The sequence below is a fragment of the Ictidomys tridecemlineatus genome, chromosome 5, assembly GCF_052094955.1.
Source record: "Ictidomys tridecemlineatus isolate mIctTri1 chromosome 5, mIctTri1.hap1, whole genome shotgun sequence".
Taxonomy (NCBI): domain Eukaryota; kingdom Metazoa; phylum Chordata; class Mammalia; order Rodentia; family Sciuridae; genus Ictidomys; species Ictidomys tridecemlineatus.
In genome coordinates, this window is record NC_135481.1 from 858,987 (window position 1) to 931,075 (window position 72,089).

Below are 72,089 nucleotides of genomic sequence, written 5' to 3' on the forward strand. Positions count from 1 at the left end.
AGCATTTATTAATTCTTAAATTTATTTCTTGCACTTTAGGAGTCTACATAAGGAAGTCAGGACTTAATTCAAAATAATGATGATTTGGGCCTACATTTTCTTCTATTAAGTTCAGGGTCTCTTGTCTAATTTCTAGGTCCTTGATCTCTTTTGAGTTGATCATTGTACAGGGTAAGAGATAGTGGCTTAATTCCAGTTCTATCTGCACCATTTGTTGAAGAGGCTATCTTTTTGCCAATGTATCTTTTCAGTGTCTTTGTCTTATTAAATAATACAAAGATAAATGAATTTATGTGGCTTTGTCTCTGTTTCTTCTATTCTGTACCATTGGTATACATGTCTATTTTGGTGCCAGTACCATGACATTTTGTTATTATAGCTCTGTAGCATAATTTAAGGTCTGGTATCGTGATGCCTCCTTTTCACTCTCTTGCTGAGGATTGCTTGGGTTATTCTGGGTCTCTTATTTTTCCAAATGAATTTCTTGTTTGCTTTTATCATTTCTATGAGGACTGGTGAGGGGATTTTAATTGGAATTACATTAAATATGAATAGTGCTTTTGGTATAATGATCATTTTGATAATATTAATTCTGCCTATCCAAGAACGTGGGTGATCTTCCACCTTCTAAGGTCTTTGTAAATGTATTTCTTTAGTATTCTGTAGTTTGTATTGTAGAGGTTCTTCACCTCTTTTGTTAGATTGACTCACAAGTATTTTGCTTTTTGAGGCTATTGTTAATGGGGTAGTTTTTCTAATTTATCTTTCAGTGATATATAGAAACATACTTGATTGGTGGGTATTGATTTTATATTCTGCTATTTTCTGAATTTATTTATTAATTCTAGAAGATTTTTGGTGGAGTTTTTTGAATCCTCTAAGTATAGAACTATGTTGTTGGCAAATAGTGATGGTTTGAGTTTTTCTTTTTCTATCCCTATGCTTTTAATTTCTTTCATCTAATTGCTCTGACTAAAGTCTCCAGGACAATGTTGAATAAGAGTGGTGGGAGAGAGCATCCATGTCTTGTTCCAGTACTTAGAGGGAATGCCTCCAATTTTTCTCCATCCAAAATAATGTTGGTCATGTACATAGCTTTACAATGTTGAAGTATGTTTCTACTATACCCAGTTTTTCTACTGTCTTGAACATGAAAGCATGTTGTATTCTATAAAATGCTTTTTCTGCATCTATTGGAATGATCATATGTTTTTTATCTTTAAGTCTATTAATGTGATGAATTACATTTTTTGATTTTCATATACTTAACCAAACTTTCATCCTGGAATGAACCCCAATTGATGAAGCACTATCTTTAAATATGTTTTTGTATGCAATTTGCCAGAATTTTATTGATAATTTTTGCATTTATGTTCATCAAGGATATTGGTCTGAATTTTTCTTTCCTTGATGTATCTTTGTCTGGTTTAGGTATCAGTGTGATACAAACTTCATAGAATTAGTTTGGCAGTATTTCTTCCATTTTTTTATTTCATGGAGTAATTTAAGGAGTATCAGTATTAATTTTCTCAGTAGGTCTTGTAGAACTCAGCTGAAAATCCATCTGGTCCTGGGCTTTTCTTGGTTGTTAGGCTTATGATAACATCTATTTCATTGTTCAATAATACTCTATTTAAATTATGTATGTCCCGATATCTCATCGAAGATGGCATCAAATGGAGTGTGACACCCCCATGACCCACGTCACTGTGCAGGTAATTAGTGACTTTAGAATGGCTGGAAGATATCTTGTTAGGAATGTCCAACAAAATTGGGGTGCACTGAAACCTAGAGGAAGAATTTCAACACCCAAGGATCAGTGATCTCGGCTCAATTGTGAGTGAACCATGCACCCAGATTCAGGCTGATTGATCAGCGGCCCTCCCCACAGCCAGAGCCTGTGCGCCAATGTGCCAGCAATGCAGAGAAATGGTGCTACAGATTCTGTGGGGTCCTGCCAACTGTGCCCTCATAGTGCTCCAGGCTGAGTTCCGGGATTGAGATGGGGGAGAGATCTGCTCTCCACACTGGACACCCCACTGAGGAAGCCAGCGGACACCATGCTGGGGAGCTGACATCACCATCACCAGCTACGGAGAGATCAGAACCCATCTCAGCAAGTTCAGTGATAGAACAGGTGTGTGACACTCAGCTCCTCTCCCATACAGTGGGGAAATCTCATAAAATCTCTTCCCTGCTTTCCGTGGGCATGAATATCAGAGTGCGCATGAATATCAGAGGCGTGGGGAAATGTAAAGGCATCTGACCTCCAACTCCCCCCTCTCACCAGAGGCAAAAAAGAAACCTGTCTCGCCAGCTCTCTGGGGAGTGGCTATCAGAGTGAATCAAAAGAACGGGGGGGGGCTGGTTCCCAATTCCTATGCTCCACATCCAGGAAACTGCAGGCCCACAGTGTAGCTTGAACTGTGGAGAGGTACCACACTGGGAAAGGCCTGGCTGGCAGGAGAAGCAAGGAGGCTAGAGGCCAGAAACAACCCTAAGTGAACATGATTGGGGAGACACCAGGTGGGGGAGGGGAAGCCGCCTCATAAGGATTGATTCCTACAGCCCATGGGCAAAATCTTGTTCCAGAAACACAGCTCCACCTACTGGAAGCAAAAAAAAATAGAAGCCTAACAGTGAATTTTTTAATTTTAATTTTATTTTACTTTATTTTATTATTATTTTTATCATTTCTTCTTTTTCTTTTCTATTTTTTCTCTTTCTTTCTTCTCTCCCTTTCTCTTATTTGGTTTTATTTCTTACGTTTTCCCTATCTTTCCTCCCAAGCATGACCACTCTGATTACATGTAATTTACTAAATGCAAATAGGTGAATGTTATGAGATGGTCTATAGTCCACTTTAGCCCTTAACTATCCCCAAGTACTCCTATCTATTCTATTGTTAATATCAGCCTGCATTTGAGCAACCCCCCAAAGAAGCTAAATATACCAACCTCCATACCATCACATCTCCCGACCTTAACATAAAATCCTAAGTTCAAACCTCAATTCTCTATGCCATCAAAATCTGTAGGCCTTTGATGAAACTAATAAATTTACTTTAAATCACAATTAAATCCAACATCTCTAAACATTGTCTTCCAACACAAAGGAGAGATCTTGGAGCTACACAAAACCAAAACAAATTTATAGGAGAAAATAATAACTCAGCAGTCAAACAGAGCTGGAAAGAAACATGAGCACAATGAAAAAAGGAAGAAAAGGAATACCAACAATGCAGGACAGCTTAAATTTACAGGAGATGCTAGATGCATCAGAAAAATGGTCAAATAAAGAACTCAAGGCATACCTGACTCAGATGGAATGGAATCTTAAAGAGATCATTAGACAGCAAATGCAAGCAATGAAAGAACACCTCAACAATGAATTACACAAACAAATTCAAAAAGCAAATGAACAACTGTACAGGGATATAGAGGTTATAAAAAAAAACAGAAATCCTAGAAATGAAGGAAAGTATAAACCAAATTTAAAAATCAAATGAAAGTATCACCAGTATAGTAGACCATGTAGAAGTCAGAACATCAGACAACAAAGACAAAATATATCATCTCGAAAAGAGTCTAGTCAACTCAGAATGGTTGGTAAGAAATCATGAGCTAAACATCCAAGAGATATGGGATATCATAAAAATACCAAATTTAAGAGTCATTGAGATAGAGGAAGGTATAGAGGTCCAAACCAAAGGAATGAGAAATCTCTTAAATGAAATAATTTTAGAAAACTTTCCAGACATGAAAAATCAAATGGATTTACAAATCCTAGAAGCCTACAGGACACCAAACATACAGAATCACAATAGACCAACTCCAAGACACATTGTTATGAAGATATCCAACAGCACAAGTAGAGAATATTAAAAGCTACAAGAGAAAGGAGGCAGATTACATTTAGGGGTAAACCAATTCGGTTAATGGTGGATTTCTCATCACAGACACTGAAAGTGAGAAGATCCTGGAACAACGTTTTTTAAACAATGAAAGATAATGTGTGCCAACCAAGAATTTTGTATCCAGCAAAATTAAACTTCAGGTTTGACAATGAAATAAAAATTTTCCATGAAAAACAAAAGTTAAAGAATTCACAGCCAGAAACCAGCACTGCAAAGCATTTTGGGCAAAACACTACATGAAGAGGAAATGAAAAACAACAACAAAAAACAACAGTGGAAAGTACCTCAGTAAAGGGATGGGGGATGAAAAACTAATCAAAGAGGAAAAACAAACCAAATTTTAAAAATAATTAAATAAATAAACAAACATGACTGGAAGTACAAACCATATCTCAATAGTAACCCTAAATGTTAATGGCTTGAACTCACCAATTAAACGACATAGGCTAGCAACCTGGATTTAAAAATCAGATCCAACAATATGCTGCCTTTACGAGACTCATCTGATAGAAAAAGACACACAGGCTGAAGGTGAAAGGCAGGGGAAAATCATACCACACACATAGACCTTGGAAGCAAACAGGGGTGGCTATACTCATATCAAATAAAATTGACTTCAAGCCTAAATTAATCAAAAGGGATAAACAAGGACACTATATACTGTTAAAGGGAATCATTTACCAACAAGACATAACAATTATCCATTTATATGCCCCAAATAATGGTGCTGCTACATTCATAAAACAAACTCTCCACAAGTTCAAGGGAAAAATTCACCATACACAATAATTATGGGTGACTTCAGTACACATCTCTCACTACTGGACAGATCTTCCAAACAAAAGTTGAATAAAGAAACCATAGAACTCAATAACACAATTAATAACCTAGACTTAACTAACATATATAGGATATATCAACCATCAACAAATGGATATACTTTTTTCTCAGCAGCACATGGATCCTTTTCAAAAATAGACCATATATTAAGGCACAGGGCAACTCTTAGCAATTATAAAGGAGTAGAGATAGTACCATGCATCTTATCTGATCATAATGGAATAAAACTAGAAATCAATGACAACAGAAGAAGGCAAAATCCCTACATCACTTGGAGAATGAACAATATGTTACTGAATGATCAATGGCTCACAAAAGACATCAAGGAGGAAATTTAAAAATTCATTGAGATAGATGAAAATACAGACACAACATATCAGAATCTATGGGACACAATGAAACCTGTTCTAAGAGGAAAATTTATTGCTTGGAGCTCATTCCTCAAAAAAAGGAAAAACCAACAAATAAATGATCTCACACTTCATTTCAAAGCCCTTGAAAAAGAAGAGCAAAACAACAGCAAATGCAGTACAAGGCAAGAAATAATTAAAATCAGAGCTGAAATCAATGAAATTGAAAAAAAAACAATTGAAAAAATTGACAAAACTAACAGTTGGTTCTTTGAAAAAATAAATAAGATTGACAGACCCTTAGCTATGCTAATGAAGAGAAGGAGAGAGAACCCAAATTACTAGCATACAGGATGAAAAAGGCAATATCACAACAGACATTACAGAAATACAGAAGATAATTAGAAATTATTTCAAAACCTTATACACCAATAAAATAGAAGATAGTTCAAGCATCGATAAAATTCTTAAGTCATATGATCTGCCAAGATTTAGTCAAGAGAATATAAACAACTTAAACAGACCAATTTCAATTGAGGAAATACAAGAAGCCATCAAAAGACTACCAACCAAGAAAAGCCCAGGACCAGATGGGTATACAGCAGGGTTTTACAAAATCTTTAAAGAAAAACTAATACCAGTATTTCTCAAGCTATTTCATGAATAGAAAACGAGGGAGTACTCCCAAATTCATTCTAAGAGGCCAACATCACCCTGATTCCTAAACCAGATAAGGACACTTCAAAGAAAGAAAACTACAGACCAATATCTCTAATGAACATAGATGCAAAAATCCTCAATAAAATTCTGGCAAATCAGATACAAAGATATATCAAAAAGATAGTGAACCATGATCAAATAGGATTTATCCCTGGGATGCAAGGCTGGTTCAATATATGGAAATCAATAAATGTAATCCACCACATCAATAGACTTAAAGATAAAAACTGTATGATCATCTTGATAGATGCAGAAAAAGCTTTTGACAAAAATAGAACATCCTTTTATGTTGAAAACATTAGAAAAACTTGAGATAACAGGAACTTACCTCAACTTATAAAAGCTATCTATGCTAAGCCTCAGGCTAGCATCATTCTAAATGGAGAAAAATGAAGGCATTCCCTCTAAAATCTGGAACAAGACAGGGATGCCCTCTCTCACCACTCCTATTCAACATAGTTCTTGAAACCTGGCCATAGCAATAAGACAGATGATAGAAATTAAAGGCATAAAAATAGGAAATGATGAAATGAAATTAGCACATTTGCGGATGACATGATCCTATACTGAACGGACCCAAAAGGTTCTACCAAGAAACTTCTAGAACTAGTAAACGAATTCAGCAAAATGGTGGGATATAAAATTAAACTCATAAGTCTAAGGCATTCCTGTATATCAGTGACAAACCCTCTGAAAGGGAAATCAGGACAAACACCCCATTCACAATATCTTCAAAAAAGATAAAATATTTGGGAATCAACCTAACAAAAGAGGTGAAAGACCTTTACAACGAAAACTACAGAACACTAAAGAGGGAAATAGAAGAAGACCTTATAATATGGAAAGATATATCTTGTTCAAGGATAGGCAGAATTACTATCATTAAAATGGCCATACTACCAAAAGTACTCTATAGGTTTAATGCAATGTCAATCAAAATCCCAATGACATTCCTCACAGAAATATAAAAAGCAATCATTAAATTCATCTGGAGAAATTAAAGGCCCAGAATAGCTAAAGCAATTCTAAGCAGGAAGAGTGAAACAGGTGGTATAGCGATACCAGATTTCAAACTATACTATAGAGCACTAGTAACAAAAACAGTGTGGTACTGGTACCAACACAGGCAGGTAGACCAATGGTACAGAAAAGAGGACACAGGGACCAAATTACAACTACCTTATATTAGACAAAGGTGCTAAAAGCATGCAATGGAGAAAGGATAGCATCTTCAACAAATTGTGCTTGGAAAATTGGAAATCCATGTGCAACAAAATGAAATTTAATCCCTTTCTCTGACCATGCACAAAAGTTAACTCAAAATGGATCAAGGAGCTAGGAATCAAACCAGAGACTCTGCATCTAATAGAAGAAAAAGTTGGCCCTAATCTCCATCTCGTGGGCTCCAAATTACTTAATAGGACATCAATAGCACAAGAGTTAAAATCAAGAATCAACAAATGGGACCTATTTAAACTAAAAAGTTTTTTCTCAGCAAGAGAAATAATAATTGAGGTAAATAGGGAGCCTACATCTTGGGAACAAATTTTTACCCCTCCCACATCAGATAGAGCACTAATTTCCAGAGTATACAAAGAACTCAAATAGTTAAACAGGAAAAAAACAAACAACCCAATCAACAAATGGGCCAAAGATCTAAACAGACACTTCACAGAGGAGAATATACAATCAATCAACAAGTACACAAAAAAATGCTCACCATCTCTAGCTATCAGAAAAATGCAAATTAAAACCACTCTAAGATACCATCACACTCCAGTAAGAAAGGCAGCCATTATTTAGTCAAACAATAACAAGTGCTAGAGAGGATGTGGGGAAAAAGGTACACTTGTACATTGCTGGTGGGACTGCAAATTGGTGCAGCCAATTTGGAGGGCAGTATGGAGATTCCTTGGAACGCTGAATGAATGGAACCACCATTTGATTCAGCTATTCCCCTTCTCACACTATAAACAAAAGGCCTAAAAAGAGCATACTACAGGGACACAGCTATATCAATGTTCATAGCAGCACAATTCACAATAGCTAGACTGTGGAACCAACCTAGATGCCCTTCAACAGATGAATGGATTTAAAAATGTGGCATTTATACACAATGGAATATTACTCAGCATTAAAAATAATAAAATCATGGCATTTTCAGAGAAATGAATGGCACTAGAGCAAATTATGCTAAGCAAAGTTAGCCAAACCCTAAAAAACAAATGCCAAATGTCTTCTCTGATATAAGGGAGGTGACTCAAAACAGAGTAGGAAGGAAGAGCATGAGAAGAAGATTACCATGAAACAAGGAAAACAGGAGGGAGGGAAAGGGAGGGAGAAGGGGAATTGCATGGAAGATGGGAGGAGACACTCATGGGTTCACAAAATACATATACAATGGTGTGAGGGGGAAGGGAAAAGAGAGAGAGAGATAAGTGTCACAGTAGAATGGGTAGAGAATAGTGATGGGAGGGGAGGGGAAGAGGGGATAGGGAGGGCAGCAGTATACAACTGACACTAGGACTGCTGTAGGTATACACATGGATGTATAACTAATGTGATCCTGCAGTCTGTACATGTGGAAAAATGAGAATTCGTACCCTATTTGAATCAAATGTATGATATGTCAAGGTCATTGTATTGTCTTGAACAACTAATAAAAATAAATAAATAAATTGAGTATGTCCTTTCAATTCAGTTTGGGCGGTTTATATTTCTTTAGAAATTTCTTGGTGTCTTTGATATTTTCTATTCTATTAGAATACAAATTTTCAAAATAGTTTCTAATTATCTTCTATATTTCAGTGGTGTCTGTCATGATGTTTTCTTTTTCATCACAAAATTTTAGTAATTTGATTTTCTCTGTTCTTCTTTTCATTAGGGTGGTTAAGAGTTTATCAGTTTTATTTATTTATTTCAAAGAACTAGCTTTTTGCTTTGTCAATTTTTAAATTTTTTTCTTTTATTTCCCATCAAATGTGAAGGAGAGTTTTCCATGCATAGAAAGTAATTGGAAATGGTTTTCTTTTAATTTTGTGATATCTCATTACAAGCCTTCCTTGATTTCAGTGTCTGAGTTGAGAATTGAGAATTGATTTGCCTATAAATGAGACCTGATGTTTCTCTCATAAAACTCTTTTTTGTTAGGTGTAAGATTTAGATGTTTGGGTCTATAATGTTTCATCAAACTCTGTTGTATCTGAAACTGTCCACATAACAGTAACTTTAAACAATGGACTTTTTGAGTGCTACACAAAGTTCCTAACATTACATATTGCAACTATAGTATAAAACTGAGGGATGCATTGTATACTGTTGATAACTCTGTAAATGCCTAGTGACATAATGAACAATAATGTAGTAATGATTCCAGTGACCATATCAATGCCAGTGATATATTAATATCAACATATTGATATAAAAAAGATTGGCAGCTTTAACAAGAAGCCATTCTGCCACTCTGCCATTCTGTATCTGCAACTTTCTACTGTCTCCTTTTGTTTGCTTTACAGCTGGCACCCAACTTGGGGCATGAGAGAGTTTTTCCCCTAAACCATTTCAGAGCCTTTCTGTCCACAGGGAGTCTAGGGCAACATATCTGCCTAAGAAAGGGGCCCTTCTGGGTGTATTTATGGAGGAAGGGAATATCTTACTTCCTGGATCAGGCTGTGACCTGTGTCTTTATTCAGCTGGTACTAATCTCAACAAGTAAGCCATGGTAAATTCCCTATCTGATGCACAATGATGTAATTGGACTGAGCTCTCTTACTTCACAAGGCTGGACATACCATAAGTAATGCTAATTTTGCTTCCTTGCTGACAGAGATAGATTCTTGTTGCCCCTGGTACTCAGAAAGTGGTTACTTACATTTAAAGGAGTGGGAAAAATAGGTAAGACACTTCATGAGGAACCACAAGCTCCTGTACTTGTGCAGCAAAATTAGTTTCTTTGTTACAGTGCTATCTCTAAGTCCTCTCAAACATCCCCTTACTTAGCAGCAGCTACTGTAGCATCTATTACTGAGGAATTCACTCCACCTTCACTGCCCTCTACTCCTCCACTGATGCTGTTACAGTTAGATCTCCCTTGGCTAAATATTTATGGCAAATGGAGGAGGAATGAGATATGCATACTTTAGCTATCTATCCTATTAGGCTAAATACCACTAGTCAGCCAGAATATGAGCAATTATCTTTTGCTTTATTTAAAATATTGAGACCTACAAACCCAAGACAAAAGGAAGGGGAATCCCTTTCTCCAGCCCACTCAAGATGCCCTGACACAAATATTTTCAGTTTAAAGAAAATTTCCCTTCAGTAATCCTTCATACCACTAAATGGAGCTCTAACATAAATGTACTGAAAGCACACCTAAATTAACTTTTTGTTTAAATAAGCAGCTAACTACAGGGTTATTTGACACCAACACTAACATCATAGTAATACCACTTATGGTATGACTTTAAGCATGGCCCCTTCAAAGAGATTCCCTAGTTTGGGGAAGAAAAGGCAATAATAAACAAATGTCCAAAAGCTTCCTGTGGCTACCATGTTCTGCCCCTTCCAATTCACAACAAATAATCACTCATGTTCAACCATATATGGAGATTTTTACAATATTTACAAGTTTTAAAACAAAAACTAAAAAGAACAAATAACTCTCCATAAAGAATATAAACCACTACACCATGCTTTAAGAGAATAATATTATAAAAGAAAAAATTGTTGCAGCAGTTTTTCTTACATCTTAGCTTCTGCTAAATCTATAGCTCTCCTAACTTATATTTAAAATGTAAATTACAGGGCCTATGATTTACTAGGCTTATGAGAAACCAGTTAAGACAAAAAAAGAAAAAGTATCCCTTTTAAATCCAAACTGCATTACTGGCTACCTTATCTGTTTTCAGCCAGCTTTCTTAACCAGTTCCTCCCTAATGTTACAGCATGGAAAGAGAAAAGTAAAAAAAAAAATTTCAAATATACTAGCTTTCTTTTTTAACATAAACTTTAAGAATTTAACAGTTGTTTAAATATCACAACTGGCTCTCATCTGATCTAAAAGTTCACTCTGATTAAGAAGTTAGTATTGCAGCCATGTAAGTTTTTTAATGTTCTGTGTAAGTTAATGTATTTTTCTAATTAGTCTTGTTTTATCTAATTATAAAGGTTTTTACATTCTATCTTTTTCCAAAGACCAGTTTCTCTAGAGGTAACTCAAGTACATTAAAATTTCTTTTAATAAATCCTTAGGAGCATTTAAACATTGTGATTCTGAGATTGGATCTAATAACCATTGGGGACAAATAATTGGCTGTCTGAAATCTTTCATTTGAATGTCCATCAGGGCTGTTGGAATTTATATCTGGCATTTCCAATTATATAAGTCTGTCCTATGTCTATATATTATGTACTTGATATCAAATTGGCATTTAAATAAGTGAGTGCTCATTATTAAAATTTAAATAAGTAAATGGATCCAAATAGATCAATTATAATCAATAAGTAAATAAAATATAGATGTCTTTAAAATTTTAACTCACAAATTTTTCTAGGTGACAAAACAATAAAATGTCTAAAATGTAATATAATATCCATTGCTTCTAAGGTTTTCCTTCAACCAAAAGAGATGGTTAATACTGTTAGTTAAATTTTTCTTTTTATTTTATAATTAAAATAAATAATCTAAATTTAACACAAACGGGATTAATGTTCATAAATACAACTTCTTAAATCAATTAAAAATTGTAGCTAACACCCAACTGCTTTCTTCTCTTTTTTCCAGTTGTTAAAAATAACAACTGCACTCTACCTCAAAACTCTTCAAAGTGAACTAAATTAGCCATGATTACTCTGGTGCTGAGATTATTTTCTACTACTTTAAATGTTATTAAAGATTATAAAAATATATCTAAACTCATTTCTCATATTTCTACAGCTGTGAATCCGATTATTCTTTATTTGCAGATGCTACAGAATCTCATGGGTTTTTCTTTTATCAAAATGCTTTCTCACCAATGAAGATGTTTTGCATTTCTTCCCAATAAGCTCATTCCATTGTTAATAACTGTTCTCACTGTACACCCTTCCAGGCCCCTATATGGGAATCTATAAATCTATGAGGTCTAAATTCTAATTCACTTTGGCAATAGATGTTACCCATTTCCTCTTTTTATTCTTACTTTTTTATTCATATATATATATTTACACTCATTCTGGATTTATTTGGCCTAGTGTACAGAGTTCTAAAAAGGTATATGCTTTCATTTCTTGTTTATTACTTTTTTTGCTACTGTGGATAAGCATATTTGGTTAAGAATTGATAATACCTCTGCATATATGTCCTGTGCTTTTGCACAATTTTGTACTCATTTAAATCTAATTTTAACCCATGGAATTTCTCAATCCTGCCAGAAAAGTCTTGGTTGAAAGAACACATCATACCCTGAAGACATGCTTCTTAAAAACAAAAAAGGGGATCTAGCCTCTATCATATTAATAATGCTTTAGATATTGCTTTAATTACAGTTAATGCACTCAACATACAATACAATGATAATACTCACAATTTTTCATCCACCTTGAATAGACATTCCCAGACAATGACTGCCAAAAATTTTTGTAAAATACAGGGATCCACTAGACCCAGAATGGCAAGACCCTGTACCTTTGATCACATGGGGTAAAGGATGTGTTGCTATACTTACACCAACAGGTCCTGTTTGGATTATAGCTCAATGCATGAGACTTATCAATTATGAGCTGATATCAGGGACTTCATACACCAATCACCAAGTTTCAATTGACTCTGGATAATAAGGATTCTGCCAAACAAAAAGATGATTAGTCTCCTTGAAAGATAAAAAACACTACAAGATGGCTCCAAGATACTCAAGCTCTGGTGAGTTGGGGGGGGATATCAAATGATTAACAGTTTCAGCTCAACAACTATTGACTCAAATGGGGTTAAAATGTACTCCATAAAATTTAGTCATAGCTTTGATTGCTAAACTTACACAAAACTTTATAAATTCTTTGATCCTAATGATAATGTTATTCTGTTGTTATACCCCTGCTGTGGGAAATCCAGTAAAACCAGAACCCATGATAATATCTGGGGGTCACCTGGCTAAAGTTGTCAATTCATCTCTAAGATAAAAAAAATTATTCATAGGTGGATATTTACTAATAGAAGAATTATTACTTTGTGCTTGTTGTTGTCAGAGCCTATGCTATTTTTTGACTCTGCCAATATTAGAGATGAAACAAATGTTGTCCACCCTTTAAAAAAACATACAAAACAAAAAAAGGGAGATATAAGGTTTCAGTGTTTGGGATTGGGTCTCTAGTGATTTTATGATGCTGGCATGATTGGTGGCTGGGAAAGATTCTACACACAAGTACAGGATTCCTAGATGCAGGGAAAGTTTCTAGGCTAAGGCACAGAATACCTAGATGCTAAGAAGGTTTCTATGCAAAGACACAGGATGCCTAGCTGTTGTAGTAATGTCCAGCATGAGGAAGCTCTATGCTAGAGCCTTATCAGCCTTATCGTTGATCTCAGGCACACAGCTATGAGAAGCTAACTATGCACCTTGCTTCTGTCTCCCTTTATTTTCTTTACAATTGGGTCTTTTTAGTTATACATAACAATAGGATTCATTCTAGCATAATTATAAAAGCACAAACCATAATTTATTCTACTCTGGTCCCCAGTACTTCCCTTTTTACTCCATTCCCCATCCATTTCAATCCAATTCTCTTCCCTCTACTCTGCTGGTCTTTCTAATATTTACTTAGAGACATATTTTTTTAATTAACACCTTATGGATGCTCATGACATTGAGATTTATTATCATATATTCACATATGTACACAGGAAATTGAGGTTATATTCATGGCAATGTCTTTTCCTATCCCATATTTCCTCCCTTCCCTTCATTCCCCTTTGTTGACTCCACTGATCTTTCTTCTATTTTTTAATCCCCCTTTAGTTATTTTGGATTAGCTTCTACACAGAAAATAAAACATTTGACCTTTGACTTTTGAGGACTGGTTAATTTCAGTTAGCATGATAGTCTCCAGTTCCATCTACTTACCAGGAAATCACATAAAATCATTCTTCTTTATGGCTTAATAAAGCTTCATTGTGAGCATATACTAATTTCCATTCATCTATTGAAGGATATCTAGGTTGCCCCCAAAGCTTGGATATTACAAATTGTGCTACTATAAGATGTTTTGGAAATATATCCAAAAAATGAAATAGCTGAGTCATGTGATTTTTCCATTCCTAGCATTTTGAATAATCTCCATACTGCTTTCCAGAGTGCATGCACTAATTTGCAATCCCATCATCAATGTATAGTGTCCTTTTTCCCCTACATCCTCTCCAAAATTTATCTTTACATGTATTCTTGATAATTGCCATTCTGAATAAATAAAATAAAAACCCAATATAGTTTTAATTTTCATGTCTGTAATTTCTAGAAATGATGAACATTTTTCCATATATTCATGACCATTTGTATTCTTTTTAGAATTTTCTGTTTAGTTCCCTTGACCATTTATGAGTTAAGGTGTGTGTGTGTGTGTGTGTGTGTGTGTGTGTGTGTGTGTGTTGAGTTCTGTGTATATTCTGGATATAAATACCTGATTTGAGAAGCTGGTGACAATGAGTTCTTTACATAATGTTGGTGCTTTCTTTACACTTCCTTTGCTGTGAAGAAGCTTTTTAATTTGATGCCATCCCATTTATTTACTTTTGATTTTACTTCTTGTGCTTTAGGATTCTTTTTTACAAAAGTCAGTCATTGAGTCAACATGTTGGAATGTTTGGGATGTAGTTTCTTTTAGTGTTTGTAGGGTTTCTTGTCTAATTAATAAATTTGATGGATATTGAGTTCAATTTTCTGCAGGGTGAGAAAGAGGGGTTAAATTTTATTCTATTATATATGGATTTTTTGTTTTCCCAGCACCATTTATTTAAAAGGCTATGTCTCCTTCAATGTATGTTTTTGGCACTTTTGTCGACTATCAGATAACTGCATTAATGTGAGTTTGTCTCTGTGTCTTCTAGTCTAATCTAAGTTTTTATGACTATTTTTGTCCTTGTACGAAGCTGTTTTTGTTATTATAGCTCTTTCAATAGTTGAAGGTCTGCTAATGTGATAATTATGCATTGCTTTTCTTAATAAGTTTTGGTTTGGCTATTCTGCAATATATTTTTCAAATTGATTTCATAACTGCTTTTTCTAGTTCTGTGAAGAATATCATTGGAATTTTGATAGAATTAAAATGAATCTATATAATGCTTTTGGTAATGTGGCCATTTTGATGTTATTATTTCTCCTATCCATAAACATGAAAGGCCTTTTAATCCTCTAAACCTTCTTCAATTTTTTCTGTTAGTACTTTATGGTTTTCATTGTAGTTGCCTTTACCACGTTTTAAGATTGATTGCCAAGTTTTTAACTTTTTAGGCTATTGTTAATGGTACAGTTTTCATAATTTCTTCCTCAGCAGATTCATCATTGGAGTGTTAAAATGAAATAGATTGATTGTGGATTTTTGTTGATCTTGCTACTTTGCTGAATTCATTTATGAACTCTAAGACTATTCTGGTGTAGGATTTGGGTCGACAAGTATAGGATTAAGTCATCAGCAAACATATAACTTGAACACTTTTTTTCTATTCATAATCATTTATTTTCCTTATTTTTCTCTAATTGCTCTGGCTAGAGCTTCATGAACTGTGTTGAATAGAGGTGAAGAAAGTGGGCATCTTTGTCTTGTTACTGGTTTTAGAGGAAATTCTTTCAGTTTTTCAAAATTCAGAATAATGTTGGCATTGGATTTTCCATATATAGCCTTTAAAATGTTAAGGTAATTTTCTTCATTACCTAGATTTTTTTTTCCCTAATGCTTTAAAGTGCCTTACTCTGTCAAATGCTTTTATTTCATCTATTGAGACAGTCATGTGATTCTTATCCTTATCATTTTTGTGATGAATGACAGTTATTGATTTATGTATGTTGAACCAGACTTGCTTTGCTGTGATGAAATCCACTCAATCATGTTGTACTGTCTTTTTAATTTTTATACAGTTTTCCAATATTTAATTAAGAATTTTTGCACCTTTGTTCATGAAAAATATTGGCCTAAATTTTTATTTTTATGGTATGTCTTTGTCTAGTTTTGGTATTGTGGAAGTACTGGTTTCACAGAACAATATTTGTAGTATTTCCACATTTTCCTGTGGAAATAGATTAAAAATTTAGGTGGTTTTATATTAATTCTTCTTCAAATATCTGGTAGAATTTGGATGAGAACATATCTGTTCCTGATCTTTCCTTTTTGGAAAGGCTTTTTGAGATGTTTCTAATTGATAACATGAAATTGATCTGTTTATGTTTTCTCTATCCTTTTGACAATATGGGCTTATCATATTTGTCTCAGAATTCCTCCATATTTTCAAGATTTTCTAGTGTTCTGAGTATAAACATTCTAAGTTGTTTCTGATGATCCTCTGGGTTTCGGTATTTTGTATGTAATGATATTTCCTTTTACATTATATATTTCAATAATTTGAGATTTTCTTCTTTATTTTAGTTAATTTAGCTAATTGATTATCAATTATGCTTATCCCTTCAAAAAACTACTCTTTATTTCATTGATCTTTTGTATTTTATTAATTTTAATTTTATTAATTTTGGCCACAATTTTAACTATTCTCTGTCTTCTACTGATTTAGGTGTTAGATATTTTTTCTCTCTCTAAGGTCTTGAGATGTAATGTTAGATTATTATTTGACATCTTTCTATTCTTTTAATGTATGAGCTCATTGTAATAAACTTTCTTCTTAGAACTGCCTTGGGATTGGCCCAGAGATTTTGATATATTTCTAGTCTCATTTACTTCTAAGAACTTTTTTCTCCTCTGATTTCTTCTACTACCCATTCATCTTTCAAATGTGTATTATTTATTTACCAGATGTTATTGTGTTTTCTCTTTTATATCTTATCAGTGATTTCTAATTTTAATTCATTGTAATCTTATAAAATGCAAGATATTATATTTGCTATGATTTGTTTTATGATTTTAAAATATGGTCTGCTACAGAAAGTATTCCATATGCTTCTGAGAAGATAGTAAATTCACTTGTTGATGGATTAAATTTTCAATATATCTCTGGTAGATCCATATTATTAATGGTACTTTGAGTTCTGTAGAATATTTACATAGTTTTTGTTTAGATGACCTATCCAGTGATGAGAGAGTAATTTTAAAGTCACCCACTATTATTGTGTTGTGGTCTATTTTATTCTTAAAGCTGAGAAGATCTTATTTGATGTAAGATGCTCCAATGTTTGGGGCATGAATATTGATAATCAGTATATCTTGTTTATGTATAATTCCCTTTTGCATATTACGTAATTTTCTTTAAATTTTTGATTAATCTTGGGTTGAAATCCACTTTATCTGATATGAAAGAAGTATCCAAGCTTGTACAGAAGTCCTATATGAACAAAATGGTTTTCTACATTATTTCACATTCAGTTTGTGGATTTCTTTGTCTGTGAGTCACTTGCAGACCTAATATTGTTGAGTTTTGTTTTATAATCCAGTCTCCTATCCTATGACTTTTAGTTGAAGAGTTAGACTATTTACATTCAATGTTATTTTTGAGAGAATATTTTTTCTGCTATTTATTTTTATTTATTTATTATGACTGAATCAGACTTGATTCTTCTTTAATTAACTATTTTTAGTGTAATTCCTCTGTTTGCTGGTTTTATTTTTTCACTTTCTCTTCATAAATTATTTCACTGAGTATGCTTTATAATGAAGATTCTCTAGTTATAAATTCAGCATATGATAATCATGAAAGATTTTAATCTAACCTTCATTTATGAAGCTTAATTTTTCTAGATATAGTATTCATTGTTGACATTATTTTTTTCAGAGCTTGATATAAATTATTCTTAGCTCTCCTGGTTTTTAGATTCTGGCTTAAAAACTCAATTAAAATTAAGATAGGCTCACATCTAAATGTTATCATTAATTTTTGTCATGCAGCTTTTAAAATTGTACCCTTATTCTTTATTTTAGACATTTTTATTATAATGTGTCTTAAATTTGATTTACTGTGATTTTATTTATTTGGAGTCCTATATGCTACTTGTATTTTAATTTCCATCACATTATTAATGTTTGGAAATTTCTGTACATTATTTTAATAAAAGATTGTGCATCAAGCCAGGCATGGTGGTGAATGCCTATAATCCCAGTAGCACAGAAGGCTGAGGCAGGAGGATTATGGGTTCAAAGCCAGCATCAGCAATGGCAAGGCACTAAGCAACTAAGTGAGACCTATCTATAAAATACAAGATAGGAATGAGAATGTGGCTCAGCACTCAGAGAGGTTGAGTGCCTCTCAGTTCAGTCCCTGGTACCTCCCCGCAAAAATATTATGCACCCATTTAGCTTGTATTTCAGTCTCTTAATCTATCCCAATAAATTTTAAATGTGGCCTTTTAATGTTTTCTCAAATTTATTGAATATTCTCTTCATAATATTTTAACATCTTTCCTTTATGGTCAACTTTACTTTCAAGACTGTATAATTTTTCTTCAAGGCCCTCAAATCCATCTTTAAAGAATTTATGTTATCATCAATTGATAATGTTTTCCAATGGATTTTTAATTTGGTTTATTGATTATTTTAGTTCCAGGATTTCCAATTGGTTAATTTTCTTATGCACTATTATTTTATTTAAGTTATCTTTCAGTTCCTGTATTTTCTATCTGATTTCCCACTTCTTACATCATGTTTTAGAACATAGAACATTTGACTATGAACTTTCTAAACTCTTTCTCTCTCATTCCTTTCACTGTAGTTTCAATGAAGTCAGTTGTTAAGACATTATGGGCAGTTTGAAATGGTTTGTTCCTCTGCCTTCTTATAATTTTTTTCTCTGTCTACCCATGTATCTGTAGAGTTCTCATTTCTTATTTTAAGTGAAGAACTACATTGTGAACATTTTTTCTCTTTAGAGACTGAATCTCCAAAGGAAACACACCTTAGGAGACTGATGGGGTTTTGTCTCTCAAGTTTAGGGCAGCAGCTTTTCTTACTTCTTAGTTTCTGCCAATTCTCTATCTCTTCTGGGCTTGCTTTTAAAATGTACATTTAAGAGGTTTACAAAGCTTAAAGAGCTTGCAAGTCTTACAAGACTTGCAGACATCCAAAACCAGTTTAAGACTGAAGAAAAGAGAAAAAAGTGTCACTTTTAAATTAAAGCTACTGTGGAACCTATGTGCCCATTTTATCTGCTTTAAAACTCTACCACCCTACTTTAACAACACTCTCAATTAAACACTATAGCACACACAGAAAAAATGAAATGATTTCATGTACAAGTCTTCTTTACCTTAAAAATCTTCACCAGAGAACTTCAGGGCTCTCATATTCTTTAAATATCTGGACTGACTTTATTATGAACACCATATTATTCTCCCTCATTACTTTAATTATTCTATTTTGGGTGTAGTGCTGAGGCCCCTATTTTTGTCTATTAATCAAAAAACTGGGTGTTTACAAGTGTCCCAGAAATATAAGATACCCTATAGCGGTACTCATATTGCTACAGTTTCCATATAGAATATATGGCTTGGGTTGTGGCTCAGAAGTAAAGTGCAATTCTAGCATGCATGAGGCCCTGGGTTTGATCTTCAGCACCACTTAAAAATAAAATAAAGACACTGGGCGATCAGGTGGAATCCCTCCAGCCAAGCTCACACTGACCCCCGGGCTGAGTACGGGATTTTAGACGGGGAAGGAAGTGGTACAATCCCATCCCCCACAGCGGATAGTCCACCAAGGCAATCAGCAGCCAGCATCTTGAAAAGCTGAAATATCCACTGCCACTCTCCGACAGATCTCAACAACAAAACAGGTGTGTGGCACTCCACCCATCCCCCATACATCAGGAACTGGCATAAAATCTCTCCTAGGCTTGCCGGGGGAGGGAGTATCAGAGTGAGCCTGCATAAAGACTAGGGGGGAACTAGAGGCACCTAACCTGCAACCCCATCCTCCCCATCTGCAACCAAAACGAAACCTGTCTAGCTAGCGCTGGGGGAGGGGCAAGCAGGAAAAATCAAAAGGACAGGGTGCCTGGGATCCCGATTGCCAACTGTGGGACCCCGGAGATCCAAGCAGACTGATTCGCGGGGCCTGCCCTGCGGCTACAGAAGGCGTGGGAGGGAGTATCAGAGTGAGCCTGCATAAAGGAAGGAAGCAGTACAGTTCTATCACCCACAACGGAAACAAAACAATAGAGTGCCGGGGTTCCCAATAGTCACCCTCCACACCCAAAAAACGGCAGGCCCAGAGTACAGTTTGAACTGCCGAGAACCATCACTCAGGGGAAATCTGGTCTAGAAGGAGAAACCAAGACTAGCAGGAGAAACCAGGAGGCTAGAGGCAAGGCCCTCGAGACTGGGCAGCTGGAAGCCGCAGGCCCGCCGGCGACAGCTCACCCACTGCCCGCATAGCTGGGCGGTAGGAGAACACCCGCCCACAGGCTACCGATCACCCGCCCATGGCCTGTGATACTGGGCGGCTGGAGACCGCCTGACTGCTGCGACTGGGAGCTGAAACCAAACAGAGACAGTCCAGTCACACCCCCTCGTCAGGACACCACGGCAAGGAACTGGGGCCGGTCATAGCAAAGTAGTGTTGTCACTGGAGCTCGGACGTCGGATCTTCCTTCACAGTGGAATCCACGTTAGCAGGCATAGTTTAACAACACAAAGGAGAGACATCAGAGTAATACGGAACCAAAACAAATCTAGAGAAGAGAGCAGAAACACGACAATCAAATAGAGCTGGAAAGCAACGGGGACAACATTAGAAAACAAGGGAAAAAAGGAATACAAACAATGCAAGACAACTTAATTCTGCAAGAGGACATAGAAACATCAGAAGCAGGGATAGGGAAAGAACTCAAGGCATACCTAACTCGAATGGAAAGGAATATTAGAGAAGACATGAGACAGCAAGTCCAAGCAATAAAAATATATTTTGAAACTGAATTAAACAAACAAATTCAAATGGCAAAGAACGAGCTCTACCAGGAGATAGAGATCTTTAAAAAGAATCAAACAATAATCCTAGAATTGCAGGAAACTATAAACCAAATTAAAAACTCAAACGAGAATATTACAAATAGACTTGATCAAGTAGAAGTCAGAACATCAGATAATGAAGACAAGGTTTATCAACTTGAAAAGAGTATAGTCAACACAGAAAAGATGCTTAAATCCCATGAGCAATCTATTCAAGAGATATAGGATGTCATTAAAAAAACAAATTTGAGAGTCATTGGGATAGAAGAAGGCACAGAGATTCAAACCAAAGGAATGGACAGCATATTAAATGAAATAATTGTAGAAAACTTCCCAGAGATGAAAGATGGAATGGATTGCCAAATCCTGGAAGCCTACAGGACCCCAAACATTCAAAACTATAATAGACCAACTCCAAGACACATAATTATAAAGATAGCCAACATACAAGACAAGGAGAGAATATTAAAAGCTACGAGAGAAAAGAGGCAGATTACATTCAGGGGTAAACCAATTAGGTTAACGACCGATTTCTTAGCACAGACTTTGAAAGTGAGAAGATCCTGGAACAATGTATTTCAAAAGCTGAAAAATAATGGATTTCAACCAAGAATACTGTATCCAGCAAAATTGAGCTTCAGATTTGACAACGAAATTAAAATCTTTCACGATAAACAAAAGCTAAAAGAATTTGCACCAAGAAAACCAGAACTGCAAAGCATTCTGAGCAATATACTACAAGAAGAGGAACTGAAAAATAGTGCCCAAAACTAACAACAAGAGGTATCTCAGTAAAGGAGGAGGAAAATAATCAAAAAGTAAAACTAGCCAAACTAAAATAAATAAATAAAAAAACATGACTGGAAGTACAAATCATATCTCAATTGTAACCTTAGATGTTAATGGCCTAAACTCACCAATCAAGAGACATAGGCTAGTAACCTGGATCAAAAAAACAAATCCAACAATATGCTGCCTTCAGGAGACTCATATGATAGGAAAAGACATACACAGGCTGAAGGTAAAAGGTTGGGAAAAATCATACCACTCACATGGCCCTCGGAAGCAAGCAGGAGTGGCCATACTCATATCAAATAAAATCAACTTCAAACCTAAGTTAATTAAGAAGGATAAAGAAGGACACTATATACTGTTAAAAGGGACCATCCACCAACAAGACATAACAATTATCAATTTGTATGCACCAAACAATGGAGCTGCAATCTACATAAAACAAACGCTCCTCAAGTTCAAGAGTCAAATAGACCATAACACAATAATTACGGGTGACTACAACACACCGCTCTTGCCATTAGACAGATCCTCTAGACAAAAACTGAATAAAGAAAGTATGGAACTCAACAGCACAATCAATAACCTAGACCTAACCGACATATATAAAATATACCAACCATCATCAAGTGGATACACGTTCTTCTCAGCAGCACATGGATCCTACTCAAAGATAGACCATATGTTATGCCACAAGGCAACTCTTAGTAAATATAAAGGCGTGGAGATAATACCATGCACCATATCTGACCACAATGGAATGAAATTGGAAATCAATGATAAAAAAAGGAAGGAAAAATCCTACACCACATGGAAAATGAACAATATGTTATTGAATGATCAATGGGTTACAAAAGACATAAAGGAAGAGACAAAAAAATTCTTAGAGTCAAATGATAATACAGACACAACATACTGGAATCCATGGGACACAATGAAAGCAGTTTTAAGAGGGAAATTCATTTCCTGGAGTTCTTTCATAAAAAAAAGAAAAAACCAACAAATAAATGAATTCACACTACACCTCAAAAACCTAGAAAAGGAAGAACAAAACAACAGCAAATGTAGTAGAAGAGAAGAACTAATTAAAATTAGAGCAGAAATAAACGAAATTGAAACAAAAAAAACCATTGAAAAAATTGATAAAACTAAAAGTTGGTTCTTTGAAAAAATAAATAAGATAGACAAGCCTTTAGCTATGCTAACAAAAAGAAGAAGAGAGAGAACTCAAATTACTAATATATGAGATGAAAAAGGCAATATCACAACAGACACTACAGAAATACAGAAGATAATTAGAAAGTATTTTGAAAACCTATATTCTAATAAAATAGAAGATAGCGAAGATATCAATAAATTTCTTAAGGCATATGATTTTCCCAGATTGAGACATGAAGACACACACAATTTAAACAGACCAATAACAGAGAAAGAAATAGAAGAAGCCATCAAAAGACTACCAACCAAGAAAAGCCCTGGACCGGATGGGTATACAGCGGAGTTCTACAAAACCTTCAAAGAAGAATTAATACCAATACTTTTCAAGCTATTTCAAGAAATAGAAAAAGAAGGAGCTCTTTCAAATTCATTCTATGAGGCCAACATCACTCTGATCCCAAAACAAGACAAAGACACTTCAAAAAAAGAAAACTACAGACCAATATCTCTAATGAACTTGGATGCAAAAATTCTCAATAAAATTCTGGGGAATCAAATACAAAAACATATCAGAAAACTTGTGCACCATGATCAAGTAGGATTCATCCCTGGGATGCAAGGCTGGTTCAATATACGGAAATCAATAAATGCTATTCACCACATCAATAGGCTTAAAGACAAGAACCATATGATCATCTCGATAGATGCAGAAAAAGCATTTGACAAAATACAGCATCCCTTTATGTTCAAAACACTAGAAAAACTAGGGATAACAGGAACTTACCTCAACATTGTAAAAGCTATATATGCTAAACCTCAGGCTAGCATCATCCTAAACGGAGAAAAACTGAAGGCATTCCCTCTAAAATCTGCAACAAGACAGGGATGTCCTCTATCACCACTTCTATTCAATTTAGTTCTCGAAGTACTATCCAGAGCAATTAGACAGACAAAAGAAATTAAAGGCATAAAAATAGGAAAAAAAGAAATTAAATTATCGCTATTTGCAGATGACATGATAATTTACTTAACAGACCCAAAAGGATCTACAAAGAAGCTGCTAGAGTTAATAAATGAATTCAGCAAAGTGGCAGGATATAAAATCAACACGCACAAATCAAAGGCATTCCTGTATATCAGCAACAAAACCTCTGAAATGGAAATAAGGAAAACCACTCCATTCACAATATCCTCAAAGAAAATAAGATACTTGGGAATCAACCTAACAAAAGAGGTGAAAGATTTATACAATGAAAACTACAGAACCCTAAAGAGAGAGATAGAAGAAGATCTCAGAAGATGGAAAAATGTACCCTGTTCATGGATAGGCAGAACTAACATCATCAAAATGGCGATATTACCCAAAGTTCTCTACAGGTTTAATGCGATGCCAATCAGAATCCCAAAGACATTTCTTGTAGAAATAGATAAAGCAATCATGAAATTCATATGGAAAAACAAAAGACCCAGAATAGCAAAAGCAATTCTAAGCAGGAAGTGTGAATCTGGAGGTATAGCAATACCAAGCAATAGTAACAAAAACAGCATGGTACTGGTACCAAAACAGGCAGGTGGACCAATGGTACAGAAGAGAGAACACAGAGACTAATCCACAGTTACAACTATCTTATTTTTGATAAAGGGGCTAAAAACATGCAATGGAGGAAGGATAGAATTTTCAACAAATGGTGCGGGGAAATTGGAAATCTATATGCAACAAAATGAAATTGAATCCCTTTCTCTCGCCAGCCACAAAAGTTAACTCAAAATGTATCAAGGAGCTAGATATGAAATCAGAGACACTGTGTCTGAGAGAAGAAAAAGTTGGCTATGATCTACATATTGTGGGGTCGGGCTCCAAATTCCTTATTAGGACGCCCATAGCCCAAGAGTTAATAACAAGAATAAACAAATGGGACTTACTTAAACTAAAAAGTTTTTTCACAGCAAGAGAAACAATAAAAGAGGTAAATAGAGAGCCTACATTCTGGGAACAAATTTTTACCCCTCACATCTCAGATAGGGCCCTAATATCCAGAATGTACAAAGAACTCAAAAATTAAACAATAAGATAACAAATAATCCAATCAACAAATATGCCAAGGACCTGAACAGACACTTCTCAGAGGAGGACATACAATCAATCCACAAGCACATGAGAAAATGCTCACCATCTCTAGCAATCAGAGAAATGCAAATCAAAACCACCCTAAGTTACCATTTCACTCCAGTAAGATTGGCAGCCATTATGAAGTCAAACAACAATAAGTGTTGGCGAGGATGTGCGGAAAAGGGCACACTTGTACACTGCTGGTGGGACTGCAAAATGGTGAGGCCAATTTGGAAAGCAGTATGGAGATTCCTGGGAAAGCTGGGAATGGATCCACCATTTGACCCAGCTATTGCCCTTCTTGGACTATTCCCTGAGGACCTTAAAAGAGCACACTATACGGATACGGCCACATCAATGATTATAGCAGCACAATTCACAATAGCTAGACTGTGGAACCAACCTAGATGCCCTTCAATAGATGAGTGGATAAAAAAAATGTGGCAGCTATACACAATGGAGTATTATGCAGCACTAAGAAATGACAAAATCATAGAATTTGCAGGAAAATGGATGGCATTAGAGCAGATTATGCTAAGTGAAGTTAGCCAAGCCCTAAAAAACAAATGTCAAATGTCTTCTTTGATATAAAGAGAGCCACTAAGAATATAACAGGAAGGAAGTAGCATGAGGAAAAGACTAACAGTAAACTAAGATGAATGGGGGGAGAGAAAGGGAGAGAGAAGGGAAAACATATGGAAATGGTAGGAGACCTTCAGTGATACACAAAATTATAAGAGGTTATGAGGGGCAAGGGGGAGGGGGAAAAAGGGGAGAGAATTGAACAACAGCAGAGGAGGTAGAGAGGGAAGATGGGAGGGGAGGGGAGGGGAGGGGGGATAGTAGGGGATAGAAAAGATAGCAGAATACAACAGTCACTAATATGCCATTATGTAAAAATGTGAGTATGTAACAGAAGTGAGTCTGCATTATGTATTTGGGGAGTTCAAAACCAAATTGAGTCAAATGTATGAAAGATGATATATCATGAGCTCTGTAATGTTTTGAACAATCAATTAAAAAAATGGAAAAAAAATAAAATAAAATAAAGACACTGTGCCCAAAATAACTAAAAAGTAATATATATATATATATTTTAAAATAAGGCAAATGTAAAAAAATAATAATTATATGTGCAATAATGTAAAAAAATAATAAAATAAAATAAAATAAGGCTTCTCAATTCCAGTTGTAAGAACTGTGTCAAACACCCTTTACTTCACTATTGCTTTAATTCCACCATTTCCCCCATGCTTGATTGTGCTAATTAGTTCCTGTAAGACATTCTATTTCCCAATCTGAATCATATGTCCCAGACTGGTCTCATAGATTTGATTCAATGTATTCTCATAATAAATTCACGATTCTTGGAGGGGTTTTAGTAATATTTTGACTACAAAACCAAGAGGCATTCAGAGTGATTTATGGTGTCTAACTGCTGCTTTGGATCTTAATAAATTTATTTGTCAATTGCTTGTAGATCTAATCAATGATTGTACTGCTAATTCATATTATGGTTTGTGGGCATGAGTCCAGTCTCCTTATGCATTATTAGTAGGAAATACTAATATCACCAAAATGTGCAGTAATTGATATTTGTTTAAAAAAGAGATTGAGAGAGGAGAGAGAGAGAGAAAGAGAGAGAGAGAATTTTTAATATTTATTTCTTAGTTCTTGGCGGACACATCTTTGTTGGTATGTGGTGCTGAGGATCGAACCCGAGCTGCATGCATGCCAGGCGAGTGCGCTACCACTTGAGCCACATCTCCAGCCCCAGTAATTGATATTTTTATAGTGTACTAATTGAAATCTCACTGATTGTGTGACTAGATATAACAAAGAGCAAGATATTTTGATTCTAAACCAGACTTTCTTTCTTATGTTTCCCAATAATATTAGAAGCAATTGATATAATTTATTGTATTAGACAAAGGAAAATAAAAGGAAGGGAGAGAGAATGAAAATAGAAAAGAGCGAAATAAATTGGACAGAACTTTTCTATGTTTATACATGAATACATGACAAGGGTATTTCCACATCATGTACAACTACAGAAATGGAAATTTATATTTCATGTTTGTGTAATATGTCAAAATACATTCTACTGTCATGTAAAACTAAAATAATAAAAAGTAGAAAATAGTTACACTCTAATATAATAAAAAGAAAAAAATTTCTACATGCACCTTTACTAGAATAATTATTGCTGCATTATTTTAAAACTCCTGTTTTTCTTGGAATGCAACCACCATTTGACCCATCTATCTCACTCCTTGGTTTATATCCAAAGGACTTAAAAACAGCATACTGCAGTGTCACAGCCACAGAAATGTTTATAGAAGCACAATTCACAATAGCTAAATTGTGGAACCAACCTAGATGCCCTTCAACAGATAAGTGGATTAAAAAAAAACTGTGGTATATATACACAATGGAATATTATTCAGCATTAAAAGAGAATAAAATCATGATATTTTTCTGGTGACTGGAGTTGAAGATTATCATGCTCATTGAAGTAATCCAATCTCCCGAAAAAAAAAAAATCCAAATGTTTTCTCTGATCAGTGCATACTGATCCTTAATGGAGAAAATTCAATATTGCAAAGGGGAGGTAGAGGAAGGGAAGGAGGATCGAGGTAGAAAAGGTGATGGAATAACATGGACATCATATCACCAGGTACATATCCCTAGACATAAATGGTGTGACTCTACTTTGTGTACAATCAGGGAAATAAAAATTGTGTTTCATTTATTTACTATAGATTGAAATGCATTCTGATTTCATGTATAAAAATTACAAAAAATTAATTAATTAATTTTTTAAATACTGTTTTTAAAAATTCTATATTTCCAACTGTGAAGTTCTACCCTTTATATAAGTTATAATGTAAAAGATGATAGATTGTATTTTGATTTTAATAGTTTAATTCTAATAGAGACTTTAATAAACATCTTTAATATTGTCTACTACCTATGGAGATCTACCTACATAAAGCTATAAGATCTTTGTTTTTTGTTTCTTTTATATATGTGTGCACACTTTTATTCTGTATTTTTATGTTTACATACATGTTTGTGTCCATGTATCATGTATATGGTATCAAAATTGACATATAGAAAAATAAGCACTGATTTATCAAAATTTTAATGAAAGTGTATGCAAATATATTTTAGTTCACATTACTTCCAAAATTTTCAATGTAAATTAAGTAAACAAATGAGAGATGTCTTTGAAAATTACAAGTCACAAGTTTTTTGAGGTGGTCAGAAAATAAAGTGTTGGTTTTTTTATATAAAGTGTCTAAAATATAATACCCATTGTTCTAAGAGTTTTCTTCAACAGGGAAGAGATGGTGAATGCTGTTAACTATACTTGTCCAATATCCTGATTTTTACAGTTAAAAATGAGTAAGTTAGATCTACCATAAATAAGTTCAATCTTCATAAATATTTGTTAAAATAAAATAAATATAATTAATTTACAGAATTAAAGTACAAAAACATCAACAGCTAAATATAAAATAAAGTGCTCTTGACTTCTTAAGTTTCATAAGGTGATATTTTTAAACATGAATGTGTTTTCACAAATTGTAAATGGAAAAAGTTTGAGATTTCCTTGTGTCTATGTCTTCACTAAAAACTCGGTTACTAAAAATAAATATTCTATCAAGTAATTATACAAAGAGTGCAAAAGATTTTATTTGGGATTCTTTTAAATTGCTATAAAAACATGAATTAGTTCATCTTAATAAAGTGGAGTAATTCATCTACATTTAAAAGTTTTATATATAATTATATAATTTTAAGTAGAAGACAACAACTAGGAAAGAGAAATAAGAAAGTTGTAGGTATAAAAATATTTTTAATATGAAAAGTAAAAGAATAAAGAAATGTTTCTGGATGTGAAAGCCTTTTGTGTTTTAAAATAAAAAGTTACAAAATGTCTAAGTAAGTTAGAGAAGTTTTGTGGAAGGTAAATCTCAAAAAGTTTGTGTGTGACTAAATTGGTTATATGTAATAAACACAATCAACTAAAACTTTTTAAAAAAACTTTTTCCTAGGTCAAATATTAATGTACTGATATAAGCCAAAGTTTAATTCTTTATGTGTTGAAATATCAATGATTTCTTAAAATAATAATGTGCTCATATCCAAATACGAAAATTTCTTCTGCTTGTTAAGCTTTATTATTTAGAAAAATTAGCCTTAAATAAATTAGGGTTTCTACAATACTAGTTAATCAAGAACTGATATTTAGAGTTCTACACTACATTCCAGACTTCAAATTTTTCTTTAAAAACTGACTTGATTAATGTAAAATCATCAATGTAATTCTGGTAATGACAATAACAAGGTTACTGGCTTCTTTGTGTACTAGAACTATTCATATCTTCTAAGTATTCAAATCTTTATAATATAAGATATGAAAGAACATTTTACCAAATTGATATTCTTTAACCTAATATTTGAAGTAAAGAATTTAAATCATATGAATTATGTTTCTTAGTTCATAGCTACTATATGAACAAAATATGTTTTTACTCTTGTTAAATTTGTTTTCTATTTTATTTTAATTTATAACTATTACCTGTTAGGACTTTACAGAACTACAACTTCTAATATAAAAGTGTGAGTTAATTTAATAGGTCATATTCTATAGAACAAACAAGATGTAAAGCTAACTTTTTGTACTTATATTGACCTCAATTAAATTTAGAGGTAAATCACTATAAAGTTATAGACATTAAATTTAAAACCCCAGTACACCTATTTTAAGACTGGTGAAACTGCTGAAATTTTAAAACAAAAACGTGGAGACTAAGGATAAAAAGGGCCAAGAAATAAAGCCAATATTTGGCTCTTTCCCTCTGAGTCAACTTAAACCCAGAGAACAAGGTGACTTCTCTGAGGGCTTTGCAACTCTAGATCACATGACTTTATGGTCATGGGGATCAATGAGACCCTGGTGAAGAAAATGTCAACCAATGTACATGTTCAAAGAGGAGGGTCATTGGGGGGGAAATATTACTAATGCTTCCTAAAGAAGCTATGTGACCAACAAGACCCTAACCTATCCTGGCATATGGCACTAGAGGAGATAACATACTGTTCACAAGTTCCCTCAAAATAGCCCCCTAAGGAACTTAACTGACTCTTAACAATAGATAGGAGCAAGGTAAATTTGACCAACTTGGACTTAAATACCTAAAAACAAACTAGTAATAATAAAAGTACAGCCATATGCGGACATTTAAAAGGAAAAACAATAGTTACTTTAACATAACTTAAGATGTACACTTGCACCAGCTACACCAAGTGTAAATAAAGCTAGAAGCTATGAAAATAAGATTCTTAGACAGGAGTGCATAATAACTATGAATAAAGATTATTTATTTTTAGCCAATTTAGGGCCTAAACTATTTTTAGCCAATTTAAGGCCTACAAATCTTCCTAATCTCCTACATAGGCAGAATTAATCTGTGTTTGCTAGCATGACTATCCATTCCTAAGTGACAGAAACAAAGGGATCTCTACTCAACACAAGGTAATACCAATCATAAGGTATTTTACAATAAAGAGATTACATTAAATAACTACACCTTATGGGCCATCTGTGACATCATAAAATGTAAGTGTTGTGTTTATATTTCTGATAACTCTGACAGTGTAACCAATATCCTTAAAAATTTATAAATCCAAATAAAGGCCATTTCATCACTGGCATTTTCATGGGAACAACTTCTTGGCTCTTGTGCTTTCTGGTTAAAAAAAAACTGGTTTTTATCATTATCACAGTATTAATTGACATGTTCCTGATGCTGCAATGCTGATTTTACATTAATCTCATTCCAGAACTTGTACTTTGTGATTTCTCTCAAAGAAGCAACCACCTCTCAGGTGACTTTACAACCTGTCTTCACTGAAGCAGAATTTTGCCACAAATCTCTTTAGTGACCCAAAACATTCATAAAGGACAACACAACTACTTGACCCTCATCACCCCCTCACAGCCTGAAGCAGCCAGAATGGTCATTGCCCATTTCCCCTTACAGGAGGGGAAAATGAGACCAGGACAAATAGCAAGTAGCTGGTTATAAAAATAAAAGAAAACTAAAAGGAAGTAAATGGGTAGATAGTACTCTCCATCATTAACATTTTGGCACCAGATACTTCAAGAGTCCTAGGTTATTGATAATAAACTTGAAGCCAAGTTGAATGCTTTGAGGCTAATGAAATGAGCTTAGGTAATCAAATACAGAGTTTTAGGGTCAAATAGCAATTATTATGTCATGTTGTTTATCAATTTATTTGTGTTATGCCTATTCCATACAATAGCTTTCAATGGAATTGGAAAAGATAAAGATGCATCTATTAGGAATTTTTGGATCATAACAATGTTAGTTTAATCTCTTACAACTGCACTATTATATCCAAGTTATACAAAATATTAGATTCATCTGTTATCTCCTGCCAAAGTTACAGAAAAGATGTTATATTACCTAAATGGTTTCCATCCTTGGAATATGCTAAAACATATTGCATAGTGTCTTATAGCTTGTTTCCTTACTTTCAATTTTTTATTGTTTTCTCACAGTCAGCTTTTTAAAGCTCATCTGAGCCCAGTTCCAACAACTTAAAGTATTCATGCATCATTTGAAGTTACAATTTTTTAAAAAGAGTGAGGGAGCTGTGGAGAGCAGGTGAGCCCCCAGTAATTGACTGATACTATGATGTTGACAAAAACCAAGCCTGGTAAAATTACTTGCCCAAAGAGGAGGATGTTAACAACCTTAACACTCATCTCTGATGCTAAGAGTTATCAGACATTCCAGCTTGATGGCCTTACTGAACGCAACAGAATGCCTGCAAAAATGTTGCTAACTTTGTAATTATTTAGTGCACAAAGAAGGCTCTTGATAACCCATGAGACTTGAACAATTTACAAGGCCACTATAGTTTCACTTGCTGATTATGAGACCTTACATAATAAACTTCAGAGCTAGCTCTAGGTCACTGTTTCTCCATCAGAGTGCAGTGTCCCACCTGACCTCAGATTTACTTGAAAATATCTCTGTATTTTTTTCTTTTTAAAAATTTATTTATTTATTCTAATTTATTATACCTGACAAAAGAATGCATTTCAATTCATAGTATGCATATAGAACACAATTTTTCATGATCTGGTTTTACACAAAGTAGAGTCATACAATTTCAGTCTTCATATATGTACTTTGGGTAATGATGTTCATCTTATTTCATCTTTTTTCTTATGCCCATGCCTGTTCTTCCTCTGTTCCCTATCTAAAGTTCCTCCATTTCTCCCATGCTCCCCCCATCCTCATTATGGATCAGCATCCACATAGTAGAGGAAATATTCAGCATTTGGTTTTTTGGGAATTTGATTACTTTATTTAGCATAAAATTCTCAACTCCATCCACTTACCGGCAAATGCCATGATTTTTTTATCTTTTAATGCTAGTAGCATTACATTGTGTATGTATAACACATTTTCTTTATCCTTTCATCTACTGAAGGAAATCTAGGTTGGTTTCACAGTTTAGCTATTGTGAGTTGTACTGCTTTAAACATTGCTGTGTCTGTGTCGCTGTAGTATGCTGTGTCTATGTTCTTTAGGTATAAACCAAGGAGTGGTATATCTGGGCCAAATGGTGGTTCCATCCTGAGTTTTCCAAGGGATCTTCATACTGCTTTCCATTTTGGTTGCACCAATTTATAGTCCTACCAGCAGTGTATGAATGTTTTTTCCTCACATCCTCACCAACACTTGTTCTTTGTATTCTTAATAACTGCCATTCTGACTAGAGTGAGACAAAATCTTAGGGTAGTTTTGATTTGCATCTGTTTTTCTCCATCTCCAGTTGCCCCTGCTCAAGATTCTTTGTTGATGCTCGATCATGGCAGGCAATATTTCAGGATGCAAACTCTGGAGAGTCCCTGGATTTTCTGCTGGTTACCATATACCTGTCCCTTCTACAGGATTATTTGTATAGCAGTGAATATGCCTATGGCTCTCTGTTAATGCAAAAACTATGTGAGTTTTCTACAGGTTTTCTGTGGATGCAGAAGTATTACCCTGGCCAATGCCTCTCTCTGGGGGTAAATATGTAGTAAACGGACTCATGTGATACACCTGAACTCTAATTTTCAACATCCAAGTTGTGAATAGTAGGCCTTGAATCCCTCTGTTTGCTGTGTCTGATAAACAGTTCTACAAGTCTCCGAACAATGTTCTTTCTCTCACCAGTTGTTATCACAAGTTAGGTTAAAGCTAGGAGCAGCCCCTTCTTACTGCATAGGCTCTGGTAATTTTTATATTTAACTGAACCTTCTGATGGCTATGATTTTGTATGTCTTCAGTTTAACTTTCCTGGGGTATACTCAGGAAAATCATCCTAGCAATATTTTGTCCACAAATGCCATCAATCAGGAACTGGGTCTTTATATCACTGGATGTTTGTTGGGGACCACAGATCAAGTCAAGATGGCGCCTGGCAGTTTGCCAGGAGGAGTGGTTTGTGAAGCAACACCACCGAGCCATTAAGTTGGTGAAGATTCCTTATTGACTGATTGCCGTAACTGGATGATGCTAATTGAGTCAAGTTGTGTGTAACCAGTTAGGAATATATACCTCTGCTGTTTTGCAATAAGGCGGCTCCTGCTACCTTGAGTTCCCACTCAGTTCCTGCTGAGTTCCCCCACAATAAAGCAGTTCCCGCTTCAACCTTCAAGTTGCTTGTCACCTCCTGGTTATTTTGCCCAGGCAGACTACGGCAGATGTTCAGGCAGCTTCCATTTTGTGTGGCCCTGAAATCCAAGTAATTATCCATAGTTTTCCCATTCTTTCTCCCCTTTGTGTCAGTGACCTGGCTTAGTGAATCCACATTCCTCTGTTTGGGGTCAAAGATGCTTCCTGCTTTTTGTCTGAGTAGAGCCAATGGACACTGTGCAGAGTTTTCTACCTTTGCCTAAGGAAGGGAGAGGGGAGTTGCAGAAAATTTTGGCTAGTACTGGTGTTTCTTGAAGCACTTTCTGGCCAGATTCTTAAGAGGTCCACCTTCAGAGTACTAACCTCTGGTTTAATTTGCAGCTGTGTGGGCATGGAAAGATACCATGTTGATTTAAATAGGTGACTTTGGCTAATGGCTCCACAGATGGTTGAAATTTCTCAGCTGTTTTCTTTTCTTATTTTTCTTCTTTTTATTGATTAAAAAAAAACAAATGAAAGCAAAATGCATTACAATTCATATTAATGTATACAGCACAATTTTTCATATCTCTGTATATAAAGTATGCTGACACCAATTTATATCTTCATACATGTACTTTGTCTGATGTCTATCACATTCCACTATCCTTGCTAATCCTCTGCCCCCTCTCTTTTTCTTCCACCCCTCTGCTCTATCTAGAATTCGTCTATTCCTCCCATACTCCCTCTCCCTACCCCACTATGAGTCAGCCTCCTTATGTCAGAGAAAACATTCTGCATTTGCTTTTTGGGATTGACTAACTTAATTTAGCATTAGTTTCTCCAATGCCATTCATTTACCTGCAAATGCCATGGTTTTATTCTCTTTTATTAATGAGTAAAATTCCATTGTGTATATATGCAACTTTTTTTATCCATTCATTCTCTGAAGGGCAATTAGGTTGGATCCACAATTTAGCTATTATGAATTGTGCTGCTATAAACATTGATGTTGCTGTGTCCCTGTAGTATGTTGTTTTTAAGTCTTTGGGGTGTAAACTGAGGCTAGGGATAGCTGAGTCAAATGGTGGTTCCATCCCCAGTTTTCCGAGGAATCTGCATACTGTTTTCCATATGGCTGTACCAATTTGCAGTCCCACCAGCAATATATGAGTATACCTTTTCCCCACATTCTCACCAACACTTATTGTTGTTTGTCATTCTAACTGGAGTGAGATGATATGTTAGAGTAGCTTTGATGTGCATTTCTCTAATTGCTAGAGACGATGAACATTTTTTCATATATTTGTTGATTGAATGTATATCCTCTTCTGAGAAGTGTCATTCAGGTCCTTGGCCCATTTGTTGATTGGGTTATTTGTTTTATTGGTGCTTAGCTTTTTGAGTTCTTTATATACACTAGATATTAGTGCTCTATCTGATGTTTTGGGTGTAAAGATTTGTTCCCAACATGTAGATTGTCTGTTCACCTCATAGATTGTTTCTTTTGCAGAGAAGAAACTTTTTAGTTTGATTCCATCCCATTTATTGTTTTCTTTTCAGGATTTGTTTTTAAGCTCTTTACTGTTTTAAGGACTTTGTTGTTACCATCATGCTTCAAATTTGGTCTTTCCAAACGTTTTTAAGTGGGTAAGCTTAAGAGATTTTCCACTCTCCCCTTTATTTCTTTCTCCATTGTCCCTCCCCCTTTTTCCCCCTAGATTGGGTTAAGGTCAGGGTACTCTGGGATTGTTGTTTATTCTTGAATGCTATCCTATCTTCTAGTCTTTCCAGGTTTAGACCTTTTTAATATTGAGTCTTAGAACATATATTTTGCCACTTTCTTCTCAGTTCTGCTTTTCCCTCACCACCTCACTTTTTTTTTTTTTTTGAGGAGACTAATACTAATTGTCTAGCTCATTTCTGATATTTTCTCAGTACCCACTTCTTGAAACTTTTAATAATCATTCCTTATTTTATGTGTTAGGCATTTTGATTATGATATGTCTTGGAGAACTTGTCTTCTGGTTAGGCTTATTGGGAGTCCTGTATGCTTCCTGTATTTGGATGTTTATCTCCTTTATGGCATGGGGAAACTTTCCTTATGCTATTTAATTTAAAGTGTTCCTGAAGGATGGAAGATGAGGGAGTAAAGAAAATCTCCACCCCAATTTGTGCCTTGGCATGGAACCATGGCAGTTGATATATAGCTTTTCAGCAAAGTGGGTGAAAAGTGATTTTACTAAAATTTAATATTGGATACTTAAAGTGGCTTAGGGAGTCAGAAACTTGGATACAATGAACAAAGAAGAAAGAATACAGTGGAGCTAGCCCAGCAGCCCCACTTCTGGTGTGAAATTAAAACAGAGGTAGGGGGAATATAATCTTGGTATTGAGAAACATGAGATAAAAAATGCTGCTTAATCTTAACTGATCCAGAGGCTGTGTTAGATGCTGGTGCTGGAAAAGTATGTTCTGGTGCTTGAAAACTATGTTCTATATCTCAACTGACAACAGAGAGCTGAGGCAGAAGCTATCTTGGGGTGAGCAGGGTCTGGAAGATCAGAAAACACACATATACACAAATACAAGGCCACAATATACCAGCAGGTGCCTATTGTGGAAGATAGGTTGGGTTTGACAAAATGTGCATGAAACAGGCATAAAATAAATTAAACCCAAGGGAATTAAAGTCAGTAGTGTGAAAGAGAGACCAAATCCCTTCTCCTTTGTGTCTGGTAGCTCATGTGACCAGCTGAAGTAGGCTGGAAGTCTGAGCATGCAAGGGAGAATATACCCAGGGACTAAGCCCAGGATTGCTTTGTTTCTGGGCAGCAATGAGTGAATAATTAACCCCACATGCTCCGTGTTTGGACTTCATGGGAGGCTTCTGAGATCAGACCTGCAGAAAACATTGACTACTCTATAGCCCAAGGTGTGAGACAATCTAGTCTCTCCAAATCAAGCACCACCCAACAAAGTCCCAGAGAACTAATTAGACATAATCCCCACCTGCTGGAACTGCCCTTCAAGAATGCTGCAGAAGCAGTACCTGAGAGTGCACTAAACTTGTCCAAATGGACAAAATGCCAACTGACAGTATGTTCTAAATCATCCCCCCCTCAAACTGGTGAAAAGAGAAGCTTAGTGTTATATCAAACAGCTCCAATATTACAGAACTCTAACTAAGATATCATAGAGCAACTGTTTAGGAAGGAATTTAAAACCTCCACCTTTTGCTGTCTATATCAGTACATAATTCAAGAAATGGGAAGAAAGACTGTTGGACATAGTGGCCATCCAATCAGGTCAGCTATTTTGATTATCTGTATGAAGAAGTTTTCTTTCATTTATCACTAAGATTTTGGATTTTCAAAAGTTTTTTTTTTTAATTTCTTCTCTATGTGTATATATGTGGGGAGTGTGTATGTGTATAAATTCTAGACGTGCTGATTGGTCCAGGGACACATATACATTCATTTATTTGTTTCTTTTTCTCTTGCTTTTCAGAATTTTAATATAATTGTTTTCCTAGAATTGTCTTTTGATGGATTAGGAATTTTGAATTTTATGTTGTGGTTTGGTGTGGCACTATTTTCATTTGTTTATTACTCCTTTTACTTTCTTTCTTACCTTCTGTTAATGGCCAAATTCTATTTTATCTTGCCCTCATTCCTAATACATTCCTTCTTCTATTTTTCCCTTCCTTCCAATTAGCAGTGCTTGCTGCATCCCTTCTGCATTCTCTCTGTTCACAATGTAGAAATTGTAAGTTCTTTTCCAACATCCTAACATTTTCTTTTCCCATAAGTAACTATTTTTACAACACATTTTAGAACAAATTAATCTATATAAATCCTGCCCTCACCATTTATGCTAATAAAATTATTACTCCTGAAAATTATATATTTGACACCTTATATTTGCTGTAATGTCATATATAGTTCATAGGTATTGTTCTTTTTTGTATGTGTGTGGTGCTGAGGATTGAACCCAGGGCCTGTTATTGTTCTTGCTGCTAACAATTGCTGAACCCACATTCCTTTTTATCATAGGCAGTTAATGGTGAATACATCATAATTTCATACTGTGTATTGTTGGTTGATTGCAATGGTTGTTACAACTGTAGTTTATTTTGCTTCATACTGTGTTGCATTGGGAACTTACAGAGACACTAAAAGTTTGCAGGTTAGAGACTCTGCCACTGAACTAAATATTCCCTTTCATTACTCCAATTCAAGGAAGTGAGGAGACAAAAATCCAAAACCAGAAGCAAGGATTCAAGGACGAAAATCAGAAAGAATTCAACTTCCACTCCTTGACATATATACATACATCAAAAACAGAAGTCCCAGAGCAAATAAGATAATTACACATAAAAAGGTAAGTGCAGAAAAAGAGGCACAAATGGGGCTCGGGTTATGGCTCAGTAGTAGAGTGCTTGTCTAGCATTCATGAGGCACTAGGTTTGATCCTCAGCACCACATAAAGTAAAATAAAGATATCATGTACACCAAAAAATTTAAAAATAAATAAATATTTTTTAAAAAGGCATGGAAATTCACCTTAATCAATGCCCAAATCAAAGTCCTCAGAAAACAGGAAAAAAAAAACACTGCCCCCAAATCAACACTCACCAAACAAAAGATCCCAATAATAGTGAGGTGGGCAAAATTCCAGAGAAAAATTATTAAAAACTGATAATTAAAATTTTTAAATGCAAGTATAAATGATCTAAGAAATAAATTAAGAGAGAAATTAGAGGAGATAAACAACCACTGTAATAAGAAAATACAACAGTGAAAAAAAACCAATCAGAACATCAGAAATAAAAATACAACAATAAATCAATTTAAAACTCAATTGAAGGTATTACTAAGAGATTAGATTATTAGGAAATAGAACCTTGGCACTTTAAAATAGAAATCAAGTAATTAAAGACAGGTTATATGCTTTTGAGTACACAGAAGACAATAAAAAGAAAAAATTATAGAACATGGCCAGAATGTACAAGAACTCTTGGATAATGTTAAAAAAAATCGAACCTAAAAATAATTGGAATAGAAGAAAACATGGAGCCACAAACTAAATCTATATAGAACATTTTCATTGAAAATGATCATTGAAAAAAAAACATTTTCATTGAAAAACACTTATAGAAAGAGTTTTCCATATCGTAAATGACATAGATATCCACATACATGTGGTTCAGGGGATGCCATATAGTCCTCATCAAATAACAAATTCACCAAGATATATTATAATCACAATGCCTAACATAGAAAATAAAGAAAGAATATTAAAAAGCTGCAAGAGAGAAACACCAGGTCACATTTAGAGGCAAACCAGTAAGTCATAATTCTGATTTCTTAGTTTAGACTCTAAAATCAATGAGAGAAAGGAATGAGATATACCAAGTCTTCAAATAAAACAATATTTAGACAAGATTGCCCATCAAAGCTCAGTTTCAGATTCATTTGGGGAAATAAAAATATTTCACAACAAGAATAAACTAAAATAATTTATGAGAACCAAACCAGCACTACAAAGATACACAAATATAAATTTTACACAAAGATACTAAAAAGCATTTCCAAAAACTCATAAACTGAAAAAGTTCAATAGAAGAATAATTTGCTAAATAAGAATCAAGACAAAATAAAATATAGCAAAAAAACCCAAATGGCAGAAAACCACAAACACATATTCACACTAATGTTGAATGTTAATATTCTCAACTCCCCAATTAAAAGACACAGATTAGCAAAATGGATCAAAAACAACATCCAATATTATGTTGTTTAAATAAGACTCATGGGCAAAGACATCAACAGGTTGATGATTTTTTTAAAAAAATAAAAAACAATGGTCAAAAAAATTTCATGTGTAGGATTCAAGGAAACAATCAGGAGTAGCTATGCTTATATCTAACAAACCAGATTTCTTAAAAAAAATCATCAAAAGAGCCAAATCTAACAAGATGCAATGATAGTAAATTTTTATGTCCCAAATGCAACACAAAAAAATACATGGAAAAATTACTCCATGATATTAAATTTCACATATACTCCAACACAATAATACTGGTTGATTTAAAATCATATTTACTGCAAATATATAAGTCATCAAAACATAAAATCCAAAAAGATATTTCCAACCTAAACAACACTACTTATTCAATGGGCCTAATGGAAATCTACAGAATATTCCTCCCTAATGCAGCTGAATTTACCTTTTTATGTGCATGGAATTTTTCCAAGATAGATTATTTTTGAGGCAACAAAGCAAATCTTAGCAAATACAAGAGAATCTATTTAATCCCAAATATCCTATTATATCATAATGGAATGAAGATCAAAATCAATAGAAATAAAAATAATAGAAACAATATAAACAAAAGAAGATTGAACAATACTCTCTTAAATTAAGAATGTATCAAAGAATAAATGATAATAAAAATCAATAAATTCTTAGCAATGAATGATAACAGAGAACAAACCTATCAAAATCTTTGTGACAGTACAAAATCATTTCTAAGAGGAAAAGTTATTGCACTAAATGCCTACATTATAAAAAGTAAAAATTTGTTGATGCCTTCAGTATTTTCTATTTTAATTGAAATAAAAATTTTCATGATAATATTCAATTATTTTCTGTATTTCTGTAGTGTCTGTTATAATATTTCCTTTTTCATCATGAATACTAGTAATTTGAGTTTTCTCTTTCCTTCTCTTCATTAGCATGCCTAAGAGTATGCCAATTTTATTTATTTTTTCAAAGAACCAACTTTCTGTTTTGCCAATTTTTTGTTTCAATTTCATTGATTTCAGCTCTGAATTTAATTATTTCCTTTCTTCTATTAATTTTGGTGTTGGTTTGTTCTTTTTCTAGGGCTTTGAGATGATAACTTTTAGTAGATGAATGGATAAAAAAATTATTTATATATATATAATTTATCATTATAAGAGAATAAAATCATGGCATTTGCAGGTAAATTGATGGAGTTGGAGAATATAATGCTAAATGATGTTAGCCAATCCTAAAAAACAAAGTGCCAAATGTTTTCTCTGATGTAAGAATGCTGATTCATAATGGGGTTGGGGGAAGCATGGGAGGATTAGATGAACTCTAGATAGTGCAAAGGGGTGAAAAGGAAAGTGAGGGGGCATGAAGATAGGAAAGATGATGGAATGAGGTAGACATCATTACCCTAAGTACATGTATGAAGGCATGAATGGTGTGCTGTACTTTATATACAACAAGAGATATAAAAAAATGTGCTCTATATGTATAGTATAAATTTTAATGCATTCTGCTGTCATGTGTAACAAATTAGAATAAAAATAATTTAAAACTAAATTAAATAATTCAATATTTTTTAAAAATTAGAGAGACTGCTACTAAATGATACAAACTTATGTTCCATCTCAAGGATAAAATTTCCACAAATAAGAACAAATTAACCTTAAAAACAGTGGGAGACAATAAATAATTATTATCAGAGCTAAAATCAATAAAATTAAGAATAAGAAAACAACATACAGAATCAATGCAAAAAAAAGTGTGGTTCTTTGAAAAGATAAATTAGATTGACAAACACTTAGCCAAACCATCCAAAAGAAAGAGTGAAAAGAAGCAAATCAACAAGATCAGATATGAAAAAGGAGAGATCACCACAGACCTTTTTGAAATCTAGGTTATCAGAACTTATTTTGAAAAATTATAATAGAGTAAACTGGAAAATCTCAAGGGCATTGATAAATTTCTATACACATGTGACCTGAACAAATTTAATCAGTAATATGTAGAAAACATAAAAAGACCAGCATAAAATAATAAAATTGAAACAATAACTAAATTTCTTTCAAAAAATGTCCTGAATCAGATGTGTTTTTAGCTTTTTTTGTCAGACCTTTACAGAAGAATTAACAGCAGTGTTTTCGAAATTATTTCATTACAATTAAAGAGAGGAAACTTCCCAAATACAGTTAATGAAGCCAGTATAATCCTGAGAGCAAAAACAGAAAAGATGCATCAGGAAAAGAAAAATACTGATGAGTATTCATAATAAACATAGATACAAAATCAAATCTCACTTGATAAAGTGTGTTATATTCTGGGAATGCAAGATTGATTTAATAAATGTAACTCATCATTTAAACACAATTAAGGACAAATTCACATGATCATCTCAATAGATGCAGAAAAGATCTTTGATAAAAATCTAACACCCATTTATGTTAAAAATACTGGAGATATTAGAATCAAAAGAACTTACCTCAACATCAGAAAGGCAATTTATGATAAATAAAAAGACAACACCATACTAAGTGACAAAAAACTAAAATCATTTCATATAAAATCAGGAAAACAAAACTACACTTTCACCACTGCTTTTTAATATATTTCTTGAAACATTAGCCAGAGCAATTAGGCAAGAAAAGAAAATCAAAGGGATATAGATAGTTTAAAAACGTCAAATTATCTCTGTTTGCCAATGATATTATCCTATATCTAGAAGACCTAAAAATAAACTCCACTAGAAGACTTACAGGGCTTATGAATGAGCTTAGTAAAAGGAGCAAGTTACAAGATCAACACAGGTAAATCAGTGGGTTTTGTATAATCCAATATTGATTTAGTCAAGGAAGAAATCAGGAAAACTATCCTATTAACAATAACCTCAAAAATTAAATGCTTCATGATTAATTCAACTAAAGAGGTGAAATAGCTCTAAAATTAAAATTATAGAACCTTAAAGAAACAAATTAAGAAGACCTTAGAAGATTGAAAGTCACCCTATGTTCTTGGATAGGCAGACTCAATAATGTCAAAATGGCTATACTACCAAAATCAATATACAAATTTAATACAGTCCCCATTAAAATACCAATTACATTTTTCACAGAATTAGAAAAAGTCTTAAACCTATTTGGAAGATTAAAGACCAAAAATACCCAAAACAATACTAAACAAGGAAAGTGAAGCAGGAGGCATCATAATACCTGATCTCACATAATATCAGAGAGCTGTAGTAAAAAAAAAATACAACATGGTATTTGCATCAAAATAGGCATGAAAACAAACATAACAGAATAGAAGTTGCAGAGATAATTCACATAACCATAGCCATCTCATATTTTCCAAAAGTACCAAAAATATACTTTGAAAAAAAACAGCCTTTTTTGACAAATTGTTCTGGGAAAACTGAGTAGCTATATGTACAAAGATCCAATTAGATCCTTGTCTCTCACCCTTCACAAAACAAATGAAAATGAATTAAAGATTGTTTAGGAAGACCAAGAAACTTTACCATAGCTAGATGAAAGCATAGGGTCAACACACCATTTTATATACACTGGCACTGACTTCCTTATCAAGACTCCCAAAGCACAAGAAATAAAACCAAAAATCAATACATAAAATGATATCAAAGTCAGAAGTTCTGCACAGAAAGAAAAAAAAGCAATAAGAAAGATCCTACAGAATTGAAGAAAATTTTGCCCAGCTACTCATCCAACTGGGGATTAGTATTCAGAATACAAAAAGAACTTAAAAATTAATAACAACCACAATAACAAATAAAACAATCAACAAATGTGCAAAATAGAAACTTCTAAACTAAACAAAAACTTCTCAAATAAGAAACACAAATGGCCAACAAATATATATATATATATATATATATATATATATATATATATATATAATGTTCAACATCTCTAGCAATCAGAGCAGTACAAATCATAACTACACGAATTTTTAATCTCACTTTAGTCAGAATGGCAATGATCAAGAATAAAAACAATAAATACTGGTGAGGAAGTAGAGAAAAGGCACACTTTTATATTATTGGTGGGACTGTAAACTAATAAAACCACTCTGAAAATTAATGTGGAGATTACTCAAAATAAACTTAAGATGTAACCATAATATGACCCATTTATTCCACTTTTTGGCATTTTCCCAAAAGGTTTAAAATTGGTATATGACAGGAATATAGCCACATCAATATTTACAGCAACACAATTCACAGTATCTCAGTTGTGGAATCAACCCTGATATCTGTCAATAGATGAAAAATTAAGAAATTGTGATGCACAACACACACAATGGAGTTCCACTCAGCCATAAAAATATGAAATTATTGCATTTGCCAGAAAATGAATGGAATGGAGAATTTCTTGCTAAGTAAAACTCAAAAACTGAAAGAGTTCATGCTTTCTCTCATATACAAAATTTAAAGTAAAAGAAAGGAGAGAAGGCTAGAATATCATAAAGAAATATACATTGATAGATGAATGAAAAAAATTCAAGTGCAGTAGAGAAAGAGAAGTTATGTTTGCCTTTATATTTTCAGGTGACCTTGACTGATACAGATGAATTTCCACATGTAATGAATAGGCTTATACATAGGAACATAAGTGTAAGAATATTGTCTCTTCCATTTGTAGATATGTTTAATTTTTCTGGTTTTTATTTTTTCTTTTCTTCATTGGCCTAGAGCCAGCAGGAGCACTTATAGGTCACATAGTTTAGGAACTGAAATTAATTATGTTTATTTCATGAATTCACTTACATCAAGTTACACAGGCTACACATAACTCTATGATAGAAGGCATGTAAAAGCCCCAGGCAGGATCAGGAGGATAGAGTCTAGCTTCCTTCCCATGCTAAGTCCTAGAGAATTTAGTGAACCATAATGGGTGACAAAACTAATTGCCTACCAAGGTAGGAGGAAAGCCTGTGCTACTTCCTGCTGGTTCCATACAAGGTGGATTGGAGTTCAGGAGGCCAAGACACTCAGGCTCAGTGAGAAGTTGGAATGGGGGAGAAAAGTCTACTCTGCAATACAGGAAGATAAGAAACAACTTGATTGTGTTAGGGTATGCTATGGGTTGGCTCAATATCTCCCTTATAGATTTGTAACAGGTAAAGGGTTCTCTCTGATGCACCTGCAGTTTGTTTCTTGTTTTGTTTTAGCAACCAATATTCCCTGGGAAAGCCCAGCTCCACCTATCATTAGAAATGGTTGAGTTGAGCTGGAAGGTTCTGAGGCAACCTTCTAGAAAGGATCCCAGAGAATTTGGAGAGAAGTCCCTCAAGCCAGGTCCACAAGATCACTATGGAAAGGCAGCAACCCTGGCCTTACAAGGATTAGAGTTTTATTCTAGTCTGTTTCTGGCAATACAGAGAATATGAAGAAGCACCTAAACTCCAGAGCAGATTTCTTGTATTTTATATTCATAGTGGGGAGCTGATACTATTAAGCCAAATTTGCAGATAGGAAAATGAGGATAGTTGATGGAGCAAATTCCAGTGTAAATCTGAATTCAAAAGATTTGTTGTGTCATGTTAAAGACTACCAGGCATAGAGAGCATTTTTTCTCAGTCTTTTATTTTATCCAAGCTATCAATGGATTGAATAAAATTGACCTACATTGGTAAATGCAACTTTCTTTACTTGGTACACTAATTCAAGTAACATTATCCAAAATACCTTTCATACAGAGAAAAATGCTTGATAAAATATCTGGGCACTCTGTGTCCCAGTCAAGTTGACACAAAATTAATCATTACAAGCCCATGTTTTCTCAACCATTCACTTGTAATCTTCAAATGAAGGCAATAACAACACCATAATTCCATTTAACATGATGCATATTTCCTGCCTACTACCAAAAACATGCTTATCTTTGCCTCAGTTTTAGTCATCTTTTTCATTGGGTGGCCAATATACCTGTCAAGCACAACTTATAGGAGGAAAAGTTAATTTGGGCTCATGGTTTCAGAGATTCAGTTTATTGACAACTGACTTTATTACTTTGGACCTAAGGTGACGCAGAACATCATAGAAGAAGTTTGTGGCATAAGTGAGCAGCTTTAGCAAGCAGAAAGAAGTAGAGCTTTGCTCACCAAGGATAATCTAAAAATCACAAAGGCATACCCCCTGGGACCTACTACTTCCAGTCACACTCTCCCTGCCTACAATAACTGCCAACTTAATCTACATTTATAAATTAATCCACTGATTAGGTTATATCTCTCATAGTCTAATAATTTCACCTCTGAAAATTGTCAAATTTTCTCACATGTAAACTTTGGGAGGACAACATATTTCTAAACCATAATAGTCCACCTCAGCCCCATAAGTTAACATACATATCACAATGAAGAATATATTTGGTCTGTTAAGTGATTCCATAGTCTTAATAGTTCCATCACTATCCCAAAGTCTAAGCCCAAAATTTTATTTGAGATTCAATGCAAACTCTCAGCTGTAAAAGTAAAATAAAAAGATATATATATATATATATATATATATATATATATATATTATACATATTATATTAAAGATATATATATTATGCATATTATATTAAAGATATATATATGTATATATATATATATATATATATACATATATATATATACACCTATACAATATACAAAGGAACAGAGTAAATATTTCCATCATGAAAGGGAAAATTGGGGCATAGAAAGAATGAATGGAACAAATAAAAACAGAAACCCATCTGGGCAAACAGGTTCTGTAGCTCAACATCCAACATCTGGGACACATGGCATTGTGATGTTCTCTCCAAAAGGCTGTGTAACTCTGCCCCTATGGCATTGTTGGTTGTAGCCCACAAGGCCTTCTTTTCTTTTTTCTACACATTTCCTACAGCTTTCCTCAGCAGATACCACACATTGTTGGCATTTCTTAATCTTAGAGGTCTCTACTGAAGTTTTGGCTTTCTTTTCACAACTTCATGCATCACCTCTCAGAGCAGACTTTCAAAGATTTAAGCCATGACACATTTTGTCTATCTTCTCAGAGCTTCATTTGAAATCTCAGAGGAAACCTTAATAAACCCCTAATTCCATCATTCTGCATTCCTGTAGAACCAGCACTACAAGGTTGATGCCAAGGTCTGCCAATATCTCAAGGAGTAGCTAAGTATCCCTAGACCATATCTGCAATGAAACTCAGCTCAGCACAGCTAAACATCTTTCTAGGCCCCTAAGCAAGCAGATTGGCCCCTTTGTCTCTTCTCAAAGGAATTTTACTTTTACATCCTTGATACTAAAATTGGTATGGTCTTTCCAATTCCTGAAATGCCCTCAAGCCCTCCTTCCTTCTTAACATCATTTAGTGGCTGTAATTGCTTTAACAACCACATCTTTCATGGCCCCCATTGTAATAATGCTTTTCCTAACAAACTGCATGATTTTCAAATATTTAGGCTCTGTTTCCTGATTCTTGTTATCATGGGATGCTTGGCTAAAAGGTGCTAGCAATATATGTATTGATGACTAAATACCGAGCTGTCTTTAATGTTCCTCACCAACATTGATGAATCAATAAGCTTTAAATTCACCCTCACTAAATCTCAGGATGTGGATAAAATATAGAAAACTTATTTGTCATAACGTCTAGAAGGACCTCTAGGCCAGTCTCCAATAGAGTCCTCCTTGATTTCTGAAACCCCATGAGCTGAGTCTTTACTGCCTAAAGTACTCTTGGCATTCTGATCTGATGAGTCTCCACCAGAATTACACATTAAATTCTATCTACAATGCCATAAAGTTTTCTAGATTGCATCTTTTAATTTTTCAAAGTTTCTGCACTGGAAACCAGCTCCAAAGGCCTCAGAATTACATGGTCAGTTTATTCACAAAAATCTCCCTACTTCTTGTTATAAATTATTTATTTTACTCAACTTTTTCATTTGTGTGGCCAATATGCCTAACAAGAACAACATTAAGAGAAGGAAAATTTTATCTCAGCTAATGGTTTCAGAGGTTAAATTCATGGTTAATTGATTTCATTTCTCTGGATTCAAGTTGAGGCAGAATATTATAGCAGAAGGGTGTGGTAGATGGAAGAAGTGCAAGATATGACAGCCACGAATGGAGAGAGAGAGAGAGAGAGAGAGAGAGAGAGAGAGAGAGAGAGAGATCTTTGATTATCAAGGACAAAATATAAACTCCAAAGATACCACTAGTGATTTACATTCTCCAGCCTCATTCTTCCTGTCTACTGCTACTGCCCAGCTAATTCATATTAGTGGCTTAATCCACTAATTAGGTTAAACTGTCATAATCTGATAATTTTATCTCTGAAAATTCTTGCATTGTCTCACACATGAGCTTTTGAAAGACAGCACATATCTCAACCATAACGTGCAAAGTCTTCTTGATACCCCATAATTTAAATATAACATAATATTAATAAAATCATTATATAAAGTTAATACATATTGGTACATAAAAGAAAAATAAGATAGAAAAAATAAATATATTTGTTTTAAAAAATATTATCAAAAAAGGAACAAATACTAACAATGATTACGATTCTTCTTCATAAATATGTAGCAAGGAAATAGTTGCTAATTGTGATTTCCTTCTTCTGATACCCACTCTATATTCCCTTTGCCTTCAGATACCATCTCAGATAGTAAAGGAAGTTTACCAGTTGGAGTGACCTAAACACTCTTTCAGAAGCTTCTGGACCATTAGTAATCCTCTCTGGACTTAAGTTGCTGTAGATTTCCATTCATCTTAATAACAGGGCATTACATTAATAAGAGAGGACCTAAGGCTATTCCTCTTCTCTAGACATCCTCCTATAAGCCTCATTGTGGACTAGCAATCTAGTTAATTCTTGAAAGTAATAAATTACCCTTGCCAACACCATAAATCTCTTCTTTGCTATTAATCCAGAAGCATCAGAAGCCCAGAGTGATAATGTGGAGTCTTAAACTCCAGTTCAATTAAATTAGTCTTCTATGGCTTGATAGAAACATGTATTCTTCAGGATCTGAAGAGCAGGACTAGGCCAGCAAAGTGTAAAATTGTGGAACCATAAGAAAATATTTTATTAATGGTTCACATTTCTACACTTGATTCCTGAACCCATGAATATGAGATATTAGAGAATTGACACCATATAATGAAAATGTGTTTTAATTCGTTTTTTCACTGCTGTTACCTCAAGACCAAACAAGGCCAATCAGAGGAGGAAAGTTTATTTGAGGGTTCATGATTTCAGAGATCTTGGTTATTAGATTTCAGGTTCCATTCCTCTGGGCCCAGCTGTGACAGAAGATCATAAGAGTGTGGTATTGAAATGTGGCTCAGGACATTGCATCAGGAAGGGGAGAGAGGGAGAGAGAAGGAGAGAGGGAGAGAGGGAGAGAGAGAGAGAGAGGAGAGAGAGAGAGAGGAGAGAGAGAGAGAGAGAGAGAAAGAGAGAGAGGAGAGAGAGAGAGAGAGAGAGAGAGAGAGAGAGAGAGAGAGAGAGAGATTGGCTCAACAAGAACAAAATATATACCCCAAAGAGACATGCCACTAGTGACCCACCTCCTCCAGCAATACACTACCTGCCTACAGGTACCACCCAGTTAATTCATGTCAGGAGATAAATAGAATGATTTGGTTAAGTATCTAATAAGCCAACCACTTTACGTCTAAACTTTCTTGCATTGTCTCACACAAGAGCTTTTGAAAATCACTTCATATCCAAAAAATAACAAGAATTAATAATATATACAGCTTTTGGAGAATTTAACCAAGTTCTGAAAGTTTTGGCCACCTATCTAACAATATAACTGAATCAAGACTTGTAAAGTTTATTCCACCATTATAACAAGCATGCCACTTTAAGGTGGTAGGATGCATGGTAAGACCACTAACGTTCATGAGTCCCATCGCCATACTTTATTGTAATGAAGTGAGTTTCTTGTTCAGGAAAATGCTATTTAGAAGATCATGATGGTACATAAGGCATTCTGTAAATACGGTGGTAATTTTGGCAGAAGCATTGTGTTAATGTATAGAGATGTATTTTCAGAGTAAATGTTTTTTCCAGTAAGAAAAAATAAAAACATTTAATCTTTATAACATGGAAGTAGTCCAATGTATTTAATTTTCAAGGATTTAGCTGGGTATTGCCTTGGGGAGTTGTGCCATGCAAATGTGTTAGTATTTCTGGCAGATTGATCACTCAGCAGTGGTCATACACAGGTGAACCTTGATGATTGAGAATCCAAGTATCTAAGCCTATGCATAACTTTTAACCCTAATACATTGGCTATTTGCTTCATTAATTCATTGGACAACAAGAGATATAACTTCTGGAAGAGGGTTCCTAATATGTACAAAATAAATGCAAAATTTATTATTAAAGTCTTTCTCTAATGGTTTCATCCTTTGGTGACCATTTACATGTAAAAGATATCTTAATATATTTTGCTGCTTCAGAGAGGCCTATCATATCTGTTTTATAAATGTCTCATTTTTACCAAGTTTACAATTCTGTTTCTTTTAAGATACTGATCATTAATCCATAACATTGGTTACAGCTCAAAATTGTTTCATAGTCACACTTATGATCTCTTCTCCTTTCAATCGAAGTGCACAACTAGATGCACTGCCCAAAATTCTGCTCACAGAGCATATTTTCCTTCAACACTGATGGGAGGTGTCCCAAAGAATAATTGTATTACTGTGGTTGCCAAGTTTCAGGGGATGCCTGCATATTATGCAATACTATATGTAAACTAATGCTGATTTTTCTCTTACTCTGTCAGCTGATTTTAAGGAAGGCCCCCAGAAGGACAACCTTTTATCTGGGAGGTAGAGGTAGTGAAGCAAGCCTCAGAACAATGAGTTTTTGAACCACTTTTTAATACAATTTATCTGTGCATTAGGGCCTACTCCACCCAATAATGTATATGCTACTTCTGCTTGATAATATAGCACTGGTCTCTAAGCAAATTTTATTAGTAGATTGGTAAGACAATACTTAGTTTATGATACAAAGCAGAGACTGCATGGTAAACTGTTGGTATATGAAAAGCATTCAGTAACTACTAATGCCAAGTGAGAGGCAAACACGTGTTGCTCCAAGGGAGAATAGTCATACACAAAAGTCAGGAGAGTTTTGCGTGAAAATACAAAAGATCTGTGCAGTGATTACATAGGTTTTTCCAAAGTTCAAACAGCATTCTATTGTCACTGACACTTAAAACACCATTGGCTCTGCTGATTTAAATGACCCATGAAAGAACAGCTTCCACAATGACTACTTGTTTTGTGCTCTATCAGCAATTAGTAAAAACTGACAGTTTTTTGAGTAACCTAATAAGTGGGCTGGTATAATACACCTAGATGTGAATATGTTCCCTCCATAATTCAAAAAATGGTGACTGAGTCTCTTTTATGGTTGTAAGAGGGGCCAGATTCAACAACTTATCCCATACCTTATAAAGGACAAATCATCATGCCTAACCCAGGTACCTTAGTAATTTTGCTGAAATAGAAGGACTATGAATTTTAGTCAAATCTATTTCTGAAATACATATATTTTAACAACAAGTTTTGATTAGTTACCACTTTTTTCTCACTAAATCAAGTGAATACTGTTGAGAGCCACAGCCAAAGGGGCCCCAGCAAACTTCCAGCTGCCAGCAAACTTCCAGCTGCCGGCTGATGATCCAGCTGCCCCAGCAACATCTAGCTGATTGGCTCCTCCACGGAGCTGCTCATTGGGGGACTTCTTTGGCTCTGCCCATGCAACCCAGCCAATCAGCCTCAAGTGCAGGAGGATTGTGGGAGGTTGAGAGGCTGGTGTGGGGGTGAGAGGCTTGTGGAAGCCGGTGGTGGCAGTTGGGCTCTGAGGGTTTTTTCCCTGAGGAGCTGTTTTGTTTGGCATTTGTAGTTCTAAAAATAAAGTTAGTTTCTTTTGACAAGTGGCTCCTGAATTGTGCCCAGCCAGACTGCGGCATTTGGTGGCTCGCACGAGGAGCGACTGAGGGTAAGTAAACTGCTGGCCCCTGAGGGCAGGGCGAGAGGATGGGTAGCCATTCTAAGTTTACTCTTTTGTTTTGCTTCATTTTTGTTTTAACTTGCCTGTCCCTGGAGATGAGTGAGAGGGAAGAAAAACCGCTCACATTTGAGGAAAAACTATTTGTGTCTGAGGAACAGATGGGAGAAAGGACAGATGCATATGTCAGGAGGATAGAAAGGCTGATATAATGATTTTGTGTGGTTCCATTTTTATTGTATTCTGTCTCGGTTTTGTTTGGCATCATCTTGTTGGGTTGTATTATAGTAGAAATACGGGATCAGCAATTAGTAAAAAACAAACCGAAAGAGTGTTAAGTAAATTGTTAGAGCAAGGAGGCTTCCCAGTAAAATCAAGAGCAGTCAGGGCATACATTGATATAATACAAAAATGTAGCCCATGGCTTTTTAAGGAGGAGTTGTTAGATATATCACAATGGAACCATCATGGTGAAGATTTAAAAAGAATAGAAAAGAACAACCCAGGGACTCTGCCAGTTGGCACATTGCCATTGTGGACGAACGTATCTGGTTTGCTTAGTCCAAAGCCTTCAGTTCAGACAAAGTTAGAGGAAGGAGAAGACATATTGATTCAAGTAAAAGAGAAGGTCTCTCAAGTTAGTCAGAAAGAGGAAAAGATTCAAGTACAAGAGAAGGTCTTTCGAGCTAGTGAAACAGAGGAAGGAAGTTTAGAGCAGAAAAAGGCATCAGGGGAAAAGTTACAACAGGAGACTGCTAATAATACCTTTCTATCAGAGAGCAAAAGTGTCCAACCAACAGCACCACCTCTACAGGAGACTGCTACTAACAGCATTCTATCACCAGAGGGCATAAGTGTCCAATCAACAGCACCACCTCTATATGCTAGGAGACCCCCAACCCCCACAGTTGATAGTTGGGATCCTGAGACAGGATCTCAAGTATGCCCTGTATTTGAGGTAGGAGGGCAGTGAATTCACCAGGGTTTAAATTTCAAATCAGTGAAGAAACTAAAAGAGGCTGTAACAACCTATGGTCCTCAAGCACCCTTCACTGTAAGCTTGGTCGAATCCATTACCAACTTAAACATGACACCAGCAGATTGGGCTAATGTTTGTAAAGCTGTGCTAACTGGAGGACAATACCTGTTATGGAAGGTTGCCAATGAGGAATTTTGCAAGGAGATGGCTAGTCGAAATGCAGCAGCTGGTTATCCTCAGAGAAATCTAGATATGTTGTTAGGAAAGGGACCTTATGAGGATCGGCAGCAACAACTTGCATATGATCCTGGTGTATATTTACAAATTGCTGTAGATGCTGTTAAGGCATGGAAGACTTTACAAGGACATGGAGGTTTACAAGGTCAATTATCTAAGATAATACAAGGAGCTAATGAACCTTATGCTGAATTTGTAGATAGGCTTATTCAAACAGCTACCAGAGTTTTTGGGAATACAGAACAAGCAATGCCATTAATAAAACAACTGGCTTATGACCAAGCGAATTGTTGGTGAAGAGATATCATTAGACCATGGAAACAGGAAGATTTAAACACATATATTAAATTATGTAGAGACATTAATGAACAAGAGCAAGTCATGGCAGCTGCAGTAAAACAGGCTTTAGATGCCAGAGACATTAATGAACAAGGGCAAATTGTGGCAGCTGCAGTAAAACAGGCTTTAGATTCCAGGCCAAGAACATGCTACAATTGTGAACAAACAGGATATTTTAAAAGGAATTGCCCCATAGGAGGAGGGTTTAACAAAACTAGGTATCAAAGGAGTAGAATACCGGGTATTTGCCCACGATGCCGTGGAGGGAGACATTGGGATAATGAATGCCGTTCTCAAACCACCATAGAGGGTACTCCATTATATTGGGCTAATGAATGCCATTCTCAAACCACCATAGAGGTTACTCCATTATCAAAAAACGAACAAGGACAAGGTGTTTATCCACAATATCATGGACAAAGGCATCGGGCTCCGTTGCCAAAAAATGGAAAGGGGGCCCCAATGCTCCGGGGCCCCAAACCACAAATATATGGAGCACTGAAGGAACCCAGAAACCCCAGCAACCCCATCAGGGCAGTGCCCAGGACATCAGATCCCTCATCAGACAAACCAGAGGGAGCACAGGGTTGGACATCTGTGCCTCCGCCAAATCAGTACTAACTCCAGAGATGGGAGTTCAAATCATTCCCACAGGGGTATAAGGACCTCTTCCCAAAGGAACAGTAGGCTTATTATTGGGACGCAGCTCTTCTACTCTAAAAGGACTTTTGATAAGTCCTGGGGTAATTGATCCTGATTATGAAGGTGAAATAAAAATTATAGCCAGTTCTCCAAAGGGTATATCAATAATTTCACCAGGAGATAGAATAGCACAGTTACTAATAATACCAAGCCTACATGATAAATTTTCCAGTCATGCTGTAGAAAGAGGTTCCAAGGGATTAGGCTCCACAGGTGTAGATTGGGCTATGCTTTCTTTAAATTTAGATTCTCGCCCCATGCTAAAACTAAATATTTAAGGATATGAATTTAATGGGCTACTGGATACAGGTGCAGACCTTAGCATTATCTCTCATCAAGAATGGCCAAAACATTGGCCATTACAACAAGCCACTCAAACACTTCGAGGCCTAGGAGTGGCGACTAATCCCGATAGAAGTGCAATGGTATTAGATTGGAAGGATCCTGAAGGATGAGAAGAAACTATATAGCCATATGTATTGGATCATCTTCCCGTAAATTTATGTGGACGAGATGTCCTAGATCAATTAGGTTTGACATTAACAAATAATATCAATCAAAATCCACCCACTATTATGGCTAGACAAGGTTTTAGGAAAGGAAAAAGATTAGAAAAACAAGAACATGGTATAGCAGCACCAATACAAATAAATCAAGGAACAGACAGACATGGGTTGGATTTTCACAAAGGGCCACTGAGACAATAAAAATTACATGGAAATCAGAAAGACCAGTATGGGTTCCTCAGTGGCCCTTAACTAAAGAAAAGATACAAGTAGTCCATGATCTGGTCAAACAACAATTAGCGGAAGGACATATACAACCTTCTGTATCTCCCCATAATACTCCCATTTTTGTCATCAAAAAGAAATCTGGTAAATGGAGATTATTGCAAGATTTAAGAGCCATTAATAATGAAATGGTCATTATGGGACCTGCTCAATTGGGGATTCCTCAACTGTCTGCTTTGCCAAGAACTTGGTATGTTTTAGTTATAGATATTAAAGATTGTTTTTTTTTCAATTCCAATTCATCCTGAAGATAGTCCACATTTTGCATTTACAATCCCTGCACTAAATCATGAAGGTCCTGATCAGAGATATGAATGGAAAGTACTCCCTCAAGGGATGGCTAACAGCCCAACTATGTGTCAAATTTATGTTAACAAAGTAATCCAGCCACTTAGAAATCAAAATCCTGAACTACAAATATTTCATTATATGGATGATGTATTGTCAGCACACAAAGCTAAAAACACGTTGCTAGAATGTTATGCCACACTTACAAACTTATTAAAAAATTATAATCTAGAGATAGCAATAGATAAAGTACAATTAAATTTTCCAATTAATTATTTAGGAGTTCTATTATCCTGAACCATGGTCCGTCCACCAAAAATTCAAATACGAGTAGACCAACTCAAATCACTTAATGACTTTCAAAAGTTATTAGGAGACATAAATTGGATAAGGCCTTATCTAGGTATTCCAACAGGAGAATTGGGACCTTTATTTGATATCCTAAAAGGTCCATCAGATCCAAATTCACCCCAAATGTTAACACCTGAAGCAACAAAGGTATTAAAAATCATTGAAACATATATGAAAAATATGCATTTGGATAGAATTGATATAAGTTTGCCTTTATTATTTATTGTACCACCAACAAAAAATATTCCTACAGGAGTATTTTGGCAAGAAGATCCATTATTATGGATACATTTATCTTATTCTCCTAACACTATTCTTACTAGGTATCCTGAGGCTGTAGGACAATTAATACTCAAAGGAATAAAAACAGCAAAGGCAATGTTTGGAATTTCTCCCAATAAAATTATTACTCCATATACTATGAATCAAATTGATGAATTAGCTAATGAGTTAAATATTTGGGCAATAATCATGTGCACATCTAATGTTTCATTTGATAACCACTTATCATCTAATCCTTTATTGTGTTTTTGGTCATTGCATCCTGTAATTTTTCCAAAAATGACAAGAAAAACACCTATCATGAATGCTCCAAATATATTCACTGATGGGTCAAATAATGGTACAGCAACAATAGTTACACCTGATCAAACTTTTACATTTTTAGTACCCAAACAATCAGCTTAAAAGGTAGAGCTTAATGCAGTATTACAAACTTTTGTGATGTTTAAAGATTCAGTATTTAATTTATTTTCTGATAGTCAGTATATAGTTAATGCTATAATATCCCTTGAAGATGCTGGTAGAATTTCCCCTTCTTCTACTGTTTTCTCTTTGTTTTCCACTATACAAAGTTTAATCTGGGACAGAAAAAATCCATTCTTTATAGGACATATCAGGGCACATACAGGATTGCCTGGAGCCCTTAGTTTGGGCAATGATTTAGCAGATAAAACTACACATGACATACATATTTTCTCTACACTAGAAGAAGCTATAAATTTTCATAGAAGATTCCATGTCAATGCTAATACTTTACAAAAGCATTTTAAAATAACTAAGGAACAAGCTAGACAAATAATAAAACAATGTCAAAATTGTGTGACCTTTTTACCACAAGTTAATCTTGGAGTCAATCCTAGAGGATTGATACCTAACCATATTTGCCAGATGGACGTCACACACTTGCCAGAATTTGGAAAATTAAAATATTTGCATGTTACAGTTGATACTACTTCTTCTGGATTTTTGATGGGCTCCCTTCATGCCGGAGAAAAAACTAAAGATGTTTTTGCTCATTGCTTACAAAATTTTGCCACTGTGGGCATTCCAAAACAGTTAAAAACAGATAATGCCCCTGGTTATACGTCTACTTCTTTTAAACAATTTTGCTCATCATTTGGCATTACTCATATAACAGGAATCCCATACAATCCACAGGGACAAGGCATAGTTGAAAGAGCTCATCAAACTATTAAAATGTACTTATTAAAGCAAAAAGATGGAATTGGGAAGGGGTATATATTCCCCAAAGATAAACTTAAAATAACCCTTTTTACTCTAAACTTTTTAAATTTGGATTCATCAGGACTTAGTGCTGCAGAAAGGCATATGTGTCCAAAAAATGTACATAAGCCCAAGGTACTTTGGAAAGATATTCTAACAGGACAATTTAAAGGTCCTGACCCAGTAATTGTCTGGAGTCGGGGGTCTGTTTGTGTGTTTCCACAGGAAGAACAGCAGCGGATTTGGATTCCAGAGAGATTAACCAAGGTCCTGACCCAGTGATTGTCTGGAGTCGGGGGCCTGTTTGTGTGTTTCCACAGGGAGAACAACAGCCAATTTGGAATCCAGAGAGATTAACTAAAGCGATTTCTACAGACCAAAAAGAAGATGATTTAGCTCAAATCCATAACAGCTGATATCCAAAACTCCAATTTGGCTATCTTACATCTGCGACAGAACCAGGATGCTTTTTTCAATATCTATTTTATTATTGCCCTTTCCCATATCATGAAGTTCTATTTTGGTTTTTTGAGCTCATACAGACCTAGGTTAATGTTTTGCTGATCAGTTCTATTTTTTTTTTTTGACTATAGAGTTTTTAAACATTGCAATAGAGATTTTACCTGTAAAAAGTTATAAGGCCTTTACTATTATGTTATGTGTTGTATGTATTATATTATGTGTGCACACTTGTGTTTTGTGTTATACGTTTGAACGTACGTATGTCCAAATATCATATATGATGAGCACTCATGAAAAAAATGGATCCAAATATTTTTTTTTATTCACGTGATTTAAGTGGTTTAATTTAAATTGGGTAAATAACTGTTAAGAATTGTTTTAATATGTAAACAAAAAAGGAGGTTAACAGATCTTTTTGTTTACTTTCACCTTTCCTTTTCATTATATTTAATAATTCTCTTCAAGATAATGTAAATTGTTAAGAAAATTGTTTTATTTTAGTGCCTTCTGGAATGTTACACAATTTTTTCTTTAGCCATTACTGCCAGAATTCCTATCTTCATCACAGTGCTGGTGAAGACAATGTAAATTGTTAAGAAAATTGTTTTCTTTTAGTGCCTTCTGGAATGTTACATAATTTTTTCTTTAGCCATTATTGCCAGAATTCCTATCTTCATCCTAGTGCCAGTGAAGACAAAGATAAAACTAATGTACAGCTTCTGCAATAGCCATCACTGAACTGCTTGCAGAACTTGCCTAGACTATGTGTCACTTGTATGCATTGTGAACTCACTTGTATGCATTGTGAACTCACTTGTATGCATTGTGAACTATCTGTTAGTGCATCAACTTGTGGTAGTGTTGGGGTATTTTTGCTGATGATGTCATCGGTGGTACAATTTTTCCAACAAGAGCCGTCAATTGGCTTGGTGTATCTTCCTCCTTTCTGCTTGTCATGATCATTCAGCTAAAATTTGGGGGCCAACAGAGGTGAGGCAAAGAACCTCACCCCCCCGCTGGTACAAAGACCTCTCCACAGGTGTGGCTGTATACTGGACTGGTAGTCAATGACGGGTAAGATCCAATTACAATGGTACCAACCTAAGACAGGAGGCTGACACCCTGAGGTCAGCTCATCCGAAGACGGGTAAGGACCATATGTAGTATTAGACAACCTAAGGCAGGCACGGTCCCTAAGCCACATGCTTGTTGTTTAAACAGAGAGGGAGAGATGTTGACAGCCACAGCCAAAGGAGCCACAGCAAACTTCCAGCTGCCAGCAAACTTCCAGCTGCCGGCTGATGATTGGCTCACAGCGGCCCCAGCAACATCTAGCTGATTGGTTCCTCTGCGGTGATGTTCATTGGGCTGTTTCCCTGCCCTTCAGACTGCCAGCTGATGATTGGCTCACAGTGGCCCCAGCAACATCTAGCTGATTGGCTCCTCTGCGGTGATGTTCATTGGGCTGTTTCCCTGCCCTTCAGACTGCCAGCTGATGATTGGCTCACAGCGGCCCCAGCAACATCTAGCTGATTGGCTCCTCCATGGAGCTGCTCATTGGGGGACTTCTTTGGCTCTGCCCATGCAACCCAGCCAATCAGCCTCAAGTGCAGGAGGATTGTGGGAGGTTGAGAGGCTGGTGTGGGGGTGAGAGGCTTGTGGAAGCCGGTGGTGGCAGTTGGGCTCTGAGGGTTTTTTCCCTGAGGAGCTGTTTTGTTTGGCGTTTGTAGTTCTAAAAATAAAGTTAGTTTCTTTTGACAAGTGGCTCCTGAATTGTGCCCAGCCAGACTGTGGCAAATACAATGTCATCAATGTAGTGGACAATGTGATATTTTGTGGAAAGTAAAGGTAGCCAAGATCACTGTGAAGTAAGTTTTGACATAGGTAAAGAGAATTAATATACCCTGAGAAATAATCAGTTAACCTGTATCCCTGTATTTAAAAGCTAAAATCAAATTTCTTGTGAGTTTGATTGATAAGAATGAAGAAAATTCCAGAAAAATAGCTTTATGTAAGTTACAAGGAAATGTGTTTATTTTCTCAATCAATAAAACTGCACATGATACGGAAGCTATATTTGAAATCACCACATTATTAAGCTTATGATAATCTAGTCATTTTCCAAAATCTGCAATCCACCTGCCTTCTACACAGGCTAAATAAGAAGATTAAAGGGGGGATGTGGTATATTTTGGGTTTTACAAAAGGTGTTTCCCAAAATTGTATTAGCACTAAAATTCAGAGGCAAAGTATCAGAACATGAAAGCTACAACCTAATCAACTTTTCCTAGCTTGAATGTACTAACTTGATGGTAACTTAAGCAAGTGGGGAGTAACTGGAGGAGGTAAGTCATTTGGGATGTATTCTGAAAGTGTTTCTCTTCCCTATGGTCCCTTAACCTTCTTCTTCCTGTTTTCTGGCCCCCACAAGCTGATCAGCTTTCCTCAGACACTATCCCTCCTCTATGATATTCCACTCAACCTGGACCCCTATTTATAGCACTGGCTGACCATGAAATGAACCTTGAAACTGTGGGCTAAAATAAATTTTCTCCCCCAAGTTGTTTTCATTGGGTGTTGGTTACAGTGACAAAGAGATGACTGATACATGAAGGGAACAATGCTAATGTATTCTTTAAGTCTGTAATAGTTACAATAATTTCTGCAATTTCTCAATAACATGCAATTGTTTTTGGTTTACTATTTTCATACATAGCAGTTTTGGTACCTTCCGCTTGTCATTGTCACTAAAATGACCTTTAATCCACATAACAGGGAACTGACATCAGGCTGTGACAAAATTTTAGTTAGTCTATTCATATTAAGCATTCTGGAGATGAGGAAAAATTAGGAATAGTTTCAGGACCTGCATGGCTTACTGTGAAATACACCTGAGTTAAAACTTCACAATTACTTGACGTTCATATGCACCTCATCAATCCAGTAAAGCATAATAACTTCTTGTGTCTCCTGAAGACAGTTTGCAGTAGTCCTAGGAGGTCCAATTATTTTCTTTTTCAATGCATAGCGAATATAATAAAAGCTGTAAGTTACTTTGAGAAACTCTAGAAGATAATATAATTTTTTTGGTAATTAATAAGGGTTTTTCCATAAAGGGAAACTACAATCCCTTAATTAATTGAATTCTAGATATGTAATAGAACCCAAATTGGAATTGATTGAGGGGCCATGACTCTATATTTTCATGATTCAAATTAAACTTTTCTTCACTTGACCTGGAAATTTTTACATTATACACATCAAGTAAAAAGTTGTAGGTTTACTTTCTGTTTTACTTCTACAAATATTATGATAACTAGCCAATGACATAGGTATCCATGTGTCAGACTATACTAATGACTGTTTTGACTCTACTGTCCATTATAGAAACTAAATTTACTTTCTAGTTCATATTTGAGTGCTGCCACTTGGCTGCTGCCATTTCTAGATCCTATTACTCTGATTACATTTCAGTTTCAAAATTCCTTGACTACAGTTCCCACTGTATGGTCTACATTACAGAGAAGAGTGATCACAGAATTCAAGGATGCTGAGGATCCCCTCACAAATTTGTTTCTTACAGCATTGGTGAAATGTTTGTGTCCTAGACCTTTCCAATGTGAATATGTATGTCTTAAATGTCAAATTAACTTTAGAATTTCAATCTCTCTAAGCCTTTATACCCTTTTCTCTATATTAAATTAAGAGAGCTCTAAATTCCTTATTGTGGGGTCTTCTTGTGGTCCAAGTTTAAGTTAACCAATTGGGCAGTTAGAGCCATTTACAAGTCTCTGAGTTGTGACATTAACTTCAGTATTTCTGCTTAGTGAACCCATATCAGTAATTTAAGCAGATTAAATTTTCGTTTCTTCCCCAACATTCCTACATTCTCAATATATATTTCCACAAATATTCTGTGAATCTCTTCTTATATAATGTGGAATACTCAAATACTCCAATATTTTTTTCAGAATTAAATCTACCTCTCTCAGAGCCATACTTTGTATCTCACCTTGGTTGACATGCTGAACATGAGTCAAGTTATTCACCCAAAAACAATAAGTAAGGTATTGGTGTTGGTGAGAAATAATAATGTCTTTCACACCAACTTTCTATGCTAATGTATTCTTCTGGTTATGCTAATATATTTATTCTAATTATATAGAAATAATCTACTCAAATATGGGTGAATAATTCCATACAACTGGAGATGGGTATAAAATACTTTTCCATTGGCAAAAAAAGATTCATCAGAAGTATGAAGTTTAATGTCCTCATTTCATTGAGGTCTCCCCAAATATCTCAATTCAAAATTACAGGATTCCACATTTTCTCAATTTTGTTGGTTTATATATGGGTTGTTTCTCTCATGTGTGAGAGAATGCAGAAACATTCAGAGTGATATGATTGAGATATGAGAGTCGTAAGCTAATCAATGGATGTATCCACTGATATCAATTAACTGGTGATAACTAAAAGGTGTGGCTGGAGACCACATTGGGGGCATGACTTTAGGGTTTTTATTTTGTCCCTGATGATTAAAAAGTGCACACTCTCTCTCTCCCTCTTCTATCCCCTCTCCCTCTCTCCCTCTTCTATCCCCTCTCCCGTTCTCCCTCACCTTTTCTCTCCCTTCCTAATTGTTATGTCCTTAGCTGCTTTGCTTTCCTCCTCCAAAAAATTATACTATAATGTTCTGGTTCTGCTTCACTTCAGACCCAGAGCAGTGTAGTCAGTGATTGGTGGACTGAGATTTTTTTGTAGTACTAGGGATTGAACCCAGTGTCACTTAACCACCAAGCCTTATCTCTAGCCCCATTTCTATACTTACTTAGATACAGGGTCTTGTTAAGTGTTTTAGGGACTCACTAAGTTGCTGATACTTGCTTTGACTTGTGGTCCTCCTCCATTAGCCTCTTGAGCCATTGGGAATATAGGTATGATCCACCACACCCCGCATGAACAGAGATTGCTGAAACAATGAACACCAAATAAACTTTTCCTCCTCTGAAATTGCTCTTGTCAGGTCTTGTCAGTGGCTGACTAAAAAGCTGACTCAAAATCCAATTGATTCCCCTACTTCAATACCAGATATCCTGCAATGATGTAAGTTCAAGTTATGTTATTCTGCTAGTCACAGGCTTGATTTTGTGCTTGATTCTCAGAATATCAAAGCTGTAGCTGCAGAAGATAAACTTAATCTTCAAGGCACACATCAAAGTTTTCAGGTGATTTGACTTGAATGGGAGAATTCAATTCTCTCATATTTTCTTTTTCTTTTAGCACGTTGTCTAGTGACTTTAAGAAAAAATAGCTAACCTAATTATATTATTTTTAAGAAATGTACAGAATTTTTATATACATATATTGTGGATATTTGTTTATATTAAGTGACTGATTGGGAGAATTCAAGAAATAATTTTGTATATCTCTATTGTCAGGTCATTACATTTATTATCAGTGGTTTCTTTATTACTGGATATGCAATTATTAAAGTCTTAAATTTAATCATATTTGACAGCCAATTCCAGAAATCTCAAAATCATTTCAATAAACTCATCTTTGAAATTCTATTCCTTGAAATTAACTTTATATTCAAATAGAATTCTCCAGAAAATGAGATTCAATAAGATATAGATAGATAGATAGATAGATAGATAGATAGATAGATAGATAGATAGATAGATGACAGATAATATAGATTCCAAAGACCTGAGTACAAGGAGTGTTGATTAGTGTAGATTTTAGTCTCAGTATGAAGGTAGGAGAATGTGTATGTTCCAGCTTAAAAATAATCTGACAGAGTTAACTTCTCTCTTGTTCCTCCTCTTTCTCTATTCAGGCCTTCAATGAACTGGTTGTGGATGACTTATTTTGTCAAGCAAAAACTCTTTATCTAAGTCTATCAATTCAACATTTATCTCACCTAGAAACACCCTTGCAAATGCACCTCAAATAAAGTTCAAAAAATATCTATGCATTCTATGGCTCATTATGACTGATAAATAAAATGTGCCTTTAAATATGCTTTAACCATTTGGGACAATGGTGATAATATGGTGGAATTTTTTTCTTTTTTGTGTGTGTGTGAATTTATTTTATTTTATTTTTTTTATTGTTGGTCGTTCAAAACATTACATAGTTCTTAATACATCATATTTCACAGTTTGATTCAAGCGGGTTATGAACTCCCAACTTTACCCCATATACAGATTGCTGTATCACATCAGTTACCCTTCCATTGATTGACATATTGCCTTTCTAGTGTCTGATGTATTCTGCTGTCTGTCCTATTCTCTACTATCCCCCCTCCCCTCCCCTCCCCTCCCCTTTTCTCTCTCTACCCCTTCTACTGTAAATCATTTCTTCCATTTATATTATCTTGTCTTCCCCTCCTTTCCTCTTATATATTATTTTGTATAACCCTGAGGATCGCCTTCCATTTCCATGCGATTTCCCTTCTCACTCCCTTTCCCTCCCACCTCTCATCCCTGTTTAATGTAAATCTTCTTCTCAAGCTCTTTGTCCCTACCCTGTCCTTGTTTACTCCCCTTATATCAAAGGGGTCATTTGGTATTTGTTTTTTAAAGATTGACTAGCTTCACTTAGCATAATCTGCTCTAATGCCATCCATTTCCCTCCAAAATCTATGATTTTGTCATTTTTGAATGCAGAGTAATACTCCATTGTGTATAAATACCACATTTTTTTATCCATTCATCTATTGAAGGGCATCTAGGCTGATTCCATGATCTTGCTATCGTGAATTGTGCTGCTATAAACATCAATGTAGCAGTGTCCCTGTAGCATGTTCTTATTAGGTCTTTAGGGAATAGACCGAGAAGGGGAATAGCTGGGTCAAATGGTGGTTCCATTCCCAGCATTCCAAGAAATCTCCATACTGCTTTCCAAATTGGCTGCACCAATTTGCAGTCCCACCAGCAATGAACAAGAGTGCCCTTTTCCCCACATCCTCTCCAGCACTTATTGTTGTTTGACTTCCTAATGGCTGCCAATCTTACTGGAGTGAGATGGTATCTTAGGGTAGTTTTGATTTGCATTTCTCTGACTGCTAGCGATGGTGAGCATTTTTTCATGTACTTATTGATTGATTGTATGTCCTCCTCTGAGAAGTGTCTGTTCAGGTCCTTGGCCCATTTATTGATTGGGTTATTTGATATCTTATTGTCTAATTTTTTGAGTTCTTTGTATATTCTGGTTATTAGGGCTCTATCTGAAGTGTGTGGATTAAAGATTTGTTCCCAGGATGTAGGCTCCATGTTTATCTCTCTTATTGTTTCTTTTTCTGAGAAAAAAACTTTTTAGTTTGAGTAAGTCCCATTTGTTGATTCTAGTTGTTAACTCTTGCGCTATGGGTGTCCTATTGAGGAATTTGGGGCCCGATCCCACAGTATGTATATCATAACCAACTTTTTCTTCTATCAGATGCCGTGTCTCTGATTTAATATCAAGCTCCTTGATCCATTTTGAGTTAACTTTTGTGCATGGCGAGAGATAGGGATTCAGATTCATTTTGATGCAAATGGATTTCCAGTTTTCCCAGCACCATTTGTTGAAGATGCTATCTTTCCTCCATTGCATGCTTTTAGCCCCTTTATCAAATATAAGATAGTTGTAGTTTTGTGGATTGGTTACTGTGTCCTCTATTCTGTACCATTGGTCCACCCACCTGTTTTGGTACCAGTACCATGCTGTTTTTGTTACTATTGCTCTGTAGTATAGTTTGAAGTCTGGTATCACTATACCACCTGATTCACACTTCCTGCTTAGCATTGTTTTTGCTATTCTGGGTCTTTTATTTTTTCATATGAATTTCATGATTCTTTTATCTATTTCTACAAGAAATGCTGTTGGGATTTTGATTGGCATTGCATTGAACTTATAGAGAACTTTTGGTAATATCGCCATTTTGATGATGTTAGTTCTGCCTATCCATGAGCAGGGTATATTTTTCCATCTTCTAAGGTCTTCTTCTATATCTTTCTTTAGGGTTATGTAATTTTCATTATATAAATCTTTCACCTCTTTTGTTAGGTTGATTCCCAAGTATTTTATTTTGGGGGGGCATATTGTGAATGGAGTAGTTGTCCTCATTTCCGTTTCAGAGGATTTGTCGCTGATATACAGGAATGCGTTTGATTTCTGTGTGTTGATCTTATATCCTGCCACTTTGCTGAATTCATTCATTAGCTCTAATAGCTTCTTTGTAGACCCTTTTGGGTCTGCTAGGTATAGAATCATATCATCTGCAAATAGTGATAATTTAAGTTCTTCTTTTCCTATTTTTATGCCTTTAATTTCTTTCGTCTGTCTAATTGCTCTGGCCAGTGTTTCGAGGACTATGTTGAACAGAAGTGGTGAGAGAGGGCATCCCTGTCTTATACCAGATCTTAGAGGGAAAGCCTTCAATTTTTCTCCATTCAGAATGATGCTGGCCTGTAGCTTATCATAGATTGCTTTTACAATGTTGAGGTATGTTCCAGTTATCCCTAATTTTTCTAGAGTTTTGAACATAAAGGGATGCTGTACTTTGTCGAATGCTTTTTCTGCATCTATCGAGATGATCATATGGTTCTTATTTTTAAGTCTATTGATGTGGTGAATAACATTTATTGATTTCCATATATTGAACCAGCCTTGCATCCCAGGGATGAATCCTACTTGATCATGGTGTATAATTTTTTTGATATGTATTTGAATCCGATTCGCCAGAATTTTATTGAGGATTTTTGCGTCAAGGTTCATTAGAGATATTGGTCTGTAGTTTTCTTTCTTTGAAGTGTCTTTGTCTGGTTTCGGAATCAGGGTGATGTTGGCCTCGTAGAATGATTTTGGAAGTTCTCCCTCTTTTTCTATTTCCTGAAATAGCTTGAAAAGTATTGGTGTTAGTTCCTCTTTAAAGGTTTTGTAAAACTCCGCTGTATACCCATACGGTCCTGGGCTTTTCTTAGTTGGTAATCTTTTGATGGTTTCTTCTATTTCCTCTATTGTTATTGGTCTGTTTAGGTTGTCTATATCCTCCTGACTCAATCTGGGCTGATCATAAGACTTAAGGAATTTATTTATGCCTTCACTATCTTCTATTTTATTGGAGTATAAGGATTCAAAATAATTCCTGATTATCTTCTGTATTTCTGAAGTGTCTGTTGTGATATTACCTTTTTCATCCCATATGTTAGTAATTTGAGTTCTCTCTCTTCTTCTCTTCGTTAGCATGGTTAAGGGTCTTTCAATTTTATTTATTTTTTCAAAGAACCAACTTTTAGTTTTGTCAATTTTTTTCAATTGTTTCTTTTGGTTCAATTTCATTAATTTCAGCTCTGATTTTAATTATTTCTTGCCTTCTACTTCTTTTGCTGTTGTTTTGCTCTTCTTCTTCTGGGATTTTGAGATGAAGTATGAGATCATTTATTTGTTGGTTTTTTTCTTTTTTTGAGGAATGAACTCCAAGCAATGAATTTTCCTCTTACAACTGCTTTCACTGTGTCCCATAGATTCCAATATGTTGTGTCTGTGTTTTCATTTAACTCTAGGAAGTTTTTAATTTCCTCCTTGATGTCTTCTAAAACCCATTGATCATTCAGCAACCTATTGTTCATTCTCCAAGTGATGCTTGATTTTTCCTTCCTTCTTTTATCATTGATTTTCAGTTTTATTCCATTATGATCAGATAAGATGCATGGTATTATCTCTACCCCTTTATATTGTCTAAGAGTTGCCCTGTGACATAATATATGGTCTATTTTTGAGAAGGTTCCATGTGCTGCTGAGAAAAAAGTGTAACTACTTGATGTTGGGTGGTATAGTCTATATATGTCAATTAAGTCTAGGTTGTTAATTGTGTTATTGAGTTCTATAGTTTCCTTATTTAACTTTTGTTTGGAAGATCTGTCCAGTGGTGAGAGAGGTGTGTTGAAGTCTCCCATGATTATTGTATGGTGGTCTATTAGACTCTTGAACTTGAGAAGAGTTTGCTTGAGGAACACAGCTGCACCATTATTTGGGGCATATATATTTATGACTGTTATGTCTTGTTGGTGTATGGTTCCCTGGAGCAGTATGAAGTGTCCTTCTTTATCCCTTTTGATTAACTTTGGCTTGAAATCTATTTTATTAAATATGAGTATGGACACTCCTGCTTGTTTCCGCAGTCCATATGAGTGGTATGATTTTTCCCAACCTTTCACCTTCAGTCTATGAATATCTTTTCCTATCAGATGCGTCTCCTGTAGGCAGCATATTGTTGGGTCTTGTTTTGTGATCCATTATACTAGCCTGTGTCTCTTAATTGGTGAGTTTAAGCCATTAACATTTAGGGTTATTATTGAGATATGGTTTGTACTTCTAGCCATATTTTTTCATTGATGTTACTAAACCTGATTTGTTATCCTCTTTGACTACTTTCCCCCCTTTACTGTCCTATCTCCCATTGTTGGTTTTCAATGTTATTTTCCATTTCCTCTTCCTGTAATGTTTTGCCAAGGATTTTTTGAAGAGATGGTTTTCTAGCTGCGAATTCTTTTAACTTTTGTTTATAGTGGAAGGTTTTAATTTCATCTTCTATCCTGAAGCTTAATTTTGCCGGATACATGATTCTTGGTTGTAACCCATTTTCTTTCAGTGTTTGAAATATGTTATTCCAGGATCTTCTAGCTTTCAGAGTCTGTGTTGAGAGATCAGCTGTTATCCTGATTGGTTTGCCCCTAAATGTAATCTGCTTTCTTTCTCTTGCAGCTTTTAAAATTCTCTCCTTATTCTGTATGTTGGACATCTTCATTATAATGTGTCTAGGTGTGGGTCTCGTATGATTTTGCACATTCGGCGTCCTGTAGGCTTCTAGGATTTGGGATTCTGTCTCATTCTTCAAGTCTTGGAAGTTTTCTCGTATAATTTCACTGAATAGACTGTTTATTCCTTTGGTATGGAGCTCTGTGCCTTCCTGTATCCCAATGACTCTTAAATTTGGTCTTTTGTTATTGTCCCATAATTCTTGGATGTTCTGCTCATGGTTTCTTAGCAGACTTGCTGAGCTGTCTATGTTCTTTTCCAGTTGAAATACTTTGTCTTTATTGTCTGATGTTCTCTCTTCTAAGTGATCTACTCTGCTGGTAGTATTCTCAATTGAGTTTTTAAGTTGGTTTATTGTTTCCTGCATTTCTAGGATTTTTATTTGTTTGTTTTTTATTACCTCTATCTCCCTGTGAAATTGATCTTTTACTTCCTGGATTTGTTTGTCAATGTGATCTTTCATTGTCTGATTTTGCTGTCTCATGTCTTCCTTGAGACTCCAGATCATCTGAAGCATATATATCCTGTACTCTTTATCTGACATTTCATCTGTTGCAGCTATTATCTCTTCTAAAGTTGAGTTGACCTGCATTGCTTGTGGTCCTTTCTTCCCTTGTCTTTTCATACTGCTCGCATTTCTTTCTGCTTGGTGCAACTGTTGTGTTTTTGAAATTTACCCCCTATTTATTTATATTGCTCTTGTATAGTTGGGAAGTCTCCCTTGCAGGGCGGGTAGTGGCTGTGGTCCTCCTCTAATTAGGGTGGTCTGTCTACCACGCTGATCGGTCGCAGGTCTGCCCCCCTGCGGGCACGGGTGGCGGTTCTGCTCTGACCCCACTCCAATTGTGGTAACGTAACTACCACGCCCTGGGGTCGTTGGTCCTGATCTGCATGTGGGTGGCGGCTCTGCTGGGTCCCCACTCCAATTGGTGTGACGTGTCTACCACGCTGGCAGGCCTCTAGGCCAGTGGGTCGCAGTTCTGCACAGCCCCCACTCCCAATGGGGGTACCTGACTACCTCTCCAACGGGTCGCTGAGCCCCCTCCGGACCCGGGCAGTGACCCTGCTCCACCCCCACTCCAACCAGTGTGATGTGACTGCCTCGGTATTACGTTTTCACCACATTGGCAAGCTACCTGGCCTGTCTTGCCAGTGGGCCGCAGGTCTGCCTGCCCTGCTTGCTCAGATGGCAGCTCTGCACAGGCCCTACTACAAATGAGGTTACTTGGCTACCGTGCCGCGGGGTCGCTGGTCCTATTCTAGGCATGGGCAGCTTCTCTCTTCAGCCCCAGCTGCATTTGGGGTGTCATGATACCACGCCAGCAGGTCACTTGGCCTGCTCTGGGCCCAGGTGGAAGCTCCACTCTGCCCCCACAGCACCCAGCAGGACCCTGGCTGAGAAGCAGTCACTGAAGGTTCCCTAGCCTTGTGCCAAAGCAGCTTAGGTAGCCAGAACCCCGCCTCTCCGATCCCGATACACTCTCCACTGGGAGCTGGCTCCAGAGAGCGACCCCCACGGGTTCCCCAGCCCCAGACCAAAACTGTTCTGGGAGTCAGAACCCAGTCGCCCCAAGCTCAGCGCACACTCCACTTGGAGCTGGCCTCCACCGGCAGTCTTTGCAGATTCTTCAGACCTGGGCCAGGTTATCCCCGGGAACCAGAGTCCAGCTGCTCAGTGCCCGGCGCACGCCTTGCCAGGCAAGAGCCTCTAGGAGTATTTTCCACAAGATCCCCAGTCCCGATCCTGAACAAGAAATCTGTCTGCTAGACACAGGATATACCAGCCTGAAATCACCTGTTCCGTAGCTGAATGAGCTGAGATCAGTAGAACATGGGGATGATTACATCATCTCTCCGAAATGGCGGCTGCTGTCCTCCTCTGTGGTCCGACCAGTGACAGGAACCAAGCTGGACCGCTTCTCTCCTCTGTCTCAAAGCTGGAACTCAGCACTAAGCGCTGCCAATGTACCACTGGCGGGAGCCCCTCGAATCCGTATCGCTGCTCCCCCGCTCCGGCACCTTGCCACTCCCCAGCGCGCGCCCCAGACTCCAGCCACGGGGCGATCGCCTATCAGGCTATGCGACCCTCCGTGCGGAGAAATGGAGCTCCCACATCCGAACCTCGCACAATGGAAATCTGTCCACTAGATTCTGGAGCACCTCAATTTCACTGGAAATTCCCAACAAGATAGCCTTCAGCCATTTCACATCGTCTTTCTCCGGCTCAGTGACACGGCGCACTGGGGTGATGCACTCCCTTCGCCACCATCTTCCGAAAATCCTGGAATTTTTTTCTTAAATCTGAAAAATACTGACATTAGAATTTTCTTATCTTCATTAACCCTTTGGTACTCACTTATATTTTGTAACTGGTGGACAGACTACATACATCTTAATCATTTTTAGTAATTTTTAAAATATTCTTCACATTTGTTCATTACTACTATTATTCTCTACTGCAATGTGTTCTAATTTTATATTTTGCTTTGGTTCACAGGAGTTTATAAAATTTTATATTATGTAAGTAACATTAATTTGCCCTACTAGCTAATGTTTTCTCAGTGTTTATTTATTTAAAAATTATTGGGGCATATAAGGTACAAATAATAGTTGAATTCATTGTGGGTTTCCAAATATACACATAACATAATTTTATCAATTAAATTTTTTCCTATGTATTCTTGCTATCTCCTTCTCCCTCCCACTACTAGTCTTCTTTCTACTTTTACCCAGTAAGTCAAATACATTTTATTTTTTCTCTCTCTCTAGCTTCCACATATGAAGAAAACATTTGATACTTGGCTGTCTCAGTCTGTCTTATTTTACTTAATATCCTGCTCTTCTGTTTCATCCACTTTCCTGTAAAAGATGTGGTTTTATTCTTTAATGTGGCTATGGAAAATTCATTTGTGTATGTATACCACATTTTTTATCTATTTCTCTATTGATCAATACAAGGTTGATTCTATAACTCCGCTATTTTGAACTGCTGAAACTTTGTTATATAGTATTTTGACTTTAATACTTTTTTATACATATTGAAGAGTGGATCATATAGCAGTTCTATTTATAGCTTTTTGAATATTCTCCATATGGAGATTATTTTGAATAATCTCCAAAGTGATTATAATAATTTGCAGTTCCACCAACAATGAAAGTGTGTACATACCTTTCATCTTTACAAACAATAGCTATTGTTATTTGTGTTTTTTGATGTTTGTTAACCTTATAAGAGTGTGATGGAATGTTAACATAGTTTTGATTTTATTTTTCTGATGCCTAAGGATATGGAAATTTGCCATATATTTATTGGATATTCATATGTCTCCTTTTAAAATATATCTATTGAGTTCACTTTTCCATTTATTGATTGAATTATTTGTTTTTATGGTGTGAATTTTTTAGCATAGTGTGGATACTAGTTCTTCATGAAACTGTAGCTTCTTGAGTATGAGACATTTTGAGGCACAAGGTTGTGGCAGAAGGAAACCACTAAGCTTATGGTAGTCTGGTATGGGGGGTGGGGTGGGGGTAGGGAGATGCAGAGGCACACAGAGAAAAAGAGGGAACCAAGAAAAAATATTATTCCCAGGGGCATGCTTCCAGTGATATATTTTTTTCCATCCTCACCTCACTTGCCTATACTTACTGCACAGTTAGTCAATTCAAATTATGAATCCATTAAAGGAATTAATTCACTGATGAGCTTATCATTCTCCTAATTTAATCAGCTCATCTCTGAATATTGCTACATGGATATGATGATTCCACCACATGAGTTTTCCAATACACAATTTATATGTAAACCATAACAAACAATAATTAATATATGCCTCTCTATAAAGGTCCACAGAATATAAATCATCTTATTCACCAATAAAGGCACAGAGGTTTGTAAAATAAGACTCAATATTTTCACTTCCATGACTATGAATTTCCTTCAAAGAAAACACCTCATTGTCAAAGACATCCACAGAATGAAAACAGAATGTTAGAGAATAATATTCCATATCAATGGCACATAAGAGCAAGCAGGAGTAGCTATTTCTATATCTGACAAAGTAAACTTC